This window comes from Hevea brasiliensis, chromosome 13, assembly GCF_030052815.1.
Source record: "Hevea brasiliensis isolate MT/VB/25A 57/8 chromosome 13, ASM3005281v1, whole genome shotgun sequence".
In the NCBI taxonomy this organism is placed as follows: Eukaryota; Viridiplantae; Streptophyta; class Magnoliopsida; order Malpighiales; family Euphorbiaceae; genus Hevea; species Hevea brasiliensis.
The window spans coordinates 69,491,927-69,552,874 of record NC_079505.1 but is presented as its reverse complement, the minus strand read 5'-3'; the positions used below and the strand labels follow the sequence as shown (position 1 = coordinate 69,552,874).

Below are 60,948 nucleotides of genomic sequence, written 5' to 3'. Positions count from 1 at the left end.
ATATGACAATTTTATATTTGAATTTTACATGTTAAATATCTGTTACTCGAATTTATTTATATAAATATATAATTAAATATAAAATATATAATTTTTATAATAATATTTATAATTTTTTATATTTTTTATTTTATATAAAATATAATTGAAATATTTTATGAAATTATTAAAATTTTAAAATATAAATTATTAATAAAATAATTTTTTTATATAAATTATTAATTAAAATATATAAAATTAAATGATTTTATATATTTTTAAATTTAATTAAAAATAAATTTTAATCAAATTTAAAACAAATTAAAATAAATTTAAGTTTAGATAAGATAAATTTATTACATAATCAAAATTTAAAATGCAATTTAAAAGAAAATTATATGTTTTTTATACTTAAAATATAAAAAATAAAATTCTAAATAATTATTAAAAAAAAAGTGCATGCGCATATAATAATTTTCCCAAATTCTTATCCGACAAGAACAGGATATGAAGATGAAAGTAGTAAATGACATTAATACCCCTATATTACAAACGTGGCAACTGTCAAGCCAAATTTAAGCAAGATCTGTGCACACTGGATTGAAGCTCTTAACTCTCCAACTGTATAATGGCCTCTTCCGTTGCTCAAAGCTCAATCTTTCTTCTTTTGAACTGAATCTCTCCGTCTTCAGATCCCATCATAATTTTCCAGGAAAAACATCAGAGTTTTCTCGAGAAATTCCACGTCGTTCTCTCAAACCGCTCCATATTTTTCATGGCGAATGCCTGGAAAAAAGAGAACAAACGCCCAAAACTTCTCTCGCCCAAGCCCCTTCTCCTTCTCCTCCTTACCCTCCCTCTTGTGTTCTTCTTATTCTTCTTCTTCTCTCGCTCACCATCAAATCTTAGCCTCTCTCTCTCTGTCTCAAAAATAATATCGCAAACACAAGCCGCTGTTTATCCAATCCCTCCCTTCGATTGCTTAAAATCCCCGCAAGCCCACCCAGTAGTTGCCAACATAGTAGAGAACCTCAAGTACCCATTTTTATACTCTCTCTCCGATTTTGGATCCTTGCCCGATAAACCTCACAAGAACATTGTGAGGTTGTTAAAAGGAAAGCCCTTTAGGAAGCCGGACATCTCCGCGACGATTCAGGAGCTGTTGGAAGGGACAAAGGGGAGAGATGGGTTGGTGGTGGATGTGGGCGCTAATGTAGGAATGGCTAGTTTTGCGGCTGCCGTTATGGGATATAGAGTGTTAGCTTTTGAGCCAGTTATTGAGAATTTGCAGAGGATTTGTGATGGGATTTGGTTTAATCGAGTTGGGGACTTGGTTACTGTTTTTGAAGCTGCTGTGTCTGATCGGATTGGGAATATCACTTTTTATAAGGTAATGATTTTTGTTCATTTTAGTGTTCTTGGTTTAATCAGATTATTGAAAAGCTTGCAGTTTATAAGAATGTCATGTTTAGTAGCTTCTGTTTGTAAGTTAAGAATATACGGTTGAGGTGCTGCTCTGTTAGAAGTCATTAAGTGCTAGTCTTCATCTATAATTAGAGATCAATGTTTATGTCTCTGATTTGAGTTAATAGTTTCTCAAACCTCAAAGCCAAGTGAAGGGTCTGTAAGATTGTCTTGGTTAGTACATTTGATAAGTTCACAGTGATTGAAATGCCACGGTTCATTGTGCCAGGTTGCACCTAGATAGTATGATGGATGATTCTGAGGCTAAGCCCTCACTGGAAATATGTGATTATGAAACTCTTTAGAAGGTGCATGCAGTATTGGCTAATGGATTTTTTTAAAATACTAAAACAACAATATGTTTGTAGTCTTGGTCTTTTATATCAGGATAAAACTTAAGTTTTGCAAGTTCAAGGTAACTTTTGTGCTTGTGATCCTTGTATTATTGATAATTTTCTCTCATTTGTTGGAGAAAGTTCATGGGGTTCTTCTCCAAAAACGGAAAAAAAAAAGTTAATTTGCATCATCCTATTCTATTTCTTGCATCTACTGTACTGATCATAATCTGCCTTTATGCCTCCAGCTGGTTGGCCGGCTTGACAATAGTGCGGTGTCAGCCACTGGTGCAAAGCTGGCATTCAAGTCCAATGAAGAAATAGCAGTTCAAGTAAGGACCATTCCTCTTGATGATCTGATTCCAGAGTCAGAGCCTGTGCTTCTACTCAAAATTGATGTTCAGGGATGGGAATATCATGTATTAAAAGGAGCCTCAAAGTTACTGTCAAGAAAGAAAGGTGAAGCTCCATACCTAATCTATGAGGAAGATGAGCGGTTGTTGCAAGCCAGCAACAGCAGTGCTAAAGAAATTCGTGATTTCCTCCAAACTGTGGGTTATCATCATTGCACCCAGCATGGCACAGATGCTCACTGCACTAAAGATTAATTAAGGTGATGAACTTTCCCATAGGAAACTGAACCTAACAGCAAGACTTCGCTTCCACTTTTTACTTTTTTGGGCAATGATCGAGGAAATTTGGCTGCTTTGCTTCAATACATATTATTTCATTCTTCTTGTTTCAGAGAAAGATATGTAAGGTATAATGAGCCAATGATATCACTGCTTCAAGAATTCATATAATCTTAGTTAATGGTGATTGGATCTTAGCTTTGCTTGTGGTGCAACTGGCAATGGAAAAGTCAAGTTAAAGGGAGCCATTCTCCAAACATACCGCTGCTTGAGTTCTCATTCTGGAACAAAAGTTGGTCAGCTTGATAGCCAGTAATCCATCATTCAGTTTAGTCGGGCTTGAATTTTCAAACTTATCAATTTGTACCTGGTGCTTTTTTGAATAAATTTTCCATGTATACAAAATTAATGCTGGTTAGATTTTATTTTATTTTAAACCAAAAGAGTTCATTGTTACGCGAACTGTTAAGTGCTATGGTAGGCTGGGGTAATCCTAGCGGAATGAGTTCTTATCCAATTGAATGAAGTGTTCTAGCAAGGAAACTGGCGGCTGAATCTTTTGCCATAATCAAATTATATTACTCCACTGACCAGTCAATATATTAGATGATCGATCATTTATAAGCCTGCGAAAGAGGGGTGTTGTCTTAAGGTCTCTAGCACCAAACTTAAGTTTCAGGTACTCCCTGCAGGCTTCATTGTTGTTTTAGATGCGAGGAACTGGTCTAATTGAGATTTCAAGCCTTCTTAACAAGAATAACACATGAACCATGATGTAAATTTTGCTATTACTTGCAATTAGCCGATATGATATACAGAAATGCACTGGCTAAAACTGGTACTGAATTCCACAATGTATCAAAAGATATATATGGATGATTGGATAGTACAGTCTACTGAATCAGTAGAAGCAACATATTTAATTCTGCAAGAAAAATCATCAGACGAGAAAGAGAACCTGCATCATTTGGAATCATTTACAGAGTTTACGAAATTATTTTTTTTTTTACAAAAATACCTTTAGTTGAAAATCAATATTAGAAGCTTCAACCAACATGTCCTAGAAAATAGGATAATAGTGCTTTTAAGGATTGTCATACCTCATTGAAGCACTGAATCTAATGAAGAACAAGCTAGATGCCACGTGTCACTGAGTTTGTATTCTGATGATATGCTTACAAAAATTACTGGGTAGAAGTGCACTTGTCCTTCAGTTTTTGTTTGAGTCTCTTTAAAGTATACCAGAAGAGAGGAAATTTGGCCACCATACTTCCCAATTCACAAATAGTAAGAATAAATAGGTTAGGTGGAGCACAGAAAGTACTTACTTCCAAAGATTTTTCCACCCACAAAGACATTTTCATCAGATTCCTCAAGCTGGTCTCCTATTTTGATTTCCTACAACCACCAATATCATATTCTTATGAGGCAAAATGAAGTCGTAAACGCAGTCTAATCAATAATTAACAGGAAATATATAAATTGTATGTCATTCTTTCTAAAAGTTCAAAGACAAATCAATGTTGCTGTTCTCTCTCTCTTCTGTGCCATTCCTGCCAAGCTGTGCAGAATATGAAAATAATCATGTAAAAGAAAAAAAAAATCAAGAACTGCAACAAATAGATGGAAACCCAGTAAGAGTTACTCCTAAGCACCTGGAAAAGTCATAATTAATCAATTACACAAAATTCGAATTGCCTGAGCTATGTTGCCCAAGAATAATCTGGCTTATCCAAAATTGCATGAGAAATGTACATGCTAGTGTGATTACTGTAAGCAACAGAAATGAAGTAAATATAGAAAGTAAAGAATTATAAATCACTGAGGCAATCACAACATATCTTCCATTGATTCTGCTAATTTCCTTGCTCAAGAAACTTTGATTATGTATTACTTTGCCATTGAACTCACTTTTCAAGTTCTCCACAAGTCCAGTCACTTCCTTATCTGCATTAAAAAGAAAAAAAGGGCAGCATTTCACTAGTTGTATAAAAAGGAAAAACAAAAGAGCTTATATAATTAAGAAGTAATTAAAATATATATTAATAGTATATTATATATTAACAATTACCTTTAATGCTTAAATGATAATTTAAATATAATTTTAATTGAAAATAATTATATAAAATTATTTTAAAAAATAAAATTTAAAATAAACTGTATTGAATTAAATTAATATTAAAAAATTAAAAATCAAATTCAATCGATATCATATCAAAATTTCAATTCGATTTGAATTGCTAAATAGATTTCCATTGACATTTTTCTGCTTTGTGCTTTTTAAAAATAATTTCCTTTTGTTTTTGAGAAAGCAGCTTCTGGCTTTCTGCAATTTAGAGTTAAATAATTTATTGACATCATTGCCCTTGGTTATTGAGGACGACGCTATCGGAAAGAGAAAGGGTATTTAAGTAAAATAGAAGGGAAAATCTGTCTTCTTTCTTGCAGTTGCAAACCAGCGGAGCCTTATCTGCTGGTAATTTATCTGCGTTCGTTGCCACCAACAACTGAACACGCACACAGAAACAGACTTTCGCTCTCTCTGACTCTTTAGTTAAGCTCCTCTTTTTCTGCTCAAAGATCACTTGAAGAAAGATCCCAGTTTGCATTTCTATTGAAAATGGTGAATACTATATGTTTGACCCCTGTTTGCTCTTCTCTCTCTCCTAACAAACCAGGTAACTCTCTCTCTCTCTCTTCCTTGCCAACTTCCCTTTCGTTCTTTCTCTCTCTCTCTCAATTGATATTTGGGTTTTCTTTGTTCTTTTCTTATGGTTTTTGACTGTATTTTATCTTTGGTGATTATTAGGAGTAGTTCTTGGGAATTCCGCTGCTGGGAAGGTTCTTAGGGTGAACAAAGTTTTCCAAACTTTCAAATATAGTAAATTTCAATCTTTGGAAGTTAAGGTGAGTGGTTGCTAGGAAAAGATTTATTTTAATCTCATCCGCTATATCTATATGCTTGTTGCTTGGTTTAGAAACGCTGCAATAGTTTACTAATGGGCGCTAGTACTTTTCTAACTCGCCACGCATTATGTTGTATGAGAAACCATTTATATTGCTATTTGAAAGTCACAAAGAGTTCTTAATTGATTGGATTAAAATATGTGGTAATTTATAGTGTGTGAATTAGCAAAATTAAGGAAGAAAACAACGAAGTAATTGGAGATGGATGGTAGGGATATGAATGACCATTCTGATAATCTTTGATGAAAATATCAGTGGTAATCGAAGAGGATGGTCAAAATCCAAATCTTAGACGCAAATTGATGTGGTGGAATGCTTATGAGACATGATCATTGATGCCTATGTATGATGTATCAAACCAGAGAAAACTTTGCTGATATAGTTTTTTTTTACCATATTTTAGTGTTCATTTCATGAGATGGCAATCTAAGATAGTATTTGCACTTTAGTGCATTTTTGGGGCAGTGGATTGGCAATGGTTAATGGCAAAAGTAGGTTACTGAACTAGTTGGCTGCAAGAAATATTATGCCCTTGCTAATGATGAATTCTGGGATCAAGTGGGCCCAATCATTGTAGAATAGAACTCTAGAGAAATGTTAGTGTTTCATGGAATACAATTTACCTTGTGTTTGAATGAGGGATTTACAATGTGGGATTTGAATTTGATAAAATTATAGATTTTTTTTTTTCAATTGATTAGACTCATGAATTTATATTAGACTCATAAATGTGGAAATCATCTTATTTGAGTGTGGAGTTGAAATGAAAGCTTGATATTCCTTTTTTCTCTTTTTCTGGTATATTTCCTTGGAAGTCACTTTTCTCTGTTTGACAGGCTACAGATAGTGGTAAAAGCACTAAACCAAATAGCTTAGTCTGTCCTGATTGTGATGGAAACGGTGAGCTCAAAGTCATTTACTGTATCTACTATTAACTTTTTTCACTCACACTTGTATCCTCTATTCATGTTTGAAGTTTGGCAATGGATGCCTTGCATTTATAATTTCAGGCTGTACATGGCCTTCAAGAACTTCTATATTCACATACTTCTTACAAATTCAACTTTGAATTCTCATTGTCTAGTTATGTCTTGCCTTTGTATTTTCAATATAGGAGTGCTGTTCTTAATTCCTACTGCTCTTTGCATGCATCAAACAAAGTTCTTTGATTTCTGAATCAGTTTTTGCTTTGCGCATAACATGTACATTTTGTTGATGCTAATCCCATGCAAACTAGGGACTCATTTGACAGTGTTTTTGACTTCTTGATGGAGTTTACTTGTAGTTATCATGCAGCAATGTAGTATTGCTAATAAATTCTCTGAACTGATTAGAGCTTTGAATTGCACCTGGCTAAATAAGGCAAATTGTGATACAAATAGATCTTTCCATGTTATCCAATATTTTCAGTGATTTGTATAAGATAATGTAGACATGGATCCTGTCATTTGTTTGCAATAATCCCACATGAGTTTTCTGTTACGCATAGCAGAGCTAGATATGGGAAAGGAAATAATAGGAATGGAGCTGTAGTTTTATGAGGAGGAGAGTAGAGTAGTTATTGTAAAGGAAGTCTTTGCTATATAAATAAGAGAAATGTTTTAGAGGAGATTCATTCCAAGAATCAATAAACAAGAATACTTTTCTCTCATCTCTTAATGTTCTCTTCTCTTCTCATCCAATTTATTTTTTTTCTCATCCAATCTATCTCTTTTCTCATCTATTTCTCTCTCTTTCTCTCCCTATTGCTTTGTTTCACTAAGTGTGCAGGCTGTTATGTAACAAATTGGTATCAGAGCCCTATTCTGAGCTGGGTTCACTTCCAATACTTCTTGCTAGAGTCACAAGCCTGAACAGATCAATGGGAGTATTCCAAAATTCCTGGTTTCTTTATGCTATTTTCTCTCTCTCTTCTTTCCCTCCAAATTCTTCTTTCTCCTCCTCTGAAATTTCTTCCTTCTTTCCTTGAAAATTCTTCCTTTTCTCACCTCCATTTCTTCTTCTTCTTTCTTTCTTGAAATTCTTGAATCAAATTCTTTCTTCTTCTGTTACTTTCCGGTTCTTTCTTCTATTCCCCTCTTTCATTTCTCATTTCCAGCATTTGAAGAAACCCATTTCTTGAAATTCTTGAAATACTGTTCTTCCTCCACCTTGTCTCTAATTTTTTTTTTTTTTTTTTTTTTTTTAGAACCAGATTTTTCCTAAATTCCAGAAAATTTGAAAAGAAAAAAAAGATTTTTTTTCCCCATCTTAAGAGCTACCTTATTCCTTTTCCCTCTATCAAATTCTTCTCAATCTCTCTATTTTCAATTTCTGCACTATTAGGGTTTCTTTTCTCTATTCCTTCTTGAAATCCTTATTTTTACCTCAACTTCTATTCCCCTGTTTTTTGTTCTTTTCACAGGTTTTTCTTCTTCCTTTCTTTGTAATTTTCTTCCAATTCCAATAGCAGTTCCATGTTCGGAATCCCTGCTTCAGGTCTGATTTTCTTTTAATATTTTCTTCCTCAAATTTTCCTAGAAATAAAATACACTCAGAGCATCAAACCATGGACGTACAATTTTGGGAACAAAAGGATCTCAAGGGAATGTTAGAAGTTTTTGAAAGAAGAGTAACAAAACGCTTAGAGGAGTTGCTGTATCAAAGATGGCAAAAATTGGATAAATTGTTAGAAGAGCAAATAGAAAGGCCAAAATCGTTACCCAAGAATTCTTGGAGCAATGGCAGTGATAGGGTATTGCTGAATCAAAATGCAGAGACGAGAGATTTTGATGTTAAGGAGGAGACTGACCTTCTTGATGACTCAGCATTTCTTCATGGTGATAGAGAAAAGGAAGAGGTTGATATTTTTGGTGATGGAGAAGCGGAAAAGGTTGATATTATTGATGGAGAGGAGATTGTCCTAGATCAATTAGATTCAATTCAAAATGAAAATATGGTTGCTGAGGATCAAGACGACATACCTGTTGAAGTTCAGAAAGTAACAATTCATCCACAGCTGGGATTAGAAGAAAAATACGAAGATCATTTTAGTGCTGCGATGGAGTAAGATTTTATTGTTGATATGTCTAGTATAGGTGAGATATATGAGGACGGTAATGATGGGCAACTAGAGTTTGCAATGGGGAAAATGGGAGCTGAATCTGATGTAATTGCACAATTCATTCACAAAATTGAACTGATTGCTGTAGAACTTCTTAGGAATATTTTTGAAAAAAAGAAACATAAAGGTGTTTCAAAAAGTGTGGGTGTTGGAAGCAAGTGGCAGTATTTGGGGAGCAAAGATGGTAAATTTAGCTGTTTTACTCTTATCAGTCTCATGGAAGATAAATGGGAAATATCAAGAAGGGAAAGGAAAAAAATGAAACCACCAAATGGTATTGTGATCTTAAAGGAACAAACATGGGAAATTGGGAGAAGAGAAAGGAAGAAAATTAACTCTTTGTCACTTAAGTGTTCATACTTTCAGCTGAAGAGAAGGATGTAGCTGAAACTTCTAGCCATTTTATTTTTTTTTTTTTGGGCCATTCAATTCAAATTTCCAACTGCAAACGAGGAAGTACCTGCAATTTTCAGTTCATATTTCCTGAATTTTCACATTCGTGGGGACAAGAATGTGCTCATGGGGGGAGGTATTGTTACGCATAGCAGAGCTAGATATGGGAAAGGAAATAATAGGAATGGAGCTGTAGTTGTATGAGGAGAGTAGAGTAGTTACTGTAAAGGAAGTCTTTGCTATATAAATAAGAGAAATGTTTTAGAGGAGATTCATTCCAAGAATCAATAAACAAGAATACTTTTCTCTCATCTCTTAATGTTCTCTTCTCTTCTCATCCAATTTATTTTTTTTCTCATCCAATCTATCTCTTTTCTCATCTATTTCTCTCTCTTTCTCTCCCTATTGCTTTGTTTCACTAAGTGTGCACGCTGTTATGTAACATTTTCTTCCAGGCATCATTTTAAACTATTTGATTCAGAATTTTATTCTTCCTTGTTAAAACCATTAAGAGAGGATTTGAGCTCACTGAGATTTGTATATCCCTGTCAAAATATTAGGTGCTATATTGTGTTCCCAATGCAAAGGAACAGGAGTCAATTCTGTTGACCACTTCAATGGACAGTTTAAGGCCGGTGGATTATGCTGGCTCTGCAGGTACTAGCAGCAATTTTTCTTTGCACCCTTCACTGTTAGTTATTTAGTGTTAGAACAGCATATAAAATACTAGTGCTAGTATTATGTTTCAATCAGTCCGTGAAGAAGTAATTCATTTGAAAATTTGTCTTGGAAACACATCATTGCCATTGTTAATATGAAATTAAACATGCTTTTGAAATCAATTATTATTCAAGTTTGATCACTTGATTATTTTTCTTTTCTTTTCCCTGCATTCTCTTGATTATCATTCTCTAAATTCTGCGTCATTTTTCAATATAAAACCCCAAGACACATTCTTACCTTTCTAGTTCTTGGATTTTGTGCACAGATGTCAAACCATACTGCTAGATTGGGCATTATAGGAAACTCCATAACTTTTTTGTGTTTTATTTGAACAAATGTTGGCAACATAAAATAGTTTCTGATGAAGAGATTTGACACGTGCTTTATCTAGTCTGAGGCTCTGAGCAACAGCCGGACCGAAACCAGCCTGAATTGAACTGACTGGTCCTGTTTGGTTCCAGGTCAAATTTGGTTTTCCCTTCTAAAAAATATGGAAAAAAATTTTGACTGTCAGATTTGATCAAAACTGGTCTGAACCAGGATCCCTGTGGTCTGGTCCCAGTCCCCTTAAACTGCTGAACCAGACCACAGGCAACCCTAGCTGTATCCCTCCTCCTGGATGGAGAAAAAAAAAAAAAAACTCAAATTTTAGCATGCTTTAGAGATCTGAATTCCCTCCTTTATGTCTTATTCTTCTTATTGTTCTTTCTTAGTGCTGAATCACTATCAAATTTCTGCCCTGGCTTTTTTTTGAGGGAAATTGACACAAATCTGCTTCCATCTGTGCTACTATTTCCTTGCAGAGGTAAAAGGGACATTCTGTGTGGAAGTTGTAATGGAGCTGGCTTTATTGGTGGATTCATGAGCACTTTTGATGATTAGAGTCTTGTAAGCACTGAATCTTCACCAAGTTGCCAATCCTCAAAACTACACATCCTAACATTTTTCTATCTGTTTTGCTTTGTGTCATATGAAGAAATGCTTGTTGGCTTGAAATTTTTGTACTTTTTACTATGGGCTACAGAATTTCCCTGTGCTACTTGCAGGTGAAATAAAAACTGGAGGAAATCCTTACTACTTTGGGTCTTTTGTTAATTTGTAACAACAAAATACTTTATCCTAAAACAAAAAAAAGAAAATCCTAACTTTGATCTTATTCCAATAAATCACTATTGTCAAGTTTTTGTGAAGATTTAAGCAAAATTTTTTTTATGCTAAAAACTAAAGCAATGATCATCTAATGATCAGATTATTTCACCACAAAAATCACACTCCAATAAGTACAATCTTTGTATTGTCATCATCTAAATAATTGCAAAGAGGGACTAACCAGAACACAGATTAAACCCGTACCACACTCCATTTGGAAGGAATGTGTTATAATAGAAATTAACAGTCTTCGTATATCGACCGTAGATCTTCACACTCTCGGGTTTCCAGCCGTCCGATCCACTCCTAAGCAGGTATAGATAACAAATATCGTATGCGCATGGTCCATTTATCTGGAACGTATCTGTGGAACACCTTTCAAACGTCCCTGAAGATGGATCATCAAGCCTCTTCACGTACACCTAAAGATCATATTCATAGGTTTAAAAAAGAAATCGATAGATACCCATTAACTATAATCCATCCTTCTTTAATGTGTTGTTCTTTGATCTTTATGTTGTCTCTTTCTGATTGCCAAGAACTGGCCATGAGAACAGACCAGGAAAGAAATTGCTTGAGTTTTGATCGTGTTTAATATATGTTCAATTTCCGTACTAACCTCGTTGCCATAGGAATCACCAAATGCGAGACTGATTTTGTCTCTGGTGTAAGATGAAGAGGAGCAGCTTGTCTTGATGGTAACTGTGTACGGACAGCTCTTCGCAGCCTGATTAAATATTCCAAATTTTACATGGAAAAATAAAAATAACAACTGATCAAATTCTTTTTCATTAGTTTGATTCAAGATCTTGCTGAAATAAGCTAATTTTTAGAGGAAATACCTGAATGATTTTGGGGTTGAAGGATTTGAGGACATGGGGCTGTGGAGGAAACGAGAAAGATCTAGCAGGTGAGAAAATTATGGAGAAGAAGACAAAGATAAGAAGATATGAGAGTAGTTTGACCATTTTCTTTGCTGTAATCTGTGACTCCGGTGAGAGGAGTAGGTTTATCTACCAACACTGATTCATAACGTGATAAGTTGGGATGAGTTGGGAAATAAATAGACAGGTGAGATTTTCCAAATAGAGGTGATAAAACATACTAATCTAGAGTCATTGGCCCATCATGCCACCAGTGATTTTGTTCAGAGGGAGAGACTATTAACTCCATTGGTCCACGTAAAACTGAGCTTGTCTATGTACGAGTTCAATAAAAATAACCTCACTCCATCCTATAATGCATATCCAATTCCGAAGCCCCTTTCAGATTGGCGGTTGGGGCAATAGTTTAACAGAGGCGACAAATATAGCAAGGAAGCATGTCCCTTTGAATGGTATGGCGTGGAAATTAGGACATACTAGTGCATTTAAGTGCTGCCAACTAGGGCCAACCCCAAAATAAGAAAATACTGTCTTACCGGCTTCAAGCACATGATGTTGATATGATAACCATACAGGCAGCTATACAAGAGATCGCCCGTATGCAGTTGATGATTCAATTTTCCGTTATGCTTCCCCACAGGGCAAATAATATGAAGGAAAATAAAAATTACTTGCTCTCTCGTCATGTCTCCTGGTGCAACCTGCTCAAGTATCATGTGATAAACCCTTAAGCAAGCCCCACACTATAATCCTTGTACTGATTTAGCCTGTACCAAATCAAGACCTCTGAATTTCGCAAACTCTGTTCCTAGCAGTAGATCATTTACCTCAGCATACACCAATATAATCTACTCAATCCATAACTGAAGCCAGCCTGCCCCAATTTTCAAGGACTTCGTAGCAAATAAAGTAAGATGCCATAGATGGTTTCTTTCCCTTCTCAAATGCAAACCATTCACACAACAATTCTCGGGCAAAATAATGGAAATTCAATAATGAGTGGATGCACTTTAGTGACTAAAATATTAATAAAAGGTCTGCCACATTACCATAATGGCTTGGTCAAATCAAAGTTCATATTCCTAATGTATTCATATGTTGGATGAAGTTCTAATGTACTAGAACAGCAGTTTCATTTCATTGAAGAATACTGCTTGTTTTCAATGTAAACATGAATACTTAGGCCTACGCATCGTTCCGCAACATTACAAGGAGATCAAGGAACTATGCACATCATGATAATATTAGACGGAGGATTTCCCCTGAATATTTGAATGACTTTTCAGTTTCTTCCAAACAATAGTTCTTCTCCTCTCTAGTCCAGCTCTGAGCAATCACATAAACAAGTAAATGTACGTGTTAACAGGCTGTAAAATGAGGAACAAAATATATCATAAAGATAATGTATCCTATTCTTACAATTTATTTCTCATAATTATGAGGTTAGGTTAAAAGTCGAAACAAATTAACGAGAGGATCTCATAAAAGTAGCAAGAGAATTTACCTCAGCAACTTTATTCAACTTGTCCCTAACATTCTGCAATAGTTGGGAAAGGTCACCATCCCATTTATAGAACTCCAATTCCTTTTTGTTAAGTATCTTCTCAGAAACCTAACACAAAAAAAAAAGGGGAAAGAAAAAATGTGAGTAGGGTCCCTCACAAACTAAGATATCATTGATATTACCCATCAAAGAGACCACTGAATTATGTCTATATAACTGCAGGAAGGCATGCCCTTTGGGTAAAAAGATGCCTTCCCAATTCATTAGAGAAACCCAGATGTCTTGTTAACAAGAACTTCTCTTAAATAGATTTAAATAAAACTTAAGGCACATCAATATTAGCGTAGCATTGTTTATTTGAAGAGAGAAGGGAGCTTAAAAGTTCACTTATGTTGCTAAGTAATAAGGTCACAAACCAAATAAACCCAGTGCTCAAGCATTGAGCTGCAACTTGAGTCTTACACCTCCATCATGAAATGTGAAAATTTTTATGTTAATATTTGTTTACCTTCTTCCCAATCATTCTACCACCAGCAGTGTGGGCAAAATATATATTGTAGAAGTGGCAAATAAAAGCTTGAGGGTCCTTCTCTGATAATTCCTTTAGACACTGTGCATAATTGGTACCAGGAGAAGAAGGCTCTGGAATGGCATAGCCTTGTTTTTTGAACCACTCCAAATCTTTTGCCAGCTTTTCCGATCTTTCCAATCCAGTGTTTTTGAACTCAGCATCTATAGGAAAGGAACGAAATTTTCATGAGAGAAAGTAGATACACATACTGCAAATCGCAGGCCCTCAATGCAGGCACAAAGATATACAGATTACAGAATGCAAGACTAGGTGATCCACAAGAACCTGTAGCAAGCATATCGACATTTAACCAACCAAGATCTAATAGAATGAAATTGCTACCTTCAAGAATTAAAAGCAAAAAAAACAAGAAAATTGAAAGACCAGCAAAATCAGTGCTACCCAGGAATGTGCAAATGTGGAGATCATAAAAGCAAAAATATGTCCAGATGTTTTTGAATGATTGTGGACATTTAACTAAAATGAACAAATATATGTCCATGAATTTCATTTTTAACATTGCCATATTGGACAGATCTACATCAGGGGAAAAATAAAACTAGGATGAAAGCACATCTTTGAACCCATATTGCATAAGGAACACCAAACCGCAAAAACCAAAGTCTTGGTAAAGCTAGATAAGAATCTATGGTCTACCACAACCAAGCCAAACCCCACTCTTAGCAGTATCACAGAAGCAGCTGTACAACGAAACATTACGTTTATTTGCTTTATGAGGGACATTTAAATGGATTAGAATTTCCCAATTCCAACAGAGGCACATACCAAAACAGAAGGCCGATTTCATACATCAAGATAAGCTCCACAGGGACAAAGCAAACTATTGCTAAACCAATAATTGCAAAACAGAAGTTGCAATAACACAATCCATTGTGCAATCCAAGACACGTCATCCAACAAAACCTGACCAAATAAATCATCCAAGAAACCACTAACACAACCAAAACAGACCGATTTAACAAGAGAGTATCAAGCAAATTACTCACAAAAAGGATAAGCCGGCTTCTCAACAATGGATTCAAGAGTATCATAAACCAACTTGCTATCCACCAAAAACCTCAAGTACCCCTCAACAGAAGGCTCCCATTTGGGGACAGCCTGCTCCTCTGGCTTCTCAACCTCCTTCTCCCCTTCTTTAGCCTGCTCCCTGGTATGCAACTTCATCGCTACAAACCTCATCTCCTCCACAAACCCCTTAGCCTCTCCTGGGTAGCGCTTTTTAGGCTTCTCCGCAGTGGTGGCGGAAACAACAGCAGCAGCTTTCATGGGCATATTCACAATTCTCAGAGAGAGAGGGAATTGAAACTGAAAAGAAACTCTTTTGGGTATAAAAATGGATTGGAAATTATCAGTCGAAAGAGAGTGACATGGGGAAACTTGGAAGTGGGTTTTGTTAAATAAAGATTGGGATTGAGTGATTGGATTAAGAGAAACCATTTTGTCGACACAGAGCTAGAAAATAGTTGAACCCTAAAAAAAAAGAGTATAGAATTGGATAGAGAAAGAGTATACGTCACCCTTAGAATGAAAGAAGAATAAGAAAACACACGAAGAAAAAATACCAGTGATAAAGAAAGTGTTGCAAGTGTATTTGGCTTGTAATAGCAGCTAAAGTAGGCTTGAAGACAAAGCGAGTGCTTAAACTAATGGAAGAAAGAGAATAAATAATCGAGTATGGGCAATGGGATTCCTGTTTCTTGCGTTTTTATCATTGAAAATGGAGTTTTTATAGGTTATCTAGCGCTCGATGATGTGCAAGAAATTGATGATGACGATGATTATTTGGTTACTGTTTATTGAGGAAGAGTTTTGATGTTGAATTCGTTTATTGATGATTATAGGGTGATGCGCTATGCGGCGTCGTTTGGGTATCTGCGGACAGTAATGCGCGGTGGTTCGTGTTCGAAACAAACGTGCCGTGGAGAATTGTGGAAAAAGAAAACAAAACAATCAGACACGATTTCCAACGACGGTGCGTTTGCTCCGAGATATGCGATTTTTTTTTTCCGGAAAAATTGCACTGTAGCCTTTTTAAGTATCGAAGGTATATATTTTATTTTATTATAATTAAAGATAAAATTTTAATTTTATTAGTATTTTAAGAATAAATTATTAATAATATTAAATGACAATAGGTAAATAATTAAGAGGGGGAGGGGAGAGAGGCAAAAAGAGGGAGAGAAGTACAGAAGAGTTACTTTTTTTCTCTCTCTTCATATTTTTAATTCTCTCCTTATCTTGTTTTTCTTTCTACTTTTTCTCTCTTTTATTATTCTTTTTATTTCATATATTTTTAAAATTTTTATATTTTTAATATTTAAAATTTAAAATTTTTATCTTTTTATATTTAAATTATAAAATAAATAATACCATAAAAATTTTTAGGATGATGATGATATTATTATATTATATCAGTGTCATGTCATATATATCATTATACCACATTAATATCACATTATATATAAATTTTACATTATTATATTATGTCAATATTATTTAACATTATTAATAATTTATTCTTAAAGTATTAAATCGTGAACAACCCTAAAATTTGTATGCTTAATAATAACAAAATAAAATATATATAATTAATACTAAAAATATCAAAATATAGGATACTAAAATGTATTTTTCCCCTTTTTTTTAATTTGAAATCATTCTTTATTTTTTTAACTAAAGGAAAAAAAATAATTTTATAAAATTTTATAAAAATTTTATTTAATTAATTTTTTTGTTAATTCTCAAATTTAAAATAAAAGAATTTAATTTTTTTTAACTTAAAAAATTTTAAAACAAATAAAAATCAAGCGTAATTTTATGAGAATTCAATTAATTCTCATATTTGAAATTTTTGTAAAAATGAAATATTAATTTTCATATTTAAAATAAAAGAGTTTAATTTTTTAATTTAAAAAATAAAAAAAAATAAAATTTGAACATAATTTTATGAAAATTCAATTAAATTTTTTTTTCTTATGAATGACTTATTTTAAAAGAAATTCACATTTTTATTTTTCATTGTTCTAATATATATAATTTTGCTACAAAATAGAGAACAAGATTTTGACTAATTTAAAAATTCATTTTCATAAAGGAATAGGTAAATCAGTTTTGACTCAAGTTTTTAGGTTGTATTTCATCAATTCTACTTAATTGCTCTTAGACGACAGTTGTCACTTTTATCATTAATAAAGCAAATTTATAGGTAGCAGTTTGAGATCTTTTCATTGATGGAGCAAGAGCAAGAGCAAGAGCAAGAGCAAGAACATTTACCAATGTCTTTTCATCTTGGATATATGAACTTCTCATATTTGAATCTTCACCTGATTATATTTGATTTTTGGACTTCTGATCTTTGATTTTCTAGACATTTCTAGCATAGATGAACACTTTCATTGGGTGAAGTCAAGTGTCTATGAAGATGATCACAACACATTTTGGAGGGAGAAAATCCCCTCGATTTCTTTCTTTTGTTTCTGAGCTTCAGGCTCTTCTTTCTATTGAATACATGGTTGCCCCCTGCCCCTCTAGGTAGGAAATGCCTTTTCCTCTCCCAACTTAGATGTCGGTTCCCCTCCTTCATTTATGAGTGGTTTTGTACATAGTTTTGTTGGATTTTGAGTTTTATTCTGCATGTTGAGTTACTGGAAGAGGGTATACTTATGTCCTGCTCTGTGTTCTTGTTCATTTGCTAATTCTTTCAAAGGAGAGGTATCTCAGGGATATTAATAGTGCTGGCCTAATGGCTTTCGGTCCCCTCAAAGCCTAGATAAGAGCGAGACATTAAGAGCAATGCCTTTATCTCTTTATATGTGAGGCTGGCTTTTCCCAATTCTAGGGTTTTTTCTGGCTTGTGATTTCTTCTTTCAGGCATCATGCCGTTACCTGATCCTTGCGGTGCTCCTTTTGGTTCTTTTCACATGGTGAAAGGCCTATGGATCAGCGGTGCTGCTACCACTTTGTCTATGGTTGCTAGTTTGGACTCCATGGCAAAACCCTTGGTTTGTTTGTTTCTTGGATACTTCCTTTTCAGGCTTCAACCGTTAGGTTCCCTTTTGCCCTAACGTTCAATTCAAATAGAATCAAGAATTGAATTAAACTAAATCATCACAACTAAATTAATCGAATTATCATATTTTAAAAATAAAATCGAACTAAAATAAATAAAAAATTAAATCGAATTGAATCATTCTATTCACTTTGATTTGGTTTGAATAGATTGATTTTTGAGTTTTGATTAATTTTTTAATTTAGATTTGATTTTCAAGTTATTTGTTTGATTTTAACACTAATTTGAATCTAATAACCATTAATCAATAAAATTAAATAATTTATATATATTTAATTACATATAATTTATAAATTCTCTATAAAAATAAATCAATTTAAAGATCAATAAAATAATTCGATTCAATTTGATTCAACTTATACCGAATCAAATTGAAATAATTAAAATTTTTAAAATATAAAATTAAATTAAATCAGATTATACTATAAATTAAATTACTAAATTAAAGTAATTTAATTCGATTTGTCCTATTTAAATCAAATAGTGATAAATTCTAGCGCTTTCAGTAAGCAAAATTTCCCGCCATTGTCAATGTGGCTGACAAGCGGCAGCTCTTCAAGCTCGTTTTATTCTTGGTTCGTGGCGCGATTTGTTTTTTCATCTGGGTCAGAGGCTAGGGCATGGAGCTAGACTCAGCTAGGATTTCTTGATGTGGGCTGAGCCTTCTAAGTTAGAGGGAGTAGGACTCTGTAATCTATTATTTTCTTTGGGCTATGACCTCTATGTGTAATGGGCTGTAAGTCCCTTTTTTTAATCCATCAGTATATGCTCTTACTCTAGCTCCATCAATGAAAAGATATCCAATTTCTACCCGCGAATCTGCCTTATGTGGATAAAAGTGCCGATTTTCGCTCGAGAGCAATTAAGCAGAGCTGATGAAATACAACCTGAAAGTGTGGAGTCAAAAACTGATCTGTCTGCCGAGAAATTAAAATTTTCCTCCATGAACATATATATATATATATAAGGTTGTGTCCTTGCTTTGGCTCTTAGCACTGAATATTGAAATGGACATAACAAGTTGGTCATGCTGAGGATCTAAAACCCTTAAGGGGCACTATAATACATTTGTCAAACCTGAAATTAACATGAATTTGCATAAAATGACAAAACTGATTGCCCTGTAATTTTCCTCAAAAAAGCTATCTAGCAATTGCATCATTCATTAGCGCTCACATGCATACAAAGTGATGAGTCTTCATATACTTGCCATTAAATTGGGGTAAGAGACAAGGATCCAAGTAAAAAATAATAGTCAGATGCAATCTGTTCTTAGTCAAATTCAATTGTCCTGATCTGCTCCATCCGTCTCTTTTCAAATTCAATTACTTATAACTAGAAAGGAATTAAGATTACAGCTTAGAATTAATGAAATGTTGTGATAAAATAAATCTCTTTAAATGTAGGAGATAACCAGGGAAAAAAAATTGATCATTGATTCTGGAACTAGTGAAGAAAAAAAAAATCTATTTCGTGCTTGGGCACATTTAAGTTTGTGCTCTAATTTTCATCAAATTGATATTTATATTTTTTTTTTGTTAATAAATATAGCTCAAACCATCAATTATGGTTGAATGATCTTATCGTGACGATGATGCAATATCATATGACAGATAATGCTATATGTTTACAGTAATATTTAATGGTTATTGATAATAGGATTATTTTATATTTTTACTAAAAAAATTAATTATCAAATTTTAGGATAAATTAAAATAAAATTATGTAAAAAAAATTGCTTACCTTTAAATAAATAGAATTAAGAGCAAAATGAGTATTCACCACTTTGATTTCATGTCACTATCACAGTAGAATTGAATGATAAAGAGAATGACTAAGAGCAGAATAAATTGTCAGATCCCCCTCTGGTTATGATGAGATGGTGATATGCGGAGGCTTCATACGGATAGGGCACAGATCGAATCCACCATCAGCCCAACTTTGTCCATAGTGACAGAAGCATGCCTGCCCAACTTCGATGCATGTGTCTCAAATGCAACCAGAAATGCATTGACCCAATTCAGTATTGGAAGAGTCAAAACTCAGAAGTGACAGAAGGCCCTCGAGGACAAGCAGACAACGAAGCCAGTGCTATATAAGACTCCCCCCTGTCCTTAACCTTAAGATGCCCATTCTAATACTGGGTCCAGCCGCACATTACCTTTTCCTTTACCCATGTTAGGGCTGAAAAAGGGGGGAACTAATCTCACTCTCAGATGCCTCAATTCTAGATCAATTTATAACCTTGAACTAGTCAAGGGCTGCAAATTTAATCGATTCAATTTCGATCCAAGCCTAACTTTAAATCGGTCCGTGATTAGATTTACCTAAAGTGACGCATCTTAGGAGCCGAAAATCAAACCATTAACTATTATACAGCCCGGCACATTGCACTAGAATCGGCCCATGCGATGGGACCCCCTTTCTAAGCCCAGCACACCGCGTCAGACTCGACCCTTACAGTGGTACTCACTATATGGCTCACTTCCTATAAGAGACCAGCCGAGCATGCCTGGCTCAGCTTATAATGTCACATCATTAACAATCTTTAAGCTTAAAGATGCAACGTAACCAAATTGTTTAGCAATTTTCCATCTTCCACAACGTACGAGGATTCTTTTATCCAGAAGTTGTGCTTAACTGCTTATATATTATTCATTCCAGCTTGAATTAAACATTTTACATCGGTGTTAGTATCTAAAACATGCATAAAATATGCATGAAAGGCAACCAAAAAAAAGTGATCTCAAAACAAAGTGATATATGGTGGTAGCATTTCCTTTCTCAAAGTCCAATTACTTGGCCACCTGTTCCAGAATGGGAACCTTCTTCCAAGTTTCCAAACCGCTCAACTGCAGCGGTGGCAATGAAAATACACTAACAGTAGAGCTTCCGCTTCGAATTTCCTTCAAAACTCGCAACGCTGAAATGGTGCTCTTCATATACGAGCTCTCCATATGTTCAATCTCTGCAAGTTCCTTAGGTATTGTGAGCAGACCATCATTCTTGGTGGTTGCAGAAGTTGAAGGATCACATCCTTCATCCCCATCAACTGCTTCAACCGAAGATTGTGGTTCATTTATTAGGAAAAGGCGATCAAGCATTGTCTCGCACTCTTTCACAAGCTTGTATAGCAGGTCAGTGGTGAAGAAGGGCTGTTGCAACACCTTCTGGATGAAGGGTAAGCGAATGAGAGCACCAGTTCTTTTGTCATACTTCTTTAGTATTTTTACCAATCCTGTTAAAACTATAGCAAGTTAGTTAAATTGTTTGAACAAATAAGAAGTTGTACGCACTATAAGTCTGAAGTAAGTACAAATCTTGAGAAGAAAAAACAACACAATTATACCCAAAAGTTTAATTACATAACAATTAAACAAAATTATCAACTCAGTTGAAATTATTAAAGCAAATATTCATTTACCTGTGTAATTAAGAGCACTATAATTCTCCAGCAAAACCATCTCCCCATGGAAGTCGACAATCTCCTTCCTTATTTTTATCATCTCTTCGCTGGAATCCTTAGCCTTTGCTACCCTATCTTGCAGCTCCTGCATCATAATTGCAAAAATTCAATTTAAGTTTTGGAGCTAAGTTTTTAAAATGTATTTTGAATTGCCTTAACAAATTTCTTATTTTCTATTTTTTCATTTTTTTATTAAATAAGTCCTCAATAACCTTAGATTGGAAAGTAAGTTAATGAACTCAATAATTCAAATTGAAGAATAGGAAGCCAACAAACAAATCTCAACAAGTTTGCATATCACATACAAAACCAACAAAGCCTTAATTTCAAATTAGTAGGAGTTGGCAATCAAATTAAATGTATAAATTGTTATCATTAAATCTAAATTTAATGTTAACAATCTCTAATCCACCATGAACACGGATTTATTTGAAATCTGGACCTAACATCAGCAAAGGACGCAGACTGTAAAAAAGCAAATTTAAAGTCATATTAATTTTGGAGTTAGAAGCAAGGCCATTTCTCACATGTTAACTTTGGAGAAATTCGCACACATATCACTATCAGAAACCACCGTACTTCTTGCTTTTTACACCCAGCAAGATGGGAGGTACATTTCATCTAAGTAAAAGATAAAGGAATAAATTCCCTCAATGTCCACCACACAAATCTTTTCAAGAAATATCAGAACAACTTCAAACTCATAAATATCTGATTGAATTGTGCATTTAAATTACAGTTAGTACCCTAAATATGGCACTTAAAGGCTATCTTCTCCGATCACTGACTATCAAAAAACAGCTAAACAAAATGGAAAGAAACAGAGATATAAATTTGTTCAAATATTTACATATGCATTCGTTATATACACTTAAATTAATTTTGTATAAATCTTGCTATAAATATTTAAATTATCATTATAAAACTCACAGAGATCAAACTTATATTGGATTGATGCACCAGAGATAAATACGTAATTTGCACATGGTACGTGTTGGCAGAATATCCCAAGGCACAATTCCTTCAACGGCATAATTATAATGCGCGCTAGTTGTGACGAGGGCAGGTGGCAGACAAATATATGCCGTTGACAGACAAGAGCGGCAAACCCGCCCAAAAGACTAACGGCTTTAACTGCCCCGTTACTGTATCCTTTCACATCGCTCAGTCAGTTCTAGATCTATCCCTAAACGAAAGCGTTTCTTCCAGATTTACAATTTAGCTTAATGAACAATGAGTTAACACTAAAGTACACATAATTAAATGGTGATTTTTTATTCAATTAAGTTCTTCAAGTTTCGCTAGCCATAAATACTGTTATGTAAGTCTATTGGAGAGAGAATTTTCTCGGAAACCAAACAGAAACATAGTTTAAAAAAAAAAAACTGTCTGAGATCAGAGATGGAAAAAGAAAATACCTTCAATCTGATGATATATTCCTCCTCCTTCTCCACGAAGAAGGTGTTAAATTTCTCGAGCTCATCCTCCAAGAGTTTAATGAAATCAATCACTTCTTTTGTCATGGCATCTTTATTGTCTCCTCCAGAGGGTTCGTCGGTACAATCTCCGGCGTCCAATCTGGGCCGTTTAATAGGCCTATCTCCGCCTTTGTTTGGCTCAATGAGCTTCAATCTCTTCTTGAGTTCCTTGTACGAGAGGAACTTGTCTCGCCATTCAGGTAAGGTCTCCTCGATCTGGTTGCTAAGGCTCTTGCCAAACTTCATGGTGCGTGTTTGTGAAGTGTAATGGAAGGAGAATGGTTTGCGAGTGTTTGGTTGGTGAGAAAGTAGAGGGAAAGTAAAGTAAAGGGAAAAGGAAGGTGAGAGACTAGAGGCGAGGAGAGGGTGCGGGTGATATAACGGTAGAGGAAGAATATTCGAGGGGTTAGCATTGGAATATCCAATTATTCTGAAAGAGGATATCTCTGGTTTTATTCCCCGTGCTGTGACATAGACAGAAACAATAGATTTTATCTCTGTTATTTAATTCTGTTTTTGCCTTTTCGGGTTCTTGACTGAAACGTGGCATTTCATGATTTTTAATTATTTTTTTCGTGGCTTGGAATTTTCTAATTTCTCCTTTTGAGTTTAATTTTAATTTTAATATATTAAATTATTTAATCTCTCTAATAATTTTTTTATTATTTACAAAATTTTAATAATAATTAAATTAATATTAAATATTTTTATTTTAATAAAATTATTTAATTTATATATTTTAATAACATAATTTATTTATTCTAATAAAATTAATTAATTAATTTTTATATTTTTGATAAAAATAATATTTTAAAACACATATTTCTAGATACAAAAATAAAAATTTTATTATGTAAAAATTAAATTTATATTTATATTTTTTAAAAATATTCAAATATTTTCATTTAATTATTTGAGAATATTTTTGTATTTTTTTAATTAGAAATAATATTTGATAAAATATTATATGATCTAGATCTTTAAGTAATTAATGTGATAATTTATGAAAATTATTTTTTCCATACAACAAAATTTAGTATTCATAAAATAAAATTTTTATTTTTCATCTAGGAATATGTCTTTTAAAATATTATATTTTTTAAAATATAAAAATTAATTAATTTATTTCATTAAAATAGAAAAACTAAATATCATTATTTTTAAATATTTATTATTCAATTAATTAATTTTAATAAAATAAATAAATTAAATAGTAGTTTGACTGATATTAAAATTCATTGACTAACAAACATTTTGACAGAGATATCATATAGTTTAATAAAAATAAAATATAAGTAATAAATATTATATTTTTTAAAATATAAAAATTAAATAATTAATTTTATTAAAATAAAAAACTAAATAAAAAATTTTTTTTAAAGAAGTCCAAAAAGTAAATGCCTCTTCAAATAAAACCTCAAATTAATCATTAAATTTCAATTTCCTAATATAACTTTTCTAAAATTAAAATTTGCATAAGTTTCTTAAAAAATAAGAAAATAAAATAATGAGTAACTTTCATATATAGTTGAAATATTCTTTTCAATCCTTTTGCAATATAGTAATAATAATTTATAAAAAATAAATTGAGAAAGTGAGATTAAAGTGTTGAGATACTTATTTTATCTTAAAATTCAATATTTAAACTTATACAAATGGGAAATGTATGATTTTGCTAGGCTTTATCTTTTTTATTTAATAAATTTATATATTTATTATTAATTTCCTAAATTTTATTTATTTTAATTAATATGCTAAATTTTACAATATATATTAAATACACTATAATTAATATTTTTAATAAATTAATAATATTATCAATTAAATATTTGATAAATTATAATCACTTTAAAATTTTGATTTTAGGTTATTTCTAATTTTATGTTTAATAGACATTCAAGATCCTTTGTTTTATAAATAAAAATAAAAATTAATTTGCATATTAACAAAGAAAATTAGAAAATTAGAAAATTAAAATCTTTTTCCATTTCAGTGAAAAATTATTGAGTTAACTTAAGCAACTAAGAAGTTTATTTTTTTTTTAAATTTATTGTTATTTTTAAGTATAAATGAATCTTAATTTGGCCCCTTCAAAGTTAAAGATCGGGCTACTGATTAATAATATAGTATATAGTTTTTATTAATTAATTAATATATACATCGTATACATATGTTTATATATATATATATATATATATAATTAATTTCATTTATATAAAAATATAATGATACTACAGCCTCTAGATCAAGTCAAATAGTCAATGTAAGTGTTAGAGCTTGGTCAAAGAATCAAAAGTAGAAAAGAAGAACCTACGCTTGAACTAAACAAGATGAGCAAAAATTGCTTGGACAATCTGGACTAAGCAGAGGGCACTCAGTAGCCAAGACTGAGCAAAAGAGCACTCGAGCATCAAAGACCAAACAATATAATGCTCAGATAACCCAGATTGAGTAGAAGAGAAGTTAACGAGGTGTAGATATTTGCTTGGTAAGCCGAGCATCTTATTCGAACATCAACTTTATCGAGTGTCAGTAATGTCAGTCAATGATAAGGCTGCATTTTCAAGAGGAGATATTGGGATATGAACCTAATATTTTTATATTCATGCAGATAGCTACAATAATTACTTAACCCATTGATCTATAAATATGAGAAATAGTTATTAATAAGATATGTTTAGTCTACTGAATTTACTACAGAACTCTCTATTCGTACTTTCTCTATCTCAATCAATATCTCTAACTTGAATGTTGGAATGGCTAGTTAGAAGGCTATCGACCTCACTACTCTCTTATTTTATAGGCTTACGCAACACTTAAATTAATTTTCAGAGACTTACGATAGCATCATATAATATTTTAGTTTATACTTATTTTTTACTCTTTTCAATTAATAAAATTTAAATTCAAATCATTTCACTATTGAAAATAAAATATAGAAGCTTTATCGGATATTTTTATATTAAATTAATTGTAATATAATAATAACTAAATTTTATTTTAATTTAATTAAAGTTGACTATTTTTAATATACTTTTTATTCAATTAAAAATAATTTATTTATATTGAAACTTATCAAACAAAATCAAAAGATGATGTAAGCATTGTTTGGTTTATTAATTTAATTATTTGTTCGTCTATTATAGGAACAATAAAATATAAACAGAAGTTAATCAAATTAAATGAAACTTTTATGTTATCAAAATTTTAATTACTTGGTCACAAAAATTTTATTTATAATATTATCTGACCTTAATTAAAAAAAAAATAACGATTTATATAAGAACAATTCAATTAGATTTATTTTTATTTGTTTGAAATTAAAATATTAGAAAATTTTGATTCAGTTAATTTCTTTTTTTTTTCCAATTTTTATATTTAAAAATCATAAAAGAATTCAATTTTTTATGATTAAAAGTTAAAAGTTAATTTTTAAAATTAATCTTAATTTTTTATTACGATTTTAATTTTTAATTGTTAATTATTGTTTTAAAGAATAATTAAGTTTAATTTAAAACTTAACAGGCTTTTGGTGAAATATGTATTTTATCTCTATTTAATGAAAGTGAAACCCAGTGCCCGAGTGGTATAATTTCAGAGCATTTTACAATATCCCACTATTTGTTACTAATAATAATAATAATTAATTAATACCATAAATACTAATTTAAAAAATAAAATAAAGAATAAATTAAAAAAGTTCGTTTGAATAGCAATCCAGTTTGCTATTTATTTTCTATAATTATATATTAAAATAATTATTTATATAATTATGAAAAATATAAAGAATTAATTGTTATTAGAATTTCTGTTGAAAATATACCTTAAATGCTAATAAAAAATATTAAAATTTAATATATTTAATTATAAATTTTTAAATATTTTTTTGGAAACATCTAAAATAACTAGTCGAATCCCATTATAAATTTTATAATGATAGATTATTTAATAGATATTATTTTATCTTATATTTTAATAAATATATATGGTTAAAAATTAATATAAAGTGGATTTAGATATAAAATATAGACAAAATGACAAAAAAATTATTTTTAATTAAATCTTTTAATTTTTTAATTTAATCATAAATTTTTTATATTATTTTTAATTTTAATAATAAATTTAATTAAAAATAATTAAACTTATCAATTGATAAATTATTCCAATTTTTATATATTTTCAGTTTTAGCTAATCTATTTAATTTTATTAATTTGTTCAATAATTTTATTATTTTTATGAATTTTAACAGGCTTCCTATTCATATTGACACAAAAAATAATATTTGTATAATTATTAAATCCAGACTGAACCAGCTTGTTGAGCAAGTGAATCGGTGATCAGCTCTCAACTCGGCCTAGCTTTACAATTGAACCAAATAAAGAAGCGACTGGCAAGGCCCGGTCGACCCAACAATTGAACTAGTAAATTAGTGTGACCCAGTTGACCTAACTGACTCAATTATTCAATAATTTTTTTTTGTTTTTTCGTGTTAGTATAGAGAATTGAACTCAAAACCTTATAAAAAATCTTTAAAATCAAAACCAATTGAACTAGCTTGATAGTTATATATATTTTTTTATTTTAATATATTTATTGTTTAATATATACTTAATATTTCATAATTATTAAAAAGAGAATTATATATTTTATAGTAATTTTTATGCATTATCTTATTTGAATATTTTTATATAAAATTTAAAAATACTATTAAAATTTATTAAAAATAACTTAATAAATGTTAGAGTTTTATTTTAAATAATTAAAATTTAATTAATTTTATTTATTTATTTATATTAATAGGTGTTATATTTAATTAATTTTTAATAATCAACTTGTTAAATCATTGACCCACTGATTGAACCATTAACTCATTCATCCGGCCTTTTCACTTGCTCAACTTTCGAATTGGGTTTAATAACAATGAATATTAGAATAATATATCTAATATTATTATCTTAATTTTAATTTTTTTCTCTCTTTATTATACTTTTAATTAACATATTCCTCATCACATATTTCTCATCACACATATTATTAAATATGTGAATTAAAAATTTTATTAAATATCACATAATTTTTATATTATTTAAATTAAAAATTAAAAATTATTTTAGATACTTTATTATCATATACCCCCTAAGTTTCCTGTGTCTTTTTCAGGTTCAGTGGCATTGTTAAAGAATACAAAGTCTGACAGGTTGGAAGTGGCGAAAAGTCAATGAATCCAAAGTGTATATCTGAAACTAAAGAAAAAAAGGGCAAATCAAAACCACCGTCCATCGCAGCTTCTGAACGTAGACTAGAGTTGATAGTTTATACATTGTACGCGTCGTGTTGTTACATCTAAGCGAAGGTCTCGTTTTTAATTTGGGCTTAGCCTTCTCCAAGGACAAGATTCGGACTTGTCCATGGGATATTCTCCTTCACGAGGAATCTTCTCTTGGCATCTTAGGACATTTTGTTCTTTCTCAACCACCTTCCTCCTTTTAGCAATCTCATAAAGTTGTATAGTTTCTGTTTTTCAATTTTCTATTTGATTGTATTAATATTATAATCTGATATATTTTGGATGAATTTTTTAATTACATAATATAGATATTTAAAGTAAATAATTTATTTTTATAAAATAAAATATTTTTATGGTGCCATTACACGTACACATCTAATAATTTTTCACTTTGTTTTAAATAATTAATTTATTTTTATGAAATAAAGTTTTTATCATATTAATTATACGTGCTGAGAAGCAACACAACACTTAATAATTTAATATATCATTTTATTATTTATTTTATTTTTTAATAAATTATTAATTTATATAAAATAATTTATTTTTATTAGGTGGATTACACGCGTTAAGAAGTCGCTTATCATTTAATAATTTAATGTATCATTTTACTTTTTACTATAATTAAATAAATAATTTATTTTTATGAAATAAAATATCTTTATTATGTAGATTACCCGCACTAACAGCTGCACAGTACCTAATAATTCAATATATTACTTTAATTTATATTAAAAACATTTTGTTACCATTATTGTAATTGTACTATCATTATTACCACCATTGATACTATTATTGCTCTAATCTCAATTAAAACACCACCACCACCACCATTATTATTATTATTATTATTATTATTATTATTATTATTATTATTATTATTATTATTATTTAAGTATGATATTTTAAATTAAATTATACAATATATTTGAAATTAAGGTAATTAAAAAAAAAAGCATAACATACAAAAATACCATATGCCACACTTAAAAAAATTCAAATAATTTTTAAATATTTCAAATGGTATTTATATATAAATAGTATATTAACTGTAACTTCTATGGTAATAAGTTACATAAAATGATGAGTTTATATATATATATATAAAATCCATATTCTCTCTAGTTTTTTATATTCTCTCTAGTTTTTTAAAGAGAGAGTTTCTTCTTAAAATTTAGTTTTTTTCTTTTTCAGGCTCCAGTCTCTTCTTTTGTCGGGTACGTCACCTATCTCCTGCTATATCCGGGTAGGGGATGGCTTCCTTTCCCCTCATTCAAAGAGTAAGTCTCTCCCTACCCACCATCGCGTTGGGCTATAAATATTGAGTGAGGGATTTTTGTATTAATCTACTTAGCTTTGGTCTTCAATTATTGAAGATGGTTGGTTCAGTTCTAGGTTTGCATGCGGGAGAGTGCATCAATTTTAACTTTGGGAAAGGGATTATAAGGGTACTTCTGTTAGCCACTACTGACAGTCATTGACCCTCAATGACTAAAAGAGATTGAGACTGTTGATTGAGCTCTGCCTTTCATTTTCCTCACTGGTCATCACCTATGTCTTCCTTCAGTTTCCATGGCATGGGTTTTTTAGTGCTTCGGTTGTTTTTTAGCTTGGTTAATCCTTGATGGTTTTGTTTAGGCTGAGATCAAATATCTTCCAACTTGCATGACCATCATTTGGAGAGGTTCCCTTGTGGCTTGAATATAACATACACCATTTTTTGATGTAGGAATATTTGTTATCGATTGAATATTCCTATGAAATTTAAAAATTTCACAGACTTGGGAGTGGTGGTAGGACATATGGATAAGGTTATATGTATGTATATGGATGTGCGGGTATATAAGGTGTTGGGAGAGTCCAAGTTCATGTTTGGACTTAGGTGAGAAACTCAAGTTTTCCTTTTGTACAAAATGACTTTTGGCAGCTAGAAGCATGACTTTCGACAGCCGAAAGTCCCTCGATATTGCAGGTATAAAAGGGGCAAAGACTTGAATTTCTGGCCATAAGGGCCCAAACTCTCACTTCTCTCTCTCTTACAACTGCTGTAGCAGGCAAAAGGGTTTTTGAGAAGCTTTCCTTGGCAATTTCATGTTTTGAAGCTTGATTCTTCTTTTGGGAAGCTTAGTGAGAGTGGATTGAAGTTACGATCACCAACTCACCATCTTCTCAAATTCAAGGGAAAGAGGTAAATTCTCTTTTCTCTTAATCTTTTAAAAGGATCTAAGTGTTTTTATGTATGTTAGGATGGTTGGGTTTTATTGCATGTGGGGTTAAGAAGTTGAATTTTGATAGGGTTTAAGTACGAGGTTCACATGTTGAGTTATTGATGCATGTTTGCTTAAAGGTATGCTTTTCATGTTGGGTTTTGGCATGTTGATCCAAAATAAGGTTTTGTTCTTGATTCTTATCAAGTTTAACTATTTATAGGCCTTAAATGGTTAGTTTCCTTAATTGAACCTATGGATTTCTTGTTTATGTGATGTTTGAAGTTAGATTGAACCTTGAATTTTGGTTCATGTTGGTTGCATGTGTATGCTGAGCTTGAATTTAAGTTGTTTTAAGCCCTAGTTATGTGTTAATATGTTCGAATTGTGTTTTGAAACTTTGTGGTGAGTTTTGAGGTTTTTAAGAGGAGAATTATGTAGGTTTTGAATTTAGAAATTCTGAAAATTATTATTTCAACAGTTAAAGTATGCAATTTCTCGATAAAAATCTAAAAAATTTCCATGTTTGATGGCCAAAGTCTAAGACTTTAGTAGCCACAATGGCTACTGGACTAAAGGAACTTTTAAGCCTCAAGGGTTTGAGAGCAGAAGTTCAAGACTTTGGCAGCCGTAGTGGCTACTAGACTAAAAGGCCAGCTAAAGCCTGAGACTTCGGCAGCCAAAGTGAGTTTTGCCATGCCTATTCTTTCTTCTCTTCTAAGATTCCAAAACATGATTTTACTATCCAAAAGGACCTACAATTGTTTATTTAATGTGTGTATAGAGTTTTAAAACTTCGAATAACTCCTTAAGTCCCAATGTTTATAGGATCAGACTTGAGAGATTCGAGAAGCTAAGGATCTAAGGCTAGCTACCATTAGAGTAAGGTGTTTGATAGGCTACAAGAGGTGAGCAACACTAACCTTAATGAATGTAATTTATTTAAATTGAACTCATGATCATTCACATGTATCATTTCATTATTTATTAGGGTGTATGTATCTAGACCACAAATAAGTTGCATTTTTGCATTCTTATTGTTGATGCTTGATGGACTTTGGATGACCCATTGGCCTCCCCCATGGTATGTTTATGATGTGATCATGCATGATCTGTGGTGGTAAGACCAAGTGAGGCCTAATAAGCCCCTAGCACACTACTCTTAAGCATAAATCCTGAGGAACATTTGTATAAGACTGGCAAATTGAATATGTTACTTTTTTAAGAGAAAGTCTTGAGGAGCTTTTGTATGAGCCGGACACATTAGATTTGGGAGACTACTGGTGACAAGTCCATCTATGTGAAATGTTTATGATATAAAAATTCATTTGGATGATGCATTATATATGTATGAAGGAAAAACAAAAATATAATTTATGTATGTTTGGTTAGTTTACTCACTGAGCTTGTATAAACTTACCCCCTTTTCCTTAACCCCCAGATGCAGACATGCAGGAATAGAGGAGCCCTTTGGAGAGTGAGCAGCAGGAGCAGCTATAGAATTTTTTTTTTTGCATGTTGTATGTTTAGATGGACATATAAACTGTAAATGGATAGTTACTATGTTGGTATTCAGGATTTTTGATAAATGTTTTACTTTAAGCATGAGTGATGTAATGATGGATGCCTAAAATCTAAGCTAACTCTTCATTGAGTATGTATGTTGAACCAATTAAACTTTAGTAACTTTCTATGTATGTAAAGGTTCAAATTTCGAACCAAATTTATGTTAAGAATGTTTAAGTATGAATGAAAAAACTAAAAGTATAATGGGTTTAGATTATGCTTAGATTGTGAATTTATAGGAATATGTTTATGTTTAATAAGTTTTTAGGCCTGCTACGTGTTTCGACAGCTTTAAGTTGACCTAATCCCTAGTGTTGGTGCCGACCCTTAGTCTGGGTCATTACATAGAAGGTGTGCAGTGCTGCTTGCTTAAAGATGCCAAATCCGCTTTTTTGGGTTGATTATCTGAATAGCCTATAGTTTTCTTATTATCTGAATAGCCTATATTTTTCTTACTTTTAGGTCCTCTAGACCTATTATTTGGTAGGCTAGATTGCAGGGTCTGCTAGAATCCATTTTACTTTGAGCCATGGGCCTTGTAGGATAGTGCTTCTTTTTTTTTTTCAAAGATAACAATTTCATTGAAGGCCCTAAAAAGGCAATTCAGATATTATGAAAGAGCATTGTGTTAGGGGATTAAAAAAGAAAGAATCATCCCTCAGTGCCTTGGAAGCAAGGGTTTGTGTAGCCATCTTACACTGGCATCTAATAAAAGAGGACACCTTCTATAAAGATTGAGAAAGATTTATCACATCTTGGAGAATGTTGGAGATTTGTACTGGTATTAAGCCTCCTTGCAAAGCTGAAATGACTATTTGAGAGTCTCCTTCAACAATAACATGTTTGAAGTTTTTGGAGATTGCCAACTAAAGTGCTTCTTTGCATGCTAAACACTCCAAGATAAGAGGGTCGATATTTCCCTGATATCACCAACACGGATTACTAGAATGATCCCTTGCCAATGTTGCCATCATTCCCAACTTTCTGCATGCTTGCGTAGCACCATCAAAGGAAATTTTGATCTTGTCCCTTGGTGGTAGCGTAAAGTGAGGACTATGAGGGGGGGATATGGCATTGAAATTGAGGGAAGAGCTGGGTTTGCTTCCTTGAATTCTTCAAAATGTTGGGTTGCCAGCGCAATGGTTTCATGGAAGTGCATTACCTGTTAGTGGAAGATGAGCAAGTTTTAGCTCTTCCACATCTGCCATACAAGGAAACTATTGTGCACTACGAAAGCATATAAACTGTAAAGAAATAAAGTAAATACATAATACATCAATATTTACGTGGTTCACCCTCTCAACATAGGGTTACATCCATGGGCATGCCATATTCCACTATCAACAATAATAAATCATCATTATAAGCTCAAAGCTATACTACCCATAAACTTAATTACACATAAAAGAACTCATACTACATAACTGTTCATAGTAAATATATTAGTTAGTCTCTCTCAGTGTCCTCTAGACATAATCTAATATATTTACTATTACAACATTATACCATAAAGGGTGCCTTCAATTACATGGGCAAGAACTCTCTCATCAATGGACAAGAATTCCTTCCTTCTGAATTCTATACCTTTTTTATACCTTAAGCTGAAGCCTCTCTCCATTGCAATGGGCAAGTGCCTCTCAGCAATGGCAAAGCTAAATTCTCAGCAATTTGCAAAACCTATCTCTACAATGGGCGACAGCCTCACTCTATGAGCTGAAAGCTAAAAACTTTTTCCACCATTCTCTTATATATAGTGTTAATTTTCTCAATCCTAATCTGATTAGGAGTTCCACTCAATTTAAGAATAACACTAAAATAAGAGTTGTACTTTATATAGGAAATATTCATCTATTCTATTGAGAAATATTTCTCCCACTCAAATTAGGACAAGGTCTCTCCAAATTCTATTAGGATTTTGAGTCATAATTCTAACAATTTCTACCTTGACTTAAAATCCATAAATCATTGCATATCTCGAATTCTTGGGTGTCATTAAATCATCAATTCTTTATGCTTGAGCTTGAACCCTTCAAATCATCAATCTATTCAATCTTCATCTTGAGTGTAACTTGCTTCTTTCTTCATAAAATCTTTGCATCATCAACTTTCTTGATTTTGTATCAAAAGCTGCACCTTAATTTCAACACTCCACCATCATTATTATTACATGTGCAACTTTCTACATGTCGCAGTAGCTCCACCTTTAACTAAACTCACTAAGATCATCCCTATACTCTGATGCCGATTTGTTGTACACTGCAAAAGCGTGTAAACTGTAAGGAAATAAAGCAAACACATAATACACCAATATTTACATGGTTTACCCTCTCAACATAGAGCTACATCTACATGCATGCCATTTTTCACTATCAACAATAATAAATCATCATTACGAGCTTAAAGCTATACTATCCATAAACCCAATTAGACCCAAGAGAACATAACTGCTCAGAGTAAATATATTACTTAGTCCCTATCAGTCTCCTTTAAACATAATTCAATATATTTACTATTACAGTACTACACCACAAAGGGTGCCTTCAATTATATGGGCAAGAAGAATTTCTTTCTTTTGAATTCTATGCTATTTCTCCACCTTAGGCCAAAGCCTCTTTCCACTGCAATGGGCAAGTTGCCCTTATCAATGGCAAAGCCAAATCCTCAGTAATTGGCAAAACCCCTCTCTACAATGGGTGACAGTCTCACTCCTTGAGCTGAAAACTGAATAACCTACCATTATCTTATTTATAGTATTAATTCCCTCAATTCTAATCTAATTAGGAGTCCTACTCAATTTAGGAATAATACTAAAATAAGAGTTATACTCTATATAGGAAATATTTCTCTATTCTATTGATATGAATATTTCTCCTACTCAAATTAGGAAAAGGTCTCTCCAAATCCCATTAAGATTTTGAGTTATAATTCTAACAGAAACACATTAAATGAAGAAATTCTGCCCCATGTTCATGCTGCCTAAGGTGCGAAATGATTTCACTCCAAAGATCTTTAAGACTGTTCCCTACTAGCTGATCTGATCTTAATCTTAATGGGGAATGTATCCAGATTTCTCTTGCTTTTGGGCAACGAAGGAAAAGGCACTTCAAGGATTTTGTTTCCTCATAAAAAGAACAATTTTTTTGAATGTGTGGCATTTTCCTATTCAACAGTTCATTGCAAAGAAGGCTTTCCTGCAGCAACCTCCAAATGAGCACTGAGATTTTCCTTGGCAGATGCAAGTTCCATATATCTTTCCAAAAGAGACTCAATCCAGTTTTTGACGTAGGACCGGGTCCTGCTCCAAGCCGTTGACAATCCCCTTTCAGAAGTTCTCTTGCAATAAAGTATCCCGACTTGACCATGTAGTTACCATGTATTGTATGATTATGATGCCAAATAAGTCTGTCTGGATGGCGAAAAAGAGGGATGAGCTAGGATCAACTGGATCTTTTGGACATCTTCTTCGAAGAAATTCTAAGTTTCTGAATGTTCCATGCCGTTGTATCCTCGTGCATAAGAAGTAGAGAGGAAATATTTTCCTTTAAGAGCTTGCACTCGGAAACCTTGGAGGATAGCTAGGTTTGAAAAATCTGCTAACATGTATCCGGACCTTGAGCCCTATATGACTTATTTCTAAATATATATATATATATATATATATATATATATATATATATATATATTAGTTTTCATTATATACAGCTACTCCTCCAAATGGCCTAAGCAAAAGCCGACTTGCACTCTTACCCACTCTTGGAAGTTGGCGGTCCATCCCAGCAAACTATCTTTTACAATTTCTCCTTCACACCACCATTTTTTTTTTAAATTTTCCTGTCGTAATCAAGAACAATGAAGAACAACAACGGATTATTAAGTATTAACCCCTACCTTATTATATTTATTTAATTAATTAAATAATCTTCCAACAGCTTTCCGATTAATTTCCAGAACATTTTACTTAGGCCGCTTCACAGGTGAGGTCATGCAAGATTTGTAAATTTTTAGTTGTCTCTCCACCTTTGATCGGTTTAACTAATTATCAATAAATGTCTTTAATCACATAGGTTAATATGGCCTTAATAATTAATTAATAATGTTGGCATTTATATATTGAGGCATATATCATATGCTATCAAAGATTATGTGCATGCTTTTTGTAGCTAATTTTTTGTTCCCATGCAGACCCAAGCTGATTGGACATTAATAATCTAAGCTGGTATATGCTAATATTCGGATTTGTACTATAATCTCCTTAGTTAATTACAAAGCACAAAAGATCCTACTGGTTGGACATTTCACATCAATATGGAGATAATAAGTCAATAATTTAACAATTCAGTATTTAATAATAATCTCTTATTTTAAAACATGCAAGAGGTTAATGGATGTAAAATATTATTATTATTATTATTATTTACATTTTGTCATTTATTCCCTAATTTGAAAGTTAAGAGAAGAATAAATTTTTATTTAATATAATTGACTTTCACTGAAATTTAAACTCAAGACTTCACCATTTAGAAAATGTATATATATATATATATATATTATATCATTTTCCAATAATTCCAATATTAAAAATAAAATATAAGTTTTATCAGATATTTTCATATTATTTTAATTTAATTAAAGTTGAATATAATTTTTTTTTTGAATTGCGTTGACTATATTTAATATAATTTTTATTCAATTAAAAATAAATTATTTATATTGAAACTTATCAAACAAAATCAAAAGATGATATAAGCGTTATTTGGTTTATTAATTTATTTATTCGTTCGTCTATTATATGAGCAATAAAATATAAACAGAAGCTAATCAAATTAAATGAAACTTTTTTTATGCCATCAAAATTTTAATTATTTCGTCCCAAAAATTTTATTTATAATATTATCTGACTTTAATTTGAAAAAATAGGTAACGATTTATGTTTGGTGTAACAATACTCCTACTTGTAGGAAAAATCAATTAGATTATTTTTATTTGTTTGAAAACTAAAATTTTATAAGAATTGAATTTAATTAATTTTTAATCAATTTTTATATTTAAAAATATGAAAAAAATTCAATTTTTTTATATTTAAAAAAATTTATATAAAAAAATAAAAATTACATAAAAACAATAAAATTACGTGAGAATTAAATTCAATCATATAATTTTTTTTTTAAAACGAAGCCTATGAGATATATGTGACAAATTTATAGTATATTTGGTTAGTGATTGTAGTCAAGTATCTGTCAGAAGTAAAAAAAGAAATTTAAAAAAAAATTCAAGAAAATGGCAAAGTAGGCAACCATTCCTGCAAGTGGGCAAGTGGGGTTTTATTAAAAAAAAAAAATTCATTGGTCATGTCTTAGATAGTATCAAGGAATCACTCAATTTAAAAATTTAAACTTATAGATGAGGGCTCTAAGAATAGTTTTATATCTTTTTATTACACCATTGCATACGAAAATCCACTAAGCTTGACGCGTGAACAAGCACAAACCCACTTTGCTTTATATTGAAATATTCAACTAATAAATAGAGTGGTCAGGATTCAACCTCTGGACTTTTTAGTCTGAGAGACTCTGATACCATGTGAATGAATCACTCAATCTAAAAGTTTAAGCTTGTAGATGAGGGCTCAAAGATTAGTTCTATATCTCTCAATTAAGTAGCACGCACGCTATTTGAGGCAAATTTATTGTCTACAAATAGGGGAAGGCCATTTCATTTGAAAGTAAGCTGGGTGAAGAAGCCTCATGAGCTAAGTGAGAGCTCAGGAGAGTGAGAACAAGGGTATTTGCTCTAGAAAGTATTAAAGCTCCGATTTGAGAGTGATATTTACTGTCATAATATTTTTTTTAAAGTGGGATTTACTTTGGAGATATTTTTTCCTTTAGGTTTTAGAGGATGGATTGCTTTAGTGGGGTGGCTTAAATGCTAAGTGAGAGTGAGATTTACTCCCAAGTTTTCCTCTAGGTATTAGAGGATGTATTGCTTCAATGGGTTGATTTAAACACTGAGTGGAGATAGCGAAGTCTTTATTTTATTTGATTACTGTGAGGGATATTGAGTGGGATTACTCAAGGGATCATTACAATATTTGTATGTATTATTATTCTCACATGATGGAAAAGACAATTTCTTGACATCTATGGAAGTAGCTGATGTCCAGTGGAACCACATTAAAAATTATGTCTCTTTTTATTTTTGAGTCAATTGATAAATTTTCCCCAATAGTATCAACTATTGATGGTTAATAATTGAAAAATTAAAAATTAATCTTAATTTTTGTATTACAATTGTAATTTTTAATTGTTAATTATTATTTTAAAAAGTGATAAATAATTGAAAAATTAAAAATTAATCATAATTTTTGTATTACAATTGTAATTTTTAATTGTTAATTATTATTTTAAAAAGTGATTGGATCAAAATTTTAAAATAACAGGCTTTTGGTTAAATATTATATATCTTCAACTGTTTTGTAGTCTAGATTTATATTCTATCTCTGAAATTCTATTTTTTATTTAACGTTGCGGGTAGAGAGTCAAAAGCCAAGCCCAAAGTCAGGAGTGAGCTTTGAGCATTTATGAGGCAAGGAATAATTCTAAGGCATTTTAGAATATCCCAACTATCTACTACTAATAATAATTAATAAATACCATAAATGATAATTGTTAGACATATAGTTTAGGTCACCCATATAGATTAATCCGGATTCATTAGACTTAAAATTAGTATAAAAAATAATTACATGAAAAGTCATGTATATTGCTAAAAGATGTAACTACATAAAAAAATACAACTCTTTTTAATAGTTATATATATGAAGTGATGCAATTATCGGCAAAAAGGTGACATGACTTTATAAATAACCAAGCTTTTGTCTTCATTAGAAATAGAAGAAAAAGAAGACAATCACATATAGAAGTGTGAAGTGTGTGCACTGAGTGATGGTGCATTGGCTTTTTCTCGGCTTCATTAAAAGACTCTCACTTGATTCATTTGTGGAGCATTAAATATTCTGCAAATAAGATATGCATTTAAACTGTGAACTAATCTATATAGTTCATGTTATTCATGTGATTACATGGAAGACTAGTGAAACAAATATGGTGGAGATCTTAGGGTTATATGAAAATGAGTTAGGATCCATGTAGTTGAATTCATGTGTTGGGTCTTTATAATTTTTTTTTCATTGGTATCAGAGCTCTAAATATTTATTTTTTAGCCTAATTAACATGTATTATTATTATTATTATTATTAGTGTTGATTTGTGAATCAAACTTATGTGGATAAATATTTATGTTCTTCCCATAAATTCTTTCTCTGTCCATAATTGTTTTGAAATTTATTACATGATTTTCATATCTGAATTTTAATATTTTGAGATTTCAAATCTTGATGAATATTTCAGATTCTAGAAAATTTAATTTTTGATTATAAAAAAAATAAATCCTTGAGAAAATGAATTTGGAAATTTTGTTCATGAACAATTGTAAGCAAGGGACCATTTCAATCCCATCTACGTCAATGGTAGTTGTTGTATGCCGCGTATATATAGTCAGCATTGTTATACTTCATTGGCTGGTCTTGTCAGCAAATTGGTACTGGGCTTGTCAACGACAGGGTGCTACACCTAGAATAGTTCCACGATCAAGTTTTGTCGCGTGATGGTGGCTGTTCCAAACGTGTCTCAGTGGCTGGTGGTCTTGGACTGCCATTGGACATTCAGTTGGTGGTGGCGCAGCGTATACCACATATGCTATTTGTGTCCATTAAGGGGAATTCAAGTGTGATCTACTTGATATTGTGTAAAACCCTAAAGATTATAATCTTTACCTAGTATCCTCATAACTCTAATCAGTTATTCTAGACTTAGTTAAATGTTTGCTATCTTAGGGCATTGCTAAAGGATTATAAAAGATTGGGCCTAGAGAGGCATTCCTAGAAAAGTAAGTTAAATTAAGGTTGATAGTATCGTGAAAAGAGAAAGATTATTGGAATTGTCACAATAGTATGTGTTCATAGGCTAACCAATTATATTTATCATTGAGATAAAGACATAATTGTGAACTCAGGACATGTGAATGAGATCAAAAGATATTTAAATGTGATAAATGATCTAAGGCACTGCATACTACATCTACTCTAAGCTTCGTCAGTCAAGATGCTCTATTATCCTAATAAGTACATAGCAAATGAGCTCTCAAAGTATACACTGATCACACAGTCTATTTATATAATATAAAATTTGCAGAATTTGAAATAAGAGTTGACCCCTCACGTGTGAGTGAAAGATGTTGGAAATATGGTTTAGGTAACCTATGTGAATAAACCCGGATCCATTAGACTCAAAATCAATACCAAGAACAATCGCATGGAAAGTTAGGCATATTGCCAAAAGATGTAACTACATAAAGAAAAACAACTCTTCTTAATAGTTATATATATGAAGTGATGCAACTATTGGCTAAAAGGTGCCATGGCTTTATAAATAGCCAACATTTTGTCTTCATTAGAAATAGAAGAAAAAGAAGAAAATCACATATAGAAGTGTGAAGTGTGTGCACTGAATAGTGGTGCATTGGCTTTTTCTTAGCATCCTTAAAAGACTCTCACTTGATTCATTTGTGGAGCATTAATTATTCTGTAAATAAGATATACATTTAAAGTGTGAACTGAACTAATCTATATAGTTCATGTTATTCATGTGATTATATAGTAGATTAATAAAACAAATATGATGGAGATCTTAGAGTTATATAAACATGGGTAAAGATTCATGTAGTTGAATTTAGGAGTGGTCACGGTCCGATTTCGAATCGGAACTGAACCAGAATCGATTCAATCAAACCAGATCGAAACAGGTTAAAATCGGAATCGGCTTCGAACCGGATTGAAATCACCCTTCTATAGTTTGGTTCAGGTTCATACTTTTCAGGAATCGTGAATCAGCGGTTTCAAACCGGATTGAACTGACGGTTCCTAATCAAACTAAATTGGTGATTTAAATACAAAAGAATTCAATAAATACCTCACCCCACTCCTAATTCATTTATATATATCATTAATTCTCTACATTCTCTTTAATTCTTAATACTTTTTTAATTTCTCTCAAATTTTCTAAACAATTATTTTTAATACTCCTTTTAATTCTCAGCACTCTCACAATTTCCCTACTTTATTATTTTATATGCTCACTGAAATTTTTAATACTATCTCAATTACTCTATTATTATTTAATATCCTCAATACCCTCTATTTTATTTTTTTTTTCTCTTTTATACTTTTTTAATGATCAATTATCATATAATTTTTAAAAAAAGGGCAAGCAATATAAGTAGAAATTGTGATTTCTCTAAATTCTAAAGGGATACATAGGTAAAATTATGTTCATGCATATTTTTCTAATTTCTTAAAAAAAAATTAATTTCATCTCTAGTTTTTTAATAAGTTCAAATCTTTGCTTATTAAATTTTTCTTAAAAATAAGTTATTTTCATTCTTTTTTTTGCTTATTTTATTTTGATTAAAAGATTTTTAAGAAAAATTAAAATATTTTTACAAATATAACTTAAATTCTAAATCAATAAAATTTTTTTCTAATTTTTTCATCTAAGTCTCTTTTAAACCGCCCCTAAATTGCTCTCAAACCATTTTTCAAACTGTCTTGAACCGTCCTTTTTCGAATCACCTTTTAAACCATCTTAAACCAGGCTCAAATTTGAACTGATAATTTAGGAACCGTATTCCAAACCGTTTCATGTCGATTTGATTCAGGTTCATGATTTCATTAAACTTGAACCGGCAGTTTAGAAACCGTGGCTGGGAGTTCCTGAACCGTGGCCTCCCCTAGTTGATTTCATGTGTTGGATCTTTATAGTTTTTTCTTCAATAATAAAAAAATAAAATGAAGAATAAATTAAAAAAGTTCGTTTGAATAGAAATCCAGTTTGTTATATAATCTATTATTTACTATAATTATATATTAAAAAAATTATTTATATAATTATGAAAAATATAAAGAATTGTTATTAGATTTTCAATAGAAATATTCCTTATACGTTAATTAAAAATATTAAAATTTAATATATTTAATTATAAAATCTTTAAAATAATTTTTTTTAAACATCTAAAATAACTAGTCGAATCCAATTATAAATTTTATAATGATAGATTATTTAATAGATATTATATTATCTCATATTTTAATGAATGTATATTATTAAAGATGAATATGAAGTGGAATTAGATATAAAATATATATTAAATGATAAAAAAATAACATTTTTGTGACAATTATCATTTTTAATCAAACTTTTTAATTTTATCAATTTAATCATAAATTTTTCATATTGTTTTCAAACTTTAGTGATAAATTTAATTAAAAACAATTAAACCTATCCATTGACAAATTATTTAAATCTTTTCATTTATATATTGTCAGTTTTAGTTAATCTATTTAATTTTATTAATTTATTCAATAATTTTAAATTTTAATTAATTTTAATAGGCTACCTATTCGTAATGAAAAAAAATATAATATTAAAATAATATATTTAATACTATTATCTTGATTTTATTTTTTTTTATCTCTTTTTATTATACTCTTAATTCAAATATTTCTCTTCATTTTATCTCGAATTCAAAGCCTAATAAATGAAAAAATTCAAATGTATAAACATATAATATTAATAAATAATATCATCAAAATAAATCTAATTATAACTTCCAAAACAATAAATATTTGATTCAGTAAAATAATAATTTTATTTGACTTATTTGATAATAATTGCTAAAATAATAAAAAAATTAAAATAATTGACTAATATTAATAAACTTGGCACGTATTTAAATTATTTTCTTTTCAATTAAATTATCTATTTAAGCTAATTACTTTTTTTTTATAATGGTTAAAATTGAAATTAATATGAAAATTTGGATCAATAAAATTAAAAAGTTTTATTAAAATTAAAAGGTTTTTTAAGTTTTATCTTCCATTTTATTAATTTAATTAGTTTATTCTTATTAATTCATCTCCTTTGATATCAACAAAAATTGTACCCTTTCTCCTTTTACACATTGCATTACAATTTATTCATTGCACTGAAATTTTGATATATAATCATAAACTTATATTATGATATATTATATCAAACAATTTGTAATAAAAAAATATATATTCACAATAATATTCAATAAAAAAATCACAATCATATAATAATTATTTGAAGTAATAATTTTTATGAAAACAATTAATTTAAGTTATAAAGAAATAATTTTACTTTAAGTTCCCTCATTCATGTTGTTTGAACGTTTAAAAAGACTAGGTTAATTGTTAATCTATTTAATATTTATTTCTTCTTAAGTTAAATGTTAACTCTGAGGAGGGTTAGGTTAATAATTATAGATTAAAACTTATAAAAGTAATACTTAACTCTTAATTTTTTAACTTTATTGTCAAATATACCCTTAAAATTTTGAATTATTTTATAGAGTGTAAAAAAATCTTTTGTAGTATAATTAATATAATGCTGAAAATAATGCAATAATTAAAATTTTAAATATTAATTCATAAAATAAAAAAATAGCTATGAACTTTCAATATTTAATGAATTAATTATTATGATTAAATTTTTAATGTCATAATTAATTATAATTAAATATTAAATATAAATTATAAAAAAATTTAATTTATAAAATAAAAAATAAAAATTCAAAAAAATAATATAATAATTAGTCTAATTTATATATATATATATATATATATATATATATATATATATATATATATATATATATAAATTTATATATAACTATACAGACGTTTAGAGGAAAAAAAAAAAAAAACCCAAAGGCTGTCTTTTGAGCAAATTATATAAACCTTGCCTTTGTTTAAGGGCATGCAAAGTATTTGCCATATATAACACTTGATTTTAATTTAAGTAATATAAAATTTTTTATAATAGATTTTTAAATTATTTATGTTGACGTATAATTTATCAAATTAAGAATTATAATTTCATATAAATAGATTTTAAATTATTAGAGTGTTCATATATATAATTTGAATCGCCTACTGATAAAGAGAGAATATAATTAATTTTTTAGATAATTATTAAATTAATTAATAAAAAATATAATATTTAATTTAATAAATTTTATATTAATAAAAAATAATTTAAAAATTAACTATTAAATATCACGATAAAATTTATATTACTTAAATTAAAAATTAAATTTTAGGTACTTATTATCATATACACCAAAATTTCTCGTGTCTCCTTCAGGATCAATGGCAGATTGTTAAAGAGGACAAAGTCTGAGAGGTTGGAGTGGGGAAAAGTCAATGAATCAAAGGGTATATCTGAAACTTAAAAAAAATATATTATTTAATTTTTGTATTTTAATGAAAGTAATTATTTAATTTTTATATTTTAAAAAATATATTATTTAGTCTTTGTAAAAATTTTCGTTAAATAATTTAGTCCTTTTGTCTAATTTTTTATTAGTTAATATTGATCAACCTACTATTTAATCTCTATATTTTAATGTAATTAGTTAGTCTCTATATTTTAAAAAAATATATTAGTTAGTCCTTAAAATTTAATTATGTTAGCTATTTAGTTCTATAATTATTTTTTATACCTAACTATCATAATTTCTACCCTTTATTTCTTTCTTATCCTTTATTATTTCTCTCTCCATGTTTTCTTTTTCTCTACATTCACACATTTTTCCCTCTTATTCTCTCTTTGTTTTCATCTGTTAATAAAAATAATATAAACTATCTATACAAAAAAATTAATCAGTTTTTTTAAATTTCTAAATAATTAAGGAAAATTATTTTTAAGTAGATAAAACATAAAAATGATGTCCAAACAATTAAAAATTTTAAAAAAAATATAAATTAAGATTTAGTCTCTACGTAGCAACATTTCTATTATCTAAATATATATATATATTTTAAATGTATGAACCAACTAATTAATTGTTAGTAATATGCCCAAAAGCATATCATTTTATATGCATCTTGTATATATATTTCATTAATAAAAAGCAATTACATTTTTTTATTTATATAATTTATTTATATGTAATTGAAAAGGTCCATTGATGTTTTGTTAGAAATTTTATTCTTAAGTTGTTAAGGATATGAATGACAGTATTTCTGGCACAAAATATCATAAATTGGTTCACAATCGATGATACTTTATAGAGGACATGACTTATCCAGAAAGATTGTAATCATGTTTGTTCCCAAAGTATTAGTATAAGATATTAATAGGTTGGAGTGGTGAGTCTCATATCACATAGCAAACATGATAGGCACTTATATATGATAAGTAGGCCGAACCAGTGACGCTTATGACAATCACATGGAGTTTACTTTTGTCAATGCATTGTTATATATCATATCAGTGCATATAATCTTTAGACCTGAGATAACACAGTTATCCTGTATATAGGTGGTTTGAGTTTGATATTGATTTCATATTCATACTGTGTGTGGGTATATGGGCATGTGTTGGCTCCTACTAATTATATATAGAGATAAGTGTTGATCAAGATGGGATCCGTTACCCTAAGTAAATAGGGATAAAATCTTATGTTCATTTAATTGTTCTTGATTATTCAAGTTCCTGACCAGGACAGATAGATTTAGTCGGAAAAGTGTTTTTCACAAGAAAGTCTGATTAATCAAGAATTAGAATTAAAAGAGAACATAACATTTATAGCATATAGAGTTTGACATTAACCATGACTCTAGCTAGAATTGGAATTTTATAATGGAGAGATCTTAGTGCATAGTAACATATGATTAAAAGGTTCATTTAAGGTATTCCTTATTACTAATTGGGTGGTCATGGCATGCTATGCTAGGTATCAACCGTGGTTTATGAGATACCTATAATGATTTAGAGAAGTTATTTGTGGTAAGAAAGAGTTCTAATGATATTAAGAGTTAATATCATTTCTCATTACCAATTAGTAATGAGCCTAGTAAGTCACACACCTACACAAGTAAATCACAAAGTGAATTATGATTTAATTGATTAATTAAAGAGTTTAATTAATTAATTAAATAGATTTGGTTTGCAATAAGATTGCAAAGTTCCTAGCATGACTTGAAACCAAATCTAGGTTGTTGGATGTATGATATAAACAAAATGGTAAAATTAATTAATGAAGATTAATTAATTAATTAATTTATATGTGATATAATTTAATTTGAGGGAGAAATTACAATTTTGGTTGAGAACTCAAAATTGTAAATAAGGGCAAAATAGTAATTACACACGGTAACACGTGGCACCATTAGATGGTAACACGTGGCACTTATATGAGCATGCTATTTGTCTTCTAATGATGGAAGTCAACTTTTTTACAATTGAATCAAGCTTTGATACTTGTCTTAATGAGATTGAGACAAATGTAAAGTAAGATTAAATTAGAGCTTGACAAGTGGCACTTTATTAAAGCATTTTGTCTTATGTATATAAATACAAGACAAGAAGAAGAAGTAATCTTCTTCTTCCTCTCTTCTTGTTGGACAGCACAAGAGGCTCTCTCCCTCTTCTTCTTTTCTTCCATTAACAAGTCAGAGAAAGTTTTGTTTCTCCTTGAATCAAAACACTAGGAATTGTTTCTAGTGCACTATACATCCATAGAACCTCACCTAAAGCAAAAGCCCAAAAGAATCAAGTGGTTAGCAAGCAAATTAAAAGGAGGTTTGGGGTTGCCAAAGGTGCCTTGGTGGTGCTTGTGGTGGACAATCTAGAGGGGCTACATTTGGAGCTCTTGGAGACTCTCAAAGGGAACAAGAAGGATTGATTCAACGCCTTTGAGGTTAGTTGAATTCAATTCTCCCATTAGCTAGGGTTTCATGAATTAATGGTTAATTCTCAATCTTAAATGGCAAATGAACTCCTAATGTATGCCAAAAGTGTGATTTGGCATGCTAGAGGGCATTAGAAGTCATATAGGTTCATAAGTTACTTGGTATGCTAGCATATAACCCTAGAATAATTTTTGAAATTCAACCTTCTAATGGCCCTAAATTCACGCTTCCGTGTCTTCATTAATTTCACTAAAATAGAGAAACTAAATGATAGTATTTTTTAAAATATAAATATCAACTAATTAATTTCTTTAAAATAGAATAACTAAATAATAATATGAATAGTATGGGTGATAGAAAATTTGATGGATGGATTAAATAGTTTAATAAAAATTTTTATAAGGATTAAATAATATATTTTTTAAAATATAAATATCAAATTATTAATTTTATTAAAATATAGAAACTAGATAGTAATTTAAAAAAAAAAAATCAAAAGCACCATCCATGGCAGCTTCTGAAGCTAGAATAGAGTTGATAAACTAGGGGAAGGTCCCCTTCTTAATTTAGGCTTAGCCCTCTCCAAGGACAAGATTCGGACTTGTCTATGGGATATTCCTCCACAAGGAATCTTCTCTTGGCATCTTAGGACATTTTGTTGTTTCTCCACCTTCCTCCTTTTAGCAATCTCATAATAGTTGCGTAGTTTCTGTTTTTCAATTTTCTATTTTATTTTATTAATATTATAATCTGATATGTTTTGGATGAATATTTTTAATTTTTTAATTACATAGTATAGATATTTAAAGTAAATAATTTATTTTTATGAAATAAAATATTTTTATCGTGGATTACACGTCCACAATATCTAATAATTTAATATATTACTTTATTTTTCACTTTATTTTGAATAATTAATTTATTTTTATGAGATAAAAAGTTTTTATTATATTAATTATACGTGCTGAGAAGCAACACAATACTTAATAATTTAATATGTCATTTTATTGTTTACTTTATTTTTAATAAATTAATAATTTATGTGGAGTCATTTATTTTTATTTTGTGGATTACACGCATTAAAAAGTTACACATTATTTAATAATTTAATATGTCACTTTATTTTTCACTATAATTAAATAAATAATTTATTTTATGAAATAAAATATTTTATCACGTAGATTACCCGCACTAAGAGCCATATAATATTTAATAATTCAATATATTATTTTAATTTACACTCGATTAATGCTATTATTGCTCTTATCTCAATTATAACACCACCACCACTACCACCATCACTTTTATTATTATTATTATTATTATTAAAAAAGTATGATATTTTAAATTAAATTATACAATATATTTGAAATTAAGCTAATTTAAAAAAAAAAGCATAATATTCAAAAATACCATATGCCACATTTAGAAAAAAATTCAAATAATTTTTAAATATTTGAAATGGTATTTATATATAAATAGTATATTGACCGTAACTTCTATGATAGTAAGTTACATAAAATGATGAGTTAATATATATATATATATATATATATATATATATATATATATATATATATATATATATATATATTCTCTCTAGTTTTTTAGGCTTAGCCCTCTCCAAGTAAAAGATTCGGACTTGTCCATGGGATATTCTCCTCCACGAGGAATCTTCTCTTGGCATCTTAGGACATTTTGTTCTTTCTGCACCACCTTCCTCCTTTTAGCAATCTCATAATAGTGGTATAGTTTCTATTTTTCAATTTTCTATTTGATTACATTAATATTGTAATCTGATATATTTTGGATGAATATTTTTAATTTTTTAATTACATAGTATAGATATTTTAAGTAAATAATTTATTTTTATAAAATAAAATATTTTTATTGTGCGATTACACGTGCACAACATTTAATAATTTAATATATTACTTTATTTTTCACTTTATTTTGAATAATTAATTTATTTTTATGAAATAAAAAGTTTTTATCATATTAATTACACATGCTGAGAAACAACACAACACCTAATAATGAAATTTGAAAATGAAATGTACCAGCCTGGACCACACATTGCTCAAGAATTGCTCAAATTCTCAAGTACAAATCTCACTGTTAAATAAATTCAGCAATTTCTTGGAATTATCAACTATCTCAGAGAATTTATCCCTCATGTATCCAAATACACCAGCCAACTTTCCAAGATGCTAAAATAATAAGACCCCCACTTGGGGTAATTAACAGACCACATGAGTATTATTATGTTTAACTCAGGTTTAGGGGCTCCCGGCTAGCGATGGTATCAGAGCCTAGATTTTTGTCCAAGAGGGGGATATGAATAAGGTTTAATTTGAGATAAGTAAGGAGAATCAATTAACCATGAGTTGCACAACACTAATACCATCTTCAAACATCATTATTGAGCCAGCTTCATCTTCTTTCTCTTATCCAATTAACCTGTCCTCTTCTCTATCCCTATCACTTCTTGTAGATGAACTTTAATCTCTAAAATAGATAAGCTAGTTGAAATTTCACACATCCCTGATAGCGCACAGGTTGAAGAATCTCTTCTTCCTCTGATAAGTCCATATAATATTTACAGGTGCTCTGGATATTTTACTAGAAGCATTAGAACTCTCATTTCCTCCAGAAAAACAGCTAATAAGGAGTATGTTTAGACTTTGCATCTGGATCAGTGTGCTCTTAAATCCACAACTGCAGAACAATATGTAACTCTTGAAATCCCTCTAGCTCTTATTCCTTCATAGAGAAGACAGGGATATTCTCATCTCCATTATGGAGCTATTCGCCTTGTGCTCACCCTCCATGGTAGATGAGGTCTCTCAGTGACAGTCAGATTATCCTTATTGGATACTAGGTTCCTCAATTAAGAACATGCTGTGATTGGTACCTGTATAACCACTCTCCACACTGGAAGTGTGGTTCTTACTTTCTTCCCCAACTACAACACGTCTCTTCAAGACCCTAATGCCATAGATTTATCTCAGCCAGGAGTGTCCTCTGATGCTCTATTCATCCTTGAAGACATAGAAACCACACCCACTATTGTTCAGATTCCTCGACAATTGTCTAAAGGAGATTTGGTAAAGATCATTCCACGGGAATAGTTTACTAACTATGAAAAGTTGCATGATAATTTCCTACTTATCCAAGTGACAAAGCCTAAGTTTCACAGGCAAGCAGATGGTACTGTCAAGACAGTTTTCAAGGAACCAGAAAGCACTTCACAAACTCCTACAATCTTCCAAACCATGATGATCTCTCCAGTGCAAGGAAAAAGAGAAAAAATTCCTGTTCACTCCTTTCGAGCAGATGGATGGCTAGTCTATACAGATAAAATCCATGGATATTTCATTTGGGATGCTCCAGGTTCAGGAATGTGCGATGAAGGATGTGACTGTCACCTAGAACAATGAGCTGATGATGATGATAGTTATTGCAGTAGCAAGAAAGGGAAAAAAAAATTCAAGACTCTCCCTGCAAAACCTTGAAAGCTAGAAGGGACTCCTCGTCAGATTCAGGACCCTAGATTGATATTCATAAAGATGTTCAAAGGAAAAATCATTTACCAATCTATGAACTTGCCTTAAAAATCTTGAGAAAAGAAAGGGAGAAAGAGAAAAGGATTTCTGCTCCACTACCTCCGGTACTTCCTCTTGTACAGTCCTGTATGATGTTCTCATAAGAAGACGTGTATGAATAAGATTTTTTTCCGCTCAGGCATCGGATTGATCCAGCATAACAGCTTATATCTAGGCCATTTATTCAAACATCTGCTGTTAGCCCAGATGGACAACCTAAGCCATTAACTCATGCTGAAGAAGTCCTCAACTGGTCGACTTTAAATGCCAAGGCTCAAAATGCTTTCTTAGAAAAAATTGACTCAAAAATGGACCTGATAGTCGGACAAGCTCAATTGACTAAAACAAAGGTTGATAATTTATCAGCCCAAGTCAATAAACTTTATGTTGATCTTCAGTCCAGAGTCAATCAACTTGATAAAGACCTCAGAGCCTTACTTTAGCAAAAAAGGTTTGGCTATGAATTTGAGCAAAAGGAGTCAGAAATCAAAAAGTTAAAAGCTCAAATTGCTCAGATAGAAGCTGACTTAGCCAAAAGGAAACCATCACCATTTTACTATGACCATCATAATCTGTTTCTTCCCCCTTCTGATTATAATCCTTTTCTTCATTTTATCCACCCTCTACCTATAAGCCATTCTATCAGACAAACCCTTATCCTCAATCACCATTCCATAATCCTTTTTAAGAAAAACCTAAACTAAAAGCTCAGCCTTCCTCATCTACTGCTCAACCCTCTAAAATTATTTCATCTTCAGAATCTATGGAGGAAGATAAAGTCAAACCCAGAAAAGACAAATAGTAAGTGGCTGGTGATCCTCCTTTGCAACAAATGGTAATTTCAGCTGGGCCCTTAACGAATGAGACAGATTCCTCATCAGGAACTGATTCTGAAGAGGAATTAGCAGATATCACAAATCTGCTGATAGCAACTTCAACAAGCTTTAATGATAGGATCACAGAACCTCATATAGAGCAACCAACTGATACTCTTGATGGAGAAAATCTAGATAAAGCTCTCCCCAGGCCAACTTCTGGTCCTTGGTTCACTCTTGATAATATTCCTCCAGCCAAATGAAGAGATAGAATGACAAAATTTCATGCTTGACTTGATATTCAAATGCCTAAATCGGATGCAGTATTATCGAGTGTTTTGAAAGAATTCTCCTGTAAATTCATTGGATCATTAAGAGAATGGTTCTAGAGTCTTAGAGATTATAAGCGGCTCTTGTTTTACTAAGCATCGATCATAGGAGTTATGAATGCTCTCTATGAGGAATGCATTGGTGACTACACACTCTACAATAGACAGGTGCAATAAGAATACTTTGAGATGAAATGCTAGTCTTTAAAAAAGAAAGATATTGAGTTTCATTACCAAAGGATGTCTCAGAGATACAATCTGTTGAACGGATACAATAATGTCAACCTGAGACACATTTATATTGCTTCTTTGCCAGAACAATTACAACATGAATTACAGCGAGCAATTTTGGCTACCCGTAAAGACATGACCTAGATAACCCTAGGAGAAATTCATCAAATGATGCTAGCCACTCTTGAAAAAATGTGTGATCAGTAGCGCTTTACGAGTAACATGCTAGACAATAATAAGTCTCTGTGAAAAATATGCAGAAAATCTTATCTCGTAATCAAATGCAAAGAAAAGAATTGCACCTACAAATCTAAGAAGAAGAAGCATCTGAAGCATTACAAAATCAATAACAGTAAGAACAGGAAGATATGAAGATTTGTTCGATTTTTTAAGAAAAAATCAGCCGGGGGAAAAAAGTTTGAAACAGACAGATGCTTTATCTGTGGGAAAAAGGGGCACTTCCCTAAAGAATGCCCTCAAAAGCCCAAACAAGCAGCAAAATTGATCCAATAAATTCTCCAGAATACACATCTTGACCTGGACAATGCTGACATTGAGTCCCTATTTTCAGAACAAGAAGAAGCCAATGAAGAAACTATCTTTGCCCTAGAAGAGATCTTTCTAGACGAAGAAAAATCTTCGTCAGAAGATGATTTTAGATACCTCAGTATTAATACTCTTCAGTCATGCCATCCAGTACAGCCCCTGATCTTAATTCCATGGGTGCACATTCATGTCCTACCTTTTAAATATGAAAGACCAATTCCTATCATTGGTTTTCTTGATACTGGTGCCCATAAAAGCATGATGAATTCTGCAGTATTGCCTAATGAAGCATGGATGCCTCATTCAGAATTTTTCAAAGCCGCAGATGGGAAAGTATTTTGCACCAATCTCATTACCAAAAAACTCATTGGAATACTATTCTTTTTAGATTGTACCATATGGACAAAAGTTATTGGATCAACTCTGCTTGATAAAGATTTATTGATAGGATTTGATGTGTATTAGTAAGCTCAACATCTTCAAATCCTTCCTACCAGCTTGAAACACAAAAGGTCTTTTAAAACCTTCACCACTGTTCCAAAATTGTTCTCCGTGTCTGAAGTTCCAGAAGAATTTATCAAATACAAGGAGCTACTTATGCCATCCTGTGCAGAATCCCATGTTGACTTTTCTCATCTAGCACCTCTATGGAAAAACAGAGATTTCTTTATTAAACTCCCTTTTAAACTTAATGAAGATGTTAATGCTACAAAGGCAACTCATCTAGGAATGACTCCAACAGACCTCCTATTAGCTCAACAGGAATGCCAACAGCTACTTTAACAAGGTCTTATTGAGCCCACCAGTTCAGGATGGGCCTATTAAGCCTTTTATGTTGAAAAAATATCAGAAAGGATTCAAGGGAAAAAAGGCTGGTCATTGACTATAAGCCCTTAAATCATTTCTTAATGGATGATAAATTTTTACTTCCCAGGATTAGTTCTCTATTAACTCATTTACAAGAAGCATATATATTCTCAAAGTTTGATCTTAAAATAGGATTCACACAGCTAGGAATTGATCAGGTAGAAAGATACAAGATAGCATTTTGCATTCCTAATGTTCAATATCAGTGGACCATAATGTCTTTTGGGCTCAAAGTTGCTCCCTCACTATTCCAAAAGGCCATGGTTCGAATCTTTGAGCCTATTCTTCATAGTGCCCTAATCTACATTGATGATATTCTGCTATTTTCAAAAGATAGTTCAACCCATAAACAACTCTTAGCCCAATTTGACTCTTTGGTCCAACACTATGGGATTATGTCATCTGAAAAGAAGAGCTACCTGGCCCAAACTGATATTGAATTCCTTGGAATGAAATTTAAAAATGGGATGTACCAGCCTAGACTGCACATTGAGCAAGAATTACTCAAATTCCCAGATGTAAATCTCACTGTTAAACAAATTCAATAATTTCTTGGAATTATCAATTATCTCAGAGAATTTATCCCTTATGTATCCAAATACACTAGCCAGCTTTCTAAGATGCTAAAAAAGAAGGCCCCCACTTAGGGTAATGAACAGACCACAGCTGTAAAAGTTTTAAAGAAAATAGCTCAAAACCCCCCTCTTCTAAAAATTCTAAGCACAAGGAAAAGAATTCTCCAGACTGACACTAGTTACGAATATTGGGGTGCTATTTTACTTGAAGAACTCGACGGAAAGCGATAAATTTATAGTCATGCAAGTGGACAATTCAAAGAGTCTGAAAAATACTATCACACTATCTATAAGGAGATCTCAGCCATTAAGAATGGAATCAAGAAATTTGAGTTTCATCTTATCGGCCATCATTTTCTGATAGTGATGGACAATTCATCTTTTCCAAAGGTCCTTCATTTCAAAAATAAGTCTCTTTCAGAACCACAATTATTGAGGCTCAAAAGCTGATTTGATAAATATGACTACACTATCCAACATATAAAAGGGCATCTCAACCTCATCCCAGATTTCCTCACCAGAACACCAAATATTTCTTTACTCACTTCTCTTCCAACAATTTCTCTCATCTTTATGGCAGACTCCTCCAGGTCCTCTAAAGCTCCGATACCACAGTTCCTCATTCCAGCAACAGAAACATTTTCACTCAGATGCATACCAACAATGATCCTTTCCCAAATTATTGAATTTGCAAAAAACCATCTGTTCCATTTTCAAAACCTATCCAATGTCCTCAGACAACATAAAGACAACAAGACTAAGTTTCGTCCGGATGCTTCATTCCTCACAATTTTCTGTTTTAATCTCTCAGATGACCTGCTCCTTAAAGAAAAATGGTTCTTATGGTGCATGATCACTCTCTATGCCATTGGTTTTGAAGTTCCCACCATACCCATGTACTATTTCCTAAATGACAAGGGCAATCAGAAAAAAATCATACAGAACTTTCTTGAATGGTTCAAGCCAATTCCTCAATGGTGCAATGATCTAAAAAGGATCATCAATTACTATGGTCTATGGCATAGATCCTCAGACAATGGTAAGGAATTTTGCTCACTGTTCATCATGCATCGACCTTTCTTTAGAAACCTTGAGGGGATACTCTGGACTCAAAAGTCAGTCTATGAATACCTCACTTATTTCAAGTCTATCCACTTTCCTTAGAAAGAAAATTACAGCCTATCTTCATGAACCCAACCACTTCAGGCCTAAAGCTCAAATTTTAGAATCAACCTCTATAGGTCCAAAAGCAAAACCTAAAGCAGTTCCGGACTACAATTCAAAGATTTGGCAAGATTCATAGGATCCAACAGATATGGACACCAACATCAAGCTCTTTGATGAACCTCGAAGCTTGTGAAAAAGAGATTTTTATGGCAAGGACTTCGATTCTGATGACTCATACTATTACAATAATAATTTGAGTCCCAGTTTAAAACTCCTTCTAGATAAGAACTCTTCCAGACAGAACCAAAAGACACCCAGAAAATCTAAAATGATGCCTGTAGACTATTCTGGTACAAGCTTTACAGTATGTAACCCATGACAGATGCCATCAGGACTCCATACAGACTGACAGCAGACTATCTCTCTGAAGCTGAGAAAATATGTATAATTAATTTTAGTCAGATAAGTTCTCTGTATAATTAATCTTAGTAAAATGAGTCATTTGTCCTTATGTATGACCTAGTTAGGTATGAGTCATATGCCTATCTAACTAGTTCTTATCTTGTTAAATGTCTCTACCTAACTATTAGGTAGACATGGGTTTGTATAAAAAGTAGTTGTAATAGTTTCAACTCCCCTCCTATAAAAAGGGAACTTTGGTTTCATTTGTAGAGAGAGTTATCAAGCAATAACATTTCAGCTTCCTTATCTTATCTTATGGCTTTCTAAATTTCTCTCCCTCTCCTGAAAGTCTAGAATTTCATCTTATTCATATCATCCTCTACTAAGGCATGAGTATGCTCTACACTTGCCACTTTTAGTGGATCCTGTGTATTAGAAAATACTAGTTCATTGATCCTTTGCTACGGTCCTCTAAATCTAGTTTTGTATAATAATATAAAAGGGCAAAGCCTTAAGATTTGTTTAGCCATGGTAGCTTATTATATCTCAGCACCGCATGAGTATTATCATGCTTAACTCAGGTTTAGGAGCTCCCAGCCAGCGATGTGTTAAGAAGCTGCATATAATTTGATAATTTAATATGTCACTTTATTTAAATAATTTATTTTTATGAAATAAAATATTTTTATCATGTAAATTGCCTGCACTAAGAGCCGCATAATACCTAATAATTCAATATATTACTTTAATTTACACTCTAAACGCTATTAAAAATATTTTTTTATTATTATTATAATTGTACTATCATTATTACCACCATTGATGCTATTATTGCTCTAATCTCAATTATAACACCACCACCACCAATATTATTATTATTATTATTATTATTATTATTATTATTATTATTATTATTATTATTATTATTATTATTATTATTATTATTTAAGTATGATATTTTAAATTAAATTATACAATATGTTTGAAATTAAGTTAATTTAAAAAAAAGCATAATATACAAAAATACCATATGCCACACTTAAAAAAAATTCAAATAATTTTTGAATATTTCAAATGGTATTTATATATAAATAGTATATTAACTATAGCTTCTATGGTGATAAGTTACATAAAATGATGAGTTAATATATATATATATATATATATATATATATATATATATATATATATATATATATATATATATATATATATATATATATATATATATAACACCAATATTCTCTCTAGTTTTTTAAAGACAGAGTTTCCTCTCACATTTTAGTTTTTTTTTTTTTTTCTAAGGCTCCAATCTCTTCTTCCGTCAGGTAAGTCAACTGTCTCTTGCTATATCCAGGTAGGGGATGGCTTCCTTTCCCCTCATTCAAACAGTAAGCCTCTCTCTACCCACCTCCGGGTGGGGCTGTAAATATTAAGTGAGGGATTTTTGTATTAATCTGCTTAGCTTTGGTGTGCAATTATTGAAGATAGTTGGTTCAGTTCTAGGTTTGCATGCAGGAGAGTGTATCAATTTTAACTTTAGGAAGGGTAGTTCTGTCAGCCACTACTGATAGTCGTTAACCCTCAATGACTAAAAGAGATTGAGACTGTCAATTGAGCTCTGCCTTTTGTTTTCTTCACTGGCCATCACCTATGTCTTCCTTCAGTTTCCATGGCAAGGGTTTTTTAGTGCTTCGATTGTTTTTTAGCTTGGTTGATCTTTGGTGGTTTTGTTTGGGGTGAGATAAGATATCTTCCAACTTGCATGACCATCATTTGGAGAGGTTCCCTTATGGTTCAAATATAACATACACCATTTTTTGATGTCAGAATATCTGTTATCTATAAAATATTCTTGTGAAATTTAAAAATTTCACAGACTTGGGAGTGGTGGAAGGACATATGGATGAGGTTGTATATATGTATATGGATGTGTGAGTGTATGAGGTGTTGGGAGAGTCCAAGTTCATGTTTGGAGTTAGGTGAGAAACTCAAGTTTCCTTTTTGTACAAAATGACTTTTTACAGCCAGAAGCATGACTTTCGGCAGTCAAAAGTCCCCCGACATTATAGGTATAAAAGGGGAAAAGACTTGAATTTCTGGCCATAAGGGCTCACACTCTCACTTCTCTCTCTCTTACAACTGCTGTAGCATGCAAGAAGGTTTTTGAGAAGTTTTCCTTGTCAATTTCATGTTTTGAAGCTTGATTCTTCTTCTGGAAAGCTTATTAATAGTGGATTGAAGCTGGGATCACCAATTCACCTTCTTCTCAAATTCAAGGGAAGGAGATAAATTCTCTTTTCTCTTGATCTTTTAGAAGGATCTACGTGTATTTATGTATGTTAGGATGGTTGGGTTTTGTTACATGTGGGATTAAGAAGTTGAATTTTGATAGGGTTAAGTATGAGGTTTGCATGTTGAGTTCTTGATGCAGGTTTGCTTAGAGGTATGCTTTTCATGTTGGGTTTTGGCATGTTGATCCAAAATAAGGTTTTGTTCTTGATTCTTGTTAAGTTTAAGTGTTTATAAGCCTTAAATGGTTAGTTTTTTTAATTGAACCTATGGATTTCTTATTTATGTGATGTTTGAAGTTAGATAGAAACTTGAATTTTGGCTCATGTTAGTTGCATGCGTATGCTGAGCTTGAATTCAAGTTGTTTTAGGCCCTAGTTATGTGTTAATATGCTCGGATTGTGTTTTGAAACTTTGTAGTGAGTTTTGAGGTTTTTAAGAAGAGAATTCTACCGGTTTTCAACTTGAAAATTCTGAAAATTCCAAAGTTTAGCTGTTGAAAACCGTTATTTCGACAATGGAAGTATGCAGTTTCTCAACAAAAATCTAGAAAATTTTCAGGTTCAATAGCCAAAGTCTAAGACTTCGGCAGTCACAGTAGCTACTGGACTAAAAGAGACTTTTAAGCCTCAAGGGCTTAGTAGCCGAAGTCCAAGACTTTGGCAACCATAGTAGCTACTGGTCTAAAAGGCCAGTTGAAGCCTAAGACTTCAACAGCCGAAGTGAGTTCTGCCATGCCTATTCTTCCTTCTATTCTAAGGTTCCAAAACATGATTTTACTATCCAAAAGGACCTACAATTGTTTGTTTGATGTGTGTATAGAGTTTTAGAGCTTCGAATAACTCCTTAAGTTCTAATATTTATAGGATTGGACTTGAGAGATTCCTGAAGCTAAGGATCCAAAGCTAGCTTCCGTTCGAATAAGGTGTTTGATAGGCTATAAGAGGTGAGTAACACTAACCTTAATTAATGTAATTTATTTAAATTGAACTCATGATCATTCACATGCATCATTTCATTATTTATTAGGGTGTATATATCTAGAACACAAATATGTTGCATTTTTGCATTCTTGTTGTTGATGCCTGATGGACTTTAGATGACCCATTGGCCTCCCCTATGTTATGTATATATTATGTTTATGATGTGATCATACATGATCTGTGGTGGTAAGACCAGGTGAGGCTTAATAAGCCCTAGCACACTACTTTTAAGCATAAATCTTGAGGAGTATTTGTATGAGCCTGGAACATTGAATATGTTACTTATTTAAGAGAAAGTCTTGAGGTGCCTCTGTATGAGCCGAGCACATTTGGATTTGGGAGACCACTGGTGACAAGTCCATCCTATGTGTTTATGATATGAAAATTCATTTGGATGATGCATTACATATGTATGAAGGAAAAATAAAAACATAATTTATGCATGTTTGGTTAGTTTACTCACTGAGCTTATATAAACTTACCTCTTTCCCCTAACCCCTAGATGCAGGGATGCAGGAATAGAGGAACCCCTTTGAGAGTGAGCAGCAAGAGTAGCTGTACAATTTTTTTATGTATGTTGTATGTTTAGATAGACATGTAAACTGTAAATGGATAGTTACTATGTTCGTATTCAGGATTTTTGATAAATGTTTTACTTTAAACATGAGTGATGTAATGATGGATGCCTAAAATCTAAGCTAACTCTTTATTAAGTATGTATGTTAAACCAATTACGCTTTAGTGACTTTCTATGTATGCAAAGGTTCAAATTTCAAACCAAATTTATATTAAGAATGTTTAAGTATAAATGAAAAGATTAAAGTGTAATGGGTTTAGAGTAGGCTTGGATTGTGAGTTTATAGGAATATGTTTATTTTTAACAAGTTTTTAAGCTTGCTATGGATTCCGACAGCTTTAAGTTGGCTAGATCCCTAGTGCCAGTACTGGCCTCTAGTCTAGGTCATTAATGTTACACTCATTTCATATAGGCATTTTAGGGTAGTTTTGCATCCATTTTGCCCTTATATTTTAGTATATTTTATGTTTTTAGCTTTATTTTAGCTTATTTATTAACTTTAGATACTTTATTTTTTATTTATGTAATTTTGTTATTTTTGATAGGTTTTTGTGGCAAATCGAAGATCAATGAGTGCATTAGGAAGTGATTTGATGAAATTTGGAGTTCTTTAAGCATGGAGGAAAATTGAAAAAATCAAGCCTTGAAAAAGCAAATTAGCCAAAATTTGCTTGAAACTTTACTTATGATGTTGCTTAGGGTATGTCATATAAGCTTAACCTTAAGTCTGTTCAAGCTGAAAATCAAGCACGGCTTAAATCCTACATATTCAAGCTTTTACTCCAAAACCTATCGAGAATTGCTTATGATCCTGCTTAGGGTAAGCGGCAGTACTTAAGGTGCAGCACAAGTCAAGCTGAAAGTCAAGCATGAGTAGAAAAGTCTATTTTACTCCAAGTCTGCCAAGATTTGCTGAGGGTCTGCTTAACTCTAAGCAGACAGTGCAACCACAGGCCGAAATTTGCTGAAGAAGCTGCTTAGGGTAAGCAGTACCCTAAGCAGACTGCCCAAAACGTGAATGACTCTGCTGACTTGGACATTTCTACACCTCATTTCCTACCCACTCCTTGGCTCTTATTCACTTTTAGAGCAACTTTTTGGGACCATATAAAATCATCATTTTCTAGTTTTTGCCACAGGAGGAAACAGGAAGAAATAAAGAAAAGAAAAAAAATTATAAATAAAGAGAGGAGGAGGACGCCATTTTTCTGAGGAAGGAGCTGCGGCAACCATCTTTGGGAGCTCTAGAAATTAGAGTTTTGGGTTCTTCTACCTGGGTTTTTCTATTTTTAGTCCTCTTATCATGTTTTTCTTTACTTTTCCATTAATCTTTCTTGTAAATACTAACATGAGTGAATAAACTCTTTGGATTTCGGAGTTGGGGAAATATGTTTTAGATTAATTTGTAGATTTAGACTGATTATTTCCATATTTTATATAAATATAAGTTTTGATTCATTCCTTGTGTGCTTGATTTACTTGCCTAATGTTGGTACCCATTGGGTATTGTGTTAATCTTTGATTGAAGGACCGAAATGTGAAAGTCATTGATAGATAATCAAGGATTAGAACTTAAAATTACCTAGATTTAAAAATAAACTAGGATTTTAAGAAGAATTAATGATTAGTTACAAAACTTAATGGGTTTTAAAGTAATCAAATAACATACGAAAGTAGGTTTGGTTATTTTAGAACACACTTTGGTTTGCTTGAAAAAGATATTAAAGGAATTTAGAATCAATCACCTTCAAACTCTATTTTTCCCTAAAAATTGGAATACCCAAGACAAATTCCAATTAATTTATGCATAACCCTCAACTCAGAAATCACTTTTAATATAATTAGACTTTGATTTAAATTACCGTTATTAATTTAGTTTAATTACAAACTAGATTTAGAATTTATTTGTTTGCTCTTTACCCATTCC

General features: G+C 31.2%; 5 protein-coding genes and 1 long non-coding RNA gene across 8 annotated transcripts; 3 read left to right on the top strand and 3 right to left on the bottom strand.

Annotated features, from left to right (window-relative positions):
- The first annotated feature begins 619 nt into the window (after window positions 1-619).
- On the top strand, window positions 620-2,872 carry LOC110648799 (uncharacterized). The gene is made up of 2 exons (XM_021803156.2): window positions 620-1,369; window positions 2,027-2,872. The coding sequence occupies exons 1-2, from the start codon at window positions 755-757 to the stop codon at window positions 2,384-2,386; spliced, it is 975 nt and encodes a 324-aa protein (XP_021658848.2). The 5' UTR covers window positions 620-754; the 3' UTR covers window positions 2,387-2,872.
- A 701-nt stretch (window positions 2,873-3,573) lies between these two features.
- Window positions 3,574-12,474, bottom strand: LOC110648795 (embryo-specific protein ATS3A). Of its 2 annotated transcripts, XM_058132152.1 has the most exons (5): window positions 11,588-12,474; window positions 11,365-11,472; window positions 10,927-11,167; window positions 4,322-4,357; window positions 3,574-3,808 (listed from the first exon to the last, which is right to left on the bottom strand). In XM_058132152.1, exons 1-5 carry the CDS (start codon window positions 11,711-11,713, stop codon window positions 3,783-3,785), a joined length of 537 nt encoding a protein of 178 aa, XP_057988135.1. In that variant the 5' UTR covers window positions 11,714-12,474; the 3' UTR covers window positions 3,574-3,782. The 2 variants fall into 2 exon arrangements, with proteins under 2 accessions (XP_057988135.1, XP_021658845.2); XM_021803153.2 differs by lacking the exon at window positions 3,574-3,808 and having other exon boundaries at window positions 4,058-4,357.
- On the top strand, window positions 4,842-10,673 carry LOC110648796 (protein BUNDLE SHEATH DEFECTIVE 2, chloroplastic). Its single transcript, XM_021803154.2, has 5 exons — window positions 4,842-5,088; window positions 5,220-5,317; window positions 6,214-6,277; window positions 9,434-9,530; window positions 10,400-10,673. Exons 1-5 carry the CDS (start codon window positions 5,031-5,033, stop codon window positions 10,476-10,478), a joined length of 396 nt encoding a protein of 131 aa, XP_021658846.1. The 5' UTR covers window positions 4,842-5,030; the 3' UTR covers window positions 10,479-10,673.
- A 121-nt stretch (window positions 12,475-12,595) lies between the features above and the next one.
- Window positions 12,596-15,533, bottom strand: LOC110648797 (heme oxygenase 1, chloroplastic). 2 transcript variants are annotated; one of them, XM_021803155.2, is made up of 5 exons: window positions 15,288-15,533; window positions 14,712-15,195; window positions 13,642-13,865; window positions 13,134-13,241; window positions 12,596-12,955 (listed from the first exon to the last, which is right to left on the bottom strand). In XM_021803155.2, the coding sequence occupies exons 2-5, from the start codon at window positions 15,160-15,162 to the stop codon at window positions 12,863-12,865; spliced, it is 876 nt and encodes a 291-aa protein (XP_021658847.2). In that variant the 5' UTR covers window positions 15,163-15,195; window positions 15,288-15,533; the 3' UTR covers window positions 12,596-12,862. The 2 variants fall into 2 exon arrangements, with proteins under 2 accessions (XP_021658847.2, XP_057988134.1); XM_058132151.1 differs by having other exon boundaries at window positions 14,712-15,533.
- Window positions 15,534-20,424: 4,891 nt separating this feature from the next.
- On the bottom strand, window positions 20,425-23,149 carry LOC110648794 (SPX domain-containing protein 1). The gene is made up of 3 exons (XM_021803152.2): window positions 22,679-23,149; window positions 21,219-21,345; window positions 20,425-21,032 (listed from the first exon to the last, which is right to left on the bottom strand). Exons 1-3 carry the CDS (start codon window positions 22,982-22,984, stop codon window positions 20,590-20,592), a joined length of 876 nt encoding a protein of 291 aa, XP_021658844.1. The 5' UTR covers window positions 22,985-23,149; the 3' UTR covers window positions 20,425-20,589.
- A 23,196-nt stretch (window positions 23,150-46,345) lies between these two features.
- Window positions 46,346-60,293, top strand: LOC110648798 (uncharacterized). Its single transcript, XR_002493632.2, has 3 exons — window positions 46,346-46,640; window positions 58,328-58,407; window positions 59,567-60,293. It is a non-coding gene; the product is annotated as an uncharacterized LOC110648798 (long non-coding RNA).
- Window positions 60,294-60,948: the final 655 nt, after the last annotated feature.

Excerpts from the sequence above, each read along its gene's own strand:
- LOC110648799 (XM_021803156.2), top strand. The coding sequence starts at position 755 with ATGGCGAATGCCTGGAAAAAAGAGAACAAACGCCCAAAACTTCTCTCG. Across the intron at positions 1,370-2,026 it reads GGAATATCACTTTTTATAAG|CTGGTTGGCCGGCTTGACAA; the intron begins GTAATGATTTTT and ends TTATGCCTCCAG.
- LOC110648796 (XM_021803154.2), top strand. The coding sequence starts at position 5,031 with ATGGTGAATACTATATGTTTGACCCCTGTTTGCTCTTCTCTCTCTCCT. Across the intron at positions 5,318-6,213 it reads TTCAATCTTTGGAAGTTAAG|GCTACAGATAGTGGTAAAAG; the intron begins GTGAGTGGTTGC and ends TCTGTTTGACAG. Across the intron at positions 6,278-9,433 it reads TCCTGATTGTGATGGAAACG|GTGCTATATTGTGTTCCCAA; the intron begins GTGAGCTCAAAG and ends TCAAAATATTAG.
- LOC110648795 (XM_021803153.2), bottom strand. The coding sequence starts at position 11,713 with ATGGTCAAACTACTCTCATATCTTCTTATCTTTGTCTTCTTCTCCATA. Across the intron at positions 11,473-11,587 it reads TCAACCCCAAAATCATTCAG|GCTGCGAAGAGCTGTCCGTA; the intron begins GTATTTCCTCTA and ends ATATTTAATCAG. Across the intron at positions 11,168-11,364 it reads GTGATTCCTATGGCAACGAG|GTGTACGTGAAGAGGCTTGA; the intron begins GTTAGTACGGAA and ends TATGATCTTTAG.
- LOC110648797 (XM_058132151.1), bottom strand. The coding sequence starts at position 15,162 with ATGGTTTCTCTTAATCCAATCACTCAATCCCAATCTTTATTTAACAAA. Across the intron at positions 13,242-13,641 it reads GTAGAATGATTGGGAAGAAG|GTTTCTGAGAAGATACTTAA; the intron begins GTAAACAAATAT and ends TTTTTGTGTTAG. Across the intron at positions 12,956-13,133 it reads AGTTGAATAAAGTTGCTGAG|AGCTGGACTAGAGAGGAGAA; the intron begins GTAAATTCTCTT and ends GTGATTGCTCAG.
- LOC110648794 (XM_021803152.2), bottom strand. The coding sequence starts at position 22,984 with ATGAAGTTTGGCAAGAGCCTTAGCAACCAGATCGAGGAGACCTTACCT. Across the intron at positions 21,346-22,678 it reads AATATATCATCAGATTGAAG|GAGCTGCAAGATAGGGTAGC; the intron begins GTATTTTCTTTT and ends ATTATGATGCAG. Across the intron at positions 21,033-21,218 it reads TAGTGCTCTTAATTACACAG|GATTGGTAAAAATACTAAAG; the intron begins GTAAATGAATAT and ends TAGTTTTAACAG.